This window comes from Salmo salar, chromosome ssa12, assembly GCF_905237065.1.
Source record: "Salmo salar chromosome ssa12, Ssal_v3.1, whole genome shotgun sequence".
In the NCBI taxonomy this organism is placed as follows: Eukaryota; Metazoa; Chordata; class Actinopteri; order Salmoniformes; family Salmonidae; genus Salmo; species Salmo salar.
In genome coordinates, this window is record NC_059453.1 from 39726526 (window position 1) to 39798614 (window position 72089).

General features: G+C 41.6%; 2 protein-coding genes and 1 long non-coding RNA gene across 6 annotated transcripts; all 3 read left to right on the plus strand.

The window, feature by feature from the left end:
* The first annotated feature begins 7704 nt into the window (after window positions 1-7704).
* LOC106565023 (uncharacterized) lies at window positions 7705-13256 on the plus strand. Of its 2 annotated transcripts, none has more exons than XR_001319584.2 (5): window positions 7705-7764; window positions 8560-8591; window positions 11609-11707; window positions 11871-11991; window positions 12141-13256. It is a non-coding gene; the product is annotated as an uncharacterized lncRNA (long non-coding RNA). The 2 variants fall into 2 exon arrangements; XR_001319583.2 differs by having other exon boundaries at window positions 12281-13256.
* A 17020-nt stretch (window positions 13257-30276) lies between these two features.
* Window positions 30277-36656, plus strand: if6 (Eukaryotic translation initiation factor 6). Of its 2 annotated transcripts, none has more exons than XM_014131589.2 (7): window positions 30277-30382; window positions 30824-30961; window positions 32015-32100; window positions 33803-33978; window positions 34367-34543; window positions 34769-34950; window positions 36281-36656. In XM_014131589.2, exons 2-7 carry the CDS (start codon window positions 30855-30857, stop codon window positions 36288-36290), a joined length of 738 nt encoding a protein of 245 aa, XP_013987064.1. In that variant the 5' UTR covers window positions 30277-30382; window positions 30824-30854; the 3' UTR covers window positions 36291-36656.
* Window positions 36657-49632: 12976 nt separating this feature from the next.
* Window positions 49633-53891, plus strand: LOC106565025 (uncharacterized). Of its 2 annotated transcripts, XM_014131595.2 has the most exons (4): window positions 49633-49927; window positions 50146-50780; window positions 50857-50927; window positions 52979-53891. In XM_014131595.2, the coding sequence occupies exons 2-4, from the start codon at window positions 50529-50531 to the stop codon at window positions 53628-53630; spliced, it is 975 nt and encodes a 324-aa protein (XP_013987070.2). In that variant the 5' UTR covers window positions 49633-49927; window positions 50146-50528; the 3' UTR covers window positions 53631-53891. The 2 variants fall into 2 exon arrangements, with proteins under 2 accessions (XP_013987070.2, XP_045547322.1); XM_045691366.1 differs by having other exon boundaries at window positions 50146-50927.
* The last annotated feature ends 18198 nt before the right edge of the window (window positions 53892-72089 follow it).

Consider the following 72089-nt stretch of genomic DNA (forward strand, 5'->3'; position numbering starts at 1 on the left):
CAACTGGCAAGTGTCTTCTCTGACATTTTCAACCTCTCCCTGTCCAAGTCTGTGATACCAACATGTTTTAAGCAGACCACCATAGTACCTATGTCCATAAACACTAAGGTAACCTGCCTAAATGACTACTGACCCGTAGCACTCACGTCTGTAGCCATGAAGTGCTTTGAAAGGCTGGTCATGGCGCACAGCAACACCATCATCCCAGAAAGCCTAGACCCACTCCAATTTCCATACCTCCCCAACAGATCCACAGATGACGCAGTCTCTATTGCACTCCACACTGCCCTTTCCCACCTGGAAAAAAAGGAACACCTATGTGAGAAAGCTATTCATTGACTACAGCTCAGCGTTAAACACCATAGTGCCCTCAAAGCTCATCAATAAGCTAAGGACCCTGGGACTAAACACCTCCCTCTGCAACTGGATCCTGGACTTCCTGACGGGCCGCCCCCAGGTGCTAAGGGTAGGTAACAACACATCTGCCACGCTGATCCTCAACACAGGGGCTCCTTAGGGGTGTGTGCTCACCCCCCTCCTGTACTCCCTGTTCACTCATGACTGCATGGCCAGGCACGACTCCAACACATCGTTACATTTGCCGATGACACAACAGTGGTAGGCCTGATCACCAACAACAACGAGACAGCCTATAGGGAGGAGGTCAGAGACCTAGCCGAGTGGTGCCAGGACAACAACCTCTCCCTCAACGTGATCAAGACAAATGAGATGATTGTGGACTACAGGAATGAGAGGACCGAGCACGCCTCCATTCTCATCAATGGGGCAGCAGTGGAACAGGTTGAGAGCTTCAAGTTCCTTGGTGTCCACATCACCAGCAAACGATCATGGTCCAAGCACACCAAGACAGTTGTGAAGAGGGCACAACAATGCCTATTCCCCCTCGGGAGACTGAAAAAGATTTGGCATGGGTCCTCAGATCCTCAAAAGGTTCTACAGCTGCACCATCGAGAGCATCCTGACTCATTGCATCACTGCCTGGTATGGCAACTGCTCTGACCGCAAGGCACTACAGAGGGTAGTGCGAATGGCCCAGTACATCACTGGGGCCAAGCTTCCTGCCATGCAGGACCTCTATACCAGGCGGTGTCAGAGGAAGGGCCTAAAAATTGTTAAGACTCCAGCCACCCTAGTCATAGACTGTTCTCTCTGCTACCGCATGGCAAGCGGTACCGGAGCGCCAAGTCTAGGTCCAAGAGGCTTCTAAACAGCTTCTACCCCCAAGCCATAAGACTCCTGAACATCTAGTCAAATGGCTACCCAGACTATTTGCGTTGCCCCCCCACCCACAACTGCCACTCTCTGTTGTCATCTATGCATAGGCACTTTAATAACTCTGCCTACATGTACATACTACCTCAACTAACCGGTGCCCCGCACATGACTCTGTACCGGCACCCCCCTGTATAAATTATTTTTTACTGCTGCTCTTTAATTACTTGTTACTTTTCTCTTGTTCAGGAAAATAAACAAAATTGAGCACTTTCGATGTTTCTAATTGTTTTTATATTAGGTTTCAAATCTTAAAACTGAGCACATATGACATTGCTTTGTGAGAAAAAAAAAAATAGCGCAAAATGTATTGCAGATTTTCAGAAAAGCTACCACAAGCAAGCATTTTTGGCCGCAGAAATCACACAAAAAAACAAACAAAAAATTCTGGAGGGACTGTAATACCACCATACAACAATATTACAATGTACGTGTGTGTAGAGTTTGTGTGCTACGCTTGTGTGCGTGTGTCTGTACGTGTGTGTGTGTGTGTGTGTGTGTGTGTGTGTGTGTTGTGTCTCTTCACACAGTCCCCGCTGTTCCAGGTATATTTTTACCAAATCTGATTCTACTGCTTGCATCAGTTACTTGATGTGGAATACAGTTCCATGTAGTCATGGCTCTATGTAGTACTGTGCGCCTCCCATAGTCAGTTCTGGACTTGGGGACTGTGAAGAGACCTCTGGTGACATGTCTTGTGGGGTATGCATGGGTGTCCGAGCTGTGTGCTAGTAGTTTAAAACAGACCTCTTGGTACATTCGGATTGTCAACACCTCTTACAAAAACAAGTAGTGATGAAGTCAATCTCTTCCACTTTGAGCCAGGAGAGATTGACATGCATATCATTTATGTACTTTAAAAAGGTCCAGCTGTGCTGCCCTGTTCTGAGCCAATTGTAATTTTCCTAAGTCCCTCTTTGTGGCACCTGACCACACAGTAGTAATTAACTGAGCAGCTTATTTTGAACAATATCTTTTTTTTTAACAGGAAGATGTACACTTAATACACTTCTACGAGCATTTAAAAATGTGTACTTTGGGGGACCAATAACAAGTGTTTTTGTTTTACCAATCACAAGTGGGGCGCTAACCCTAATGCCATAACAGGTGGGCCGCCGCTGGCCTAAGTGTCATTTTTATTTATACAGTGCATTCATTGCATTTTGTACACACATACAGATACTCAGCTCTTTTTTTGAAGGATGGAAAAGATTCTTTGAATATTTATTTGTATGGCTGTGGACAAGTCAAGGTTATCGGGAAAGTAGCATATTACGCCCAGTCTTAAAAAGGTAGATTCAACTAAATTACATTTCCACGTGCAGCACCGAAGATATTGAGATGAGTGAGATTAGACTTTGCGCTCACACAGTCATCTGCGAAGTTCGCATCACGCTGTTCACAAGATGTAACCAGTGCAATTTTAAAATGTCATTTAACTAGGCAAGTCAGTTAAGAACAAATTCTTATTTACAATGACGGCCTACCCCGGATGACGCAGGGCCAATTGCGCGCGCCCTATGGGACTCTCAATCACAGCCGGTTGTGATATAGCCCGGGTTCGAACCCGGGTCTGTAGTGACGCCTCTAGCACTGCCTTAGACCTCTGCGCCACTCTCCTATTGATGCCATATGTCGCTTAAAGTAAGAAAATAAATATATATTTTAAAGAATCTCATAATTTGCATACAGTGAGGTACCAGGAAAACTGGTCACAATCCAGACACAGTAGACGAATAAGAGACATATTTTATGTGTAGATGCATGTCTGAAAATGTGGGCACAATCAGAATGTGGACAAGATCAGGACAACGGAAACATGTGAAAACCAGGTTTAAATTGAGCTTAAGACATTAGGAACCATGCTTTGATAATGAGTAACCTTGCCTGAGACCTGAAGACTTGTGTTAGCTCTTCGAGTGAATGCCTAAGCTTTACCTCTGCGAGCTAACAGTCTTGAGGCACACAGGAGATTCAAACTCAGTCAGTCACGTCAGAGTTTGTGAATGGACGTAAAAAAATGTAGGGTGTAGTACATGTAAGACGGCCTTGTGACTGTCGGTCCAACCCAAAGGGATCCAACCTTTTGATAAAGTCAGGTGTTACTACGACACATCATCATTTATACCTATACCCTCTTGCGTCGGGATATGAAATCCCTAAAGATTGGAGTGGCAACATACTGATGGCACTATCCCACTGACAGACAACAATTCGACTACAGATCTGACTGCAGTCCAGGTGGGACTTGACCCCGTGTAACCGATGTGAAATGGCTAGTTAGTGGTGGTGCGAGCTAATAGCGTTTCAATCAGTGACGTCACTCGCTCTCAGACTTGAAGTAGGGTTTCCCCTTGCGTTGCAAGGGCCGCGGCTTTTGTGGCGCGATGGGAAATGATGCTTTGTGGGTGTTAGTTGTTGATGTCTGCAAGGGTCCCTGGTTCGAGCCCGGTTTGGGGAAAAGAGAGGGACGGAACCTACACTAACATTAAATCTGTCAGTCTAGGTAGGTCCTATGCTAAGAGTTCTAAACCTCTTTCGAGAACACTTAGGATATTTTATCCGAATTATTTGCTGTAGACCTAACAAAGTCATGCAGCATGCAGTTTCAGAATAAGTCATATAGAATGCAATCTGTGGCTTTTGACAACCCCTGCTGCTCTCTATGCTGCCCTCTTGTGAAAGAATTGGTGGAGAAAATTTCTCCTCAAAGCAACTCACCCTCACAACTAATCAAAACATAAGGCTAAAGAAGACCTTTCCCTAGACTGTATATTATGCTCATTATAAGGAAGCTGGTGAAATCAATGTGTTTATAGTTGAACATTTGTGGCTGCACTATAGCCAACTTGAAAGCCATTTGCGAGAAATATCCTAGCTAACCTTACAGCACAGTGGCAAATAATCTTTAAGGTTGAAAGTGAGCAGATCTATGCATTCAGGAGTTTGAGTATGCTTCATGAACACTATGCTACATGATAAAAGGTGTACACTAGATGCCTATAAAAACGTTTTACCCCATGCAAGCGACCCCCACGTGATACGTATGTGTCTATGTTCCGTTAGTTGTGTGTTTCTAGGCAGAAAAAGCTGGTTGACAGTCCACCGAGTGATGTTCCCCTGCTGCAATGACGTTTCACAGGTGGCTAGCTAATACACGTGTCAACAAACAAGACGTCACACGGAGCCCCAAAGTGATTGGCTCTGAAATCGCAGTTGCTATGCGGGTTATTGAATGGAAATGGGCACGTTCGAGGTGATACATTTTGTCTGCCTTTCCAAGTATGTTGCATTATAGGGATAAAACTGTCTGACTTGCGCCTGCATATCGCATGCATGAACTTCACAAAAACCATGTGATCAAAGGTGATGCAGTTTTTGATGAAGCCCACTCACCACGTGACGTCCATGAACGTTGAATTTTGGGCGATATCAGGTCTGTCTTTGCCACTAACGATTCGCCGTTTACCTATGCTATGACGCTGGTAAAGTTGTCTCACGCACCTGCCGCACGAGCGCAGACACTTCCCCAAGCTCTGGACAGTGCTGGTCATAAAAAAGCTAGCGAGCTGATGGGTGCAGACAATGTCGTTTTTGGGGAAGAACAATCTGTTTCAGTAGCTATAATTAGCTAGCTAGGTGCCATCTAAAATACCCCTAATTTATAAGACAGTTCTTATTTGATTAATGGTGGTCGGACCCACCCATGTGAAGCTAGCCACAATAAAGGCTTAGACAAGTGGAATTTGCTGTTCACCTTCAAAGTAAATGTCTCTCAATGAAAGTGATGCAAATTAATACAAATAGTTGAATCATGACAGAATGGAATAGATCATGCTAAACGAGGATGGAATGTTCTTATATAAATGCAACAAAATACAATAATTTATTCATTTGAAAAAAAAATCTGAAATCACACTGGATTTATTAGACTTTAGAATTACATTGTGGGCATGCTTATTTCACTGTACAGCCTTACCTATGGATTGTGGATCAATGACACGGGGTATCAGTCTACTCAGTGACACCCAGAGAATAGTAGTGTCGTAGCTCTTATTACGGGACTCTGAAAACACTGAATTGAGTCACATTTATTGTACCAGTCAACCTATTATATATGTATTGAACACTATTCCAGAGGGAAAACAATACAACATGGATGTTTGAGCCTGATAACTCCAAGGAGGACTTTGGGGAAAAAAGCACTTGGGTACTGAGTAGACTGATAACCCATTTTAATTTGATCCCCAAGCCTTAGGTAAAGCTGTACAGTGGAATGTGAATGTCAATACGCACAATAGGCTGACTTTAGGGAAGGGATTTCCCACAGTCAAAGTCCCACAATAATCAAATTGTAATGGTCACACACACATATTTAGCAGATGTTATTGCGGGTGTAGCAAAATGCTTATATTGCGGGTGTAGCAAAATGCTTATATTGCGGGTGTAGCAAAATGCTTATATTGCGGGTGTAGCAAAATGCTTGTAAATAAGAGCTAATATTTGCGTAAACTCTACACAGTTGTGTTCTGTGGGTGTTACTGAGTAGACTGATACCCCATTTCAATGCTCCACATTCCAACACTAACCTTGTTTAACATTATCTAGTCTAAATATGGCATGAGTCCACCAATTGTAACCTTCTGTATCAATTTCAAAGAGTGACTTATTTTGAAGGCAACACGCAAATTCCGCTATTGTGGCTAGTTTCACAGCACATAACCTGTTCCGGTCAAGCCATACTAGCCAGATGAAGCTAGCGGGCTGCTTATAAGGTTAGTTTTGGATAACAGGGTTAAGTAGCTGGTTATTTAAACAGGAGAACAGTCAAGTGGCTATCTAGCTAATACTTACTCACACTGATTCCTCAATCATTGCTAAGAATATTGAAAATGACTGCCATTTACATTTTAGTCATTTAGCAGACGCTCTTATCCAGAGCGACTTACAGTAGTGAATGCATACATTTCAAACATTTCATTTCATGCATTCCCCGTGGGAATCGAACCCACAACCCTGGCGTTGCACACACCATGCTGGCGTAGCAAACACCATCTTCTACCAACTGAGCCACAGGGAAGGGTAATAGAGAGAGATAGTAATAGAGAAAGAGAGGGATAGTAATAGAGAGAGAGGTGGGATAGTAATAAAGAGATAGGGATAGTAATAGAGAGAGAGGGATAGTAATAGAGAGAGGGATAGTAATAGAGAGAGGGATAGTAATAGAGAGAGAGGTGGGATAGTAATAGAGAGAGAGAGGGATAGTTATAAAGAGAGAGTGATAGTAATAGAGAGAGAGTGATAGTAATAGAGAGAGGGGGATAGTAATAGGGAGAGAGGGATAGTAATGTTGAGAGGGGATATTCATTTCTACTGGTCATTGTTTTCAGGCTGGTTGCATTGGTGCTAGCAATGTACCAAGCTAAAGCTAGCTAGATACATATGTTATTAGCAACTTCTGGGGTATCAACGATATTTGCAAACATTTTTGATCCTGATCTAATTGCAAATGCTGACAAACATTTTTCCCATTCGGTCAGACAAATAATGCCTTTTTACCAATTTACCAATGCAGTATTGTACAGCTTTGACAGTGATCGTAATGGTGGCGCTTGGCTTGCACGTGCAAATGTAATACACACAACATTCTATAATATAATTGTGTTATTTGACGCATCAAATAGTGTTATTTGACACGTAACGACCAATCGGCGTTCCATACTATTTCGCCCAAAAAAATAGACATGTGTTTAGTCCATCACTTTTATTCCAAATTTAGCCAAAGATCAGCCTGACCGCTAGCTTGCTGTATTGAAAACATGAGATACACGAAAATAACCATATATTGCATAGCCTATATTGATTAAATTAAGGGGACTTCATGGAAATATCTATATATTTTTTGTTGACATTTAACTTGTCAAGTTGTCAGATGTTCTGATATAGGCAGAATATTACTGAAAACGGCCTGTAATCATATGGGTGCATAACTGAATTTATAACAATTTCAATTCGATATTTTTTTTTGTTTGGATTGCACTGACCTGCTTGGGGTGTCAGCTTCTTATATCAGGTAAATATGGCCCCATCCACTGCACCATGAAAATGTGTCTACTGCAGCATGAATGACATTTAAAAATAAAATCAAAAATAAAAAAAAGAGGGAATAAAAACATTGAAATAATTTGTAATGCATTTCATTACTATTGTTTTAATGTGTTAGTGTGTTTAATGTGAATCCATTTATTGATCTTGAATCGCATCGCCTGCATATATTCCAAATCCGCCAGCTGAGAAACACATTCTCATTCCGCTAAGGAGCTCTTGTCTACCAGCAGGAAAACTACTTTCTTCATTTGATCCTCTTTGGGTTTCGTAGGTATGGATGTCATGGCAACAAAATCAATAAAAGTTATCGTCCATAACCTAAAGGGTGAGCGATGAGGTAACTGGAGTGAGGAGCTGGTCGTCGTGAGTTAATAATTTAACAGTATAAACTGTAACGTTACATTTTGGTCACATGTAGGAGTGAGGGCGTCTTTTTGATCAATTAACATGCACTTAGAGTCGTGATATTTTGTATTTGTACTCTTGAATGTTACGCTGTATGATACCTACTTTTTTTGCCTGGGGGGTTAAATCGCCGTGGGAAAGGAGGGGGGATTTGTCCGAGCATACGCTAAGCGCTAAGAAGCTAGCTCGACATAAGAAAAATGCCTTAAAAATAAGGCATGTTTTTTTTTTTCGTGATTATTTCAAAACTGCGTGAAGCAGCTGGGACATGTGGTAATATTATGAAACTGGGCCACACAGCGGATGCAATGAACTAGTTATCAGAAGAAAAAAAAAATTGCATGTGTCCAGCCAAATAAGAAGGGCTTAATACGGCGCTGAGGGGGAATGAGGTTGGCTAGCTAAATGTACCTACTGTTGTCACGCACTTTTCTGAAATAATACATTTGATTACTGCACCATTTGTATTAGGTAGTCAGTCAAACATGTTTTAAGCAAGCAAAATAGTTGATCGGGTCCACATTGTTGAATCTTTCACCCCCTCTCTGTGTGCATGTTTCTGAGCACCCTCAGTGACAAAGTTAATGTAGAGCTGTGCGTTCTTCTTACCGGAGTTTGTTATTGCTGAGTGATAGCCATAATAACTAGCTAGTGATATTGTCATACCAGTGGCATAACTTAACTGTCATGGTAGGATAATGTCAACAGAACAGTTTTTATATATATTGCCATGCTTATTTTTCCCCTCCACAGATCAGCATGGTGTTGGTGAACTGTTAAACAAGGTATGTGATGTAACAATTGGGTTTTTGCATAGCTTTTTCTGGAATTCCAAAAAGCTATTTTTTTTAGGGGGGGGGGGGTCTTTCCCTTTCAGGATGATCCGATATTTACAGTGCCTTGCGAAAGTATTCGGCCCCCTTTGACCTTTTGCCACATTTCAGGCTTCAAACATAAAGATATAAAACTGTATTTTTTTGTGAAGAATCAACAACAAGTGGGACACAATCATTGAAGTGGAACAAAATTTATTGGATATTTCAAACTTTTTTAACAAATAAAAAACAGAAAAATTGAGCGTGCAAAATTATTCAGCCCCCTTAAGTTAATACTTTGTAGCGCCACCTTTTGCTGCAATTACAGCTGTAAGTCGCTTGGGGTATGTCTATCAGTTTTGCACATCGAGAGACTGAAATTTTTGCCCATTCCTCCTTGCAAAACAGCTCGAGCTCAGTGAGGTTGGATGGAGAGCATTTGTGAACAGCAGTTTTCAGTTCTTTCCACAGATTCTCGATTGGATTCAGGTCTGGACTTTGACTTGGCCATTCTAACACCTGGATATGTCTATTTGTGAACCATTCCATTGTAGATTTTGCTTTATGTTTTGGATCATTGTCTTGTTGGAAGACAAATCTCCGTCCCAGTCTCAGGTCTTTTGCAGACTCCATCAGGTTTTCTTCCAGAATGGTCCTGTATTTTGCTCCATCCATCTTTCCATCAATTTTAACCATCTTCCCTGCCCCTGCTGAAGAAAAGCAGGCCCAAACCATGATGCTGCCACCACCATGTTTGACATTGGGGATGGTGTGTTCAGGGTGATGAGCTGTGTTGCTTTTACGCCAAACATAACATTTGCATTGTTGCCAAAAAGTTCGATTTTGGTTTCATCTGACCAGAGCACCTTCTTCCACATGTTTGGTGTGTCTCCCAGGTGGCTAGTGGCAAACTTTAAACGACACTTTTTATGGCTATCTTTAAGAAATGGCTTTCTTCTTGCCACTCTTCCATAAAGGCCAGATTTGTGCAGTATACGACTGATTGTTGTCCTATGGACAGAGTCTCCCACCTCAGCTGTAGATCTCTGCAGTTCATCCAGAGTGATCATGGGCCTCTTGGCTGCATCTCTGATCAGTCTTCTCCTTGTATGAGCTGAAAGTTTACAGGGACGGCCGGGTCTTCGTAGATTTGCAGTGGTCTGATACTCCTTCCATTTCAATATTATCGCTTGCACAGTGCTCCTTGGGATGTTTAAAGCTTGGGAAATCTTTTTGCATCCAAATCCGGCTTTAAACTTCTCCACAACAGTATCTCGGACCTGCCTGGTGTGTTTCTTGTTCTTCATGATGCTCTCTGCACTTTAAACGGACCTCTGAGACTATCACAGAGCAGGTGCATTTATACAGAGACTTGATTACACACAGGTGGATTCTATTTATCATCATTAGTCATTTAGGTCAACATTGGATCATTCAGAGATCCTCACTGAACTTCTGGAGAGAGTTTGCTGCACTGAAAGTAAAAGGGGCTGAATAATTTTGCACGGCCAATTTCAGTTTTTTATTTGTTAAAAAAGTTTAAAATAACCAATAAATTTCGTTCCACTTCATAATTGTGTCCCACTTGTTGTTGATTCTTCACAAAAAAATACAGTTTTATATCTTTATGTTTGAAGCCTGAAATGTGGCAAAAGGTCAAAGTTCAAGGGGGGCGAATACTTTCGCAAGGCACTGTATGTATATAAGATACAAGAACGATAAGTGTTCACACGGGGGGAATTATTCAATTTGGTTACAGTGCCTTCAGAAAGTAGTCAGACCTTTTTCCACTTTGTTACATTACAGCCTTATTCTAAAATGCATTAAATAAAACATTTTCTCAGCAATCTACATACAATACCCCATAATGACAGTGAAAAACAGGTTTTTATAAATGTTTAAAATGTATTAAAAATAAAACATACCTTACTTGCATAAGTATTCAGACCCTTTGCTATGAGACTCGAAATTGAGCTCAGGTGCATCCTGTTTCCATTGATCATCCTTAACGTTTCTACAACTTGATTGGAGGTCACCTGTGGTAAATTCAATTGATTGGACATGATTTGGAAAGGCACACACCTGTCTATATAAAAAGGTCCCACAGTTGACAGTGCATGTCAGAGCAAAAACCAAGCCATGAGGTTGAAGAAATTGTCTGTAGAGCGCCAAGACAGGATTGTGTTGAGGCACTGATCTAGGGAAGGGCACCAAAAAAAAATGATGCAGCATTGAAGGGTCCAAAGAACAGTGGCCTCCATCATTCTTAAATGGAATAAGTTTGGAACCATCAAGACTGTTCCTAGAGCTAGCTGCCCAGCCAAACTGAGCAATCGGGAAGAAGGGTCTTGGTCAGGGAGGTGACCAAGAACCCATAAAGGGTCTGAATACTTATGTAAGTGTGATATTTCAGTTTATTTGTAATGAATTAGCAAACATTTATAAAAACCTGTTTTTGCTCTGTCAATATAGGGTTGATTGGGGGGGGGGGGGGGGGGAGAAATTACTCAATTTTAGAATAAGGCCTAAACTTAACAAATTTGGAAAAAGTCGAGGGGGTCTGAATACTTTCCGAAGGCACTGTATATTTCACTGACAAGCTCTAAATGTTGCCATTATACTTGTTTGATTGTTGGGGAGTAAGTACATCTTTTATAAACATTCTTGACAGCGCTGGAGAGAACCTGTCAGGCTGAGGTTTACATCAATGCAGAATATATAAATTATTGAATGCAGTATAGTACATTTTGATTACAGGTCTAGTTATGGTTGTTAACTTTAACTCGTCTTCAAACATGTATTGTGTGTAAATACACTGTTACCTGATGGAAAAGACTGTTCCCTGACATTTGTGGCCCATGCCCTGGGGAAGGCTTGTTCAGGGACAGTGGTAAGCAAGGCTGCGTTCAACATGTGTTGTCCTGCATTGATTGTCAACTGCAACACTTTTCCATTCAGATGAGTTACATAATTGTCTCTTTTTGCAGGGTTAGTGTTTGAAGTCTTCAACTTCATTCCCAGACTCATGTTTTGAGGATTCTTCTGGGCTACCTGGCTCAGACAGGGAGAGTCCACTACTTATACAGGTGAGCGTACAACAATGTTTTATGTTGTATTCATAAACATTTTAAAAAAGCCTATGAAAACTGAGCATTTTGTTATAGGAAGTGTCCATCTAGTCCCGCCTTGTTGAAGTCAGTTCTGTTTGGTGCTTAACGGTAACAACCCTCGTGTCCTTTCCCCTGTCAGAGCTGCTGCAGTTCATGCTGGGAGGGATGCAGAGCCACGTGGACAGCAGCATAGTGTGTGAGGCATGGTGGTGGGGGAGTGTCTCCGCTCCTGCATGGACATCAACAGAGTCAAATTCAAGGTACAGTATGGCACCATACCCAATGTTTTGGGTGCATCAATAGTCTGAAGTGGCTCACTGTCACTATTCTGTTTTCTGCTCATACTGATCTGAATGAACTGGACAGGTGAAAACAAATAACATAATGCTTTCACCTATCTGCTGTTCAGATCAGTGCAAATGAAAGAAAGGAGAAGATGGAGGAAGCCACTGTAGACTGAGGTGCACCCCTACAGTAGGCTATAACTGCCTTGTTATGAGTCCTCTGTAGGACACAGGGAAGGATGTGTTCAGTGTTTCTTTTCCTCAGGATGAGGAGACCAAGGAGCTGCTCTCACTGATGAATCCACTGTCTAATGAAGAAACAGATTTGACCTTGAGGAAGATCCAAGGGCAGACTGTACCCTCTAAGGCAATACCAACCCAGGTTGCTTCTGTGGCCCAGAAATCAGGAGCGGACCCAGACTCAAGCGTAGGGCATTATCATAATCAAACCTATAACACAATACCGCTTCTTATACACTACATTTATTAACAATGTTGCCTGTGAATCTGAAGTTCTTTTTCATTGAAATCATTACAGCTTAATGAATCTTCCCACGGGAACTTAAGCATGGTGTAGGACTCGCCAGCTTGTAGTCCTAAAAAACAGAAATGAGTTACCTCTGGTTTGTTCAGCCATTCCTGTGGGGAAAGAATAGGGTTTTGGGTTAAATGCCAAAAATAAGGTCTGAGGTCAACACAGGTGGAGGTCTTATACGTTTTGTTCTATGAGATAATCAGTCAGTTAACATCACCTTTATAAATTGAAGCCTTTGTGTCTATAATGATTACATAAATGCTTCAATATTCACAGTGACGTTGGCTGAAAGATTCTCATAACAAAACATAAGATCTCCTAAGCCTGTGTTTACCACCAACCTTCTGCTCTGCATTTATACAAAAATGCCATTAATTTCCCCATAGAGTGGAGATAGAAATTGTCTCTTTGTAGGCTCTATCTCTATAGTAGTGTTGTATTAATTAGGCTCTCTGTCTCTGTCCTGTGTGTATGAACCAGTGATGATTCGATCACTCCCTATGATATATCCCTACGGGCAGGGCCGTTATTGGCAGGCCTTAGGGGGCGTGGCCCGCCCTACTGTACCTCCTTGCCCATCCAAATAAAATACTGATCATTTACAGTGCCTTCGGAAAGTATTCAGACCCCTTGAATTTTCCCACGTTTTGTTATAGCCTTATTAAAAAAAAATTATTAAATTGTTAATCCCTCCCACCCCCCTCAATCTAAACACAATACCCCATAATGGCAAAGAGAAGAAAAAAACAGGGTTCGAATTTTTTGCTAATTTATTAAAAAGAAACTGATATCACATTTACATGATCATCCAAGATGGCATAGTCAGACGTCCTTGTCTTGCCGTGTCTCGTGTGTGTATATATAAATAAGATATGCGAAGAAAAATATTGACATTTTTCTTCGCATATCTTTTTATTTTTCTAAACACTCGACTTAAAAACACTCTCCTGCAACCTGCCTCACCAATTGTTTAACTTTTATGGGCTAGGTGGGACGTTTGCGTCCCACCTAGTCAACAGCCAGTGGAATTGCGTGGCGCGAAATACATGCCTCAATGCTATAACTTAAATTTTTCAAACATATGACTATTTTACACCATTTTAAAGACAAGACTCTTGTTAATCTAACCACATTGTCCGATTTCAAAAAGGCTTTACAGCGAAAGCAAAACATTAGATTGTCAGGAGAGTACCCTGCCAAAAAATAATCACACAGCCATTTTCAAAGCAAGCATATATGTCACCAAAACCACAGCTAAATGCAGCACTAACCTTTGATCTTCATCAGATGACACTCCTAGGACATTATGTTATACAATACATGCATGTTTTGTTTAATCAAGTACATATTTATATCAAAAAACAGCTTTTTACATTAGTATGTGATGTTCAGAACTAGCATACCCATCGCAAACTTCCGGTGAATTTACTAAATTACTCATGATAAACGTTGAAAAAAATACATAACAATTATTTTAAGAATTATAGATACAGAACTCCTTTATGCAAACGCTATGTCAGATTTTAAAATAGCTTTTCGGCGAAAGCACATTTTGCAATATTCTGAGTACATAGCTCAGCCATCACAGGCTAGCTAATTTGACACCCACCAAGTTTGGGGCTCACTAAACTCAGAATTACTATTAGAAAAATTGGATTACCTTTGCTGTTCTTCGTCAGAATGCACTCCCAGGACTTCTACTTCAACAACAAATAACAACAAATAATCCATAGTTATATCCAAATACCTCCGTTTTGTTCGTTCAGGTCACTATCCGAAGGGTAACGCGCGAGCGGATTTCATGACAATTTCAAAATATTCCATTACCGTACTTAGAAGCATGTCAAACGCTGCTTAAAATCTATTTTTATGCTATTTTTCTCATAAAATAGCGATAATATTCCAACCGGGCAACGTTGTATTCATTCAAAGGCTGAAAGAAAAAAAGAGAAGTCTCGTGAACGCTCATCTCAGTCTCACTGTCCCCAGGCTGACCACACAAACAGAGCTGCTGTACTTTGCCCAGAGACAGCAGACACCCCATTCTACTTTCTGGCGGCTTTAGAGAGCCAATGGAAGCCTTAGAAAGTGTCACGTTACAGCACAGATGCTGTATTTTCGATAGATGCAACAGAAGGACAACAAATTGTCAGACAGGGCACTTCCTGTATGGAATCTTCTCAGGTTTTGGCCTGCCATATGAGTTCTGTTATACTCAGACGCCATTCAAACAGTTTTAGAAACTTTAGGGTGTTTTCTATCCAAATCTACTAATTATATGCATATTTTCGTTTCTGGGCAAGAGTAGTAACCAGATTAAATTGGGTATGTTTTTTATCCGGCCGTGAAAATACTGCCCCCTAGTCCCAACAGGTAAAAAAAAAAGTATTATTCACCTCAAATCTGAAATCCACAACAGAAGCTAGCCAGAAGTTAGCCAGGTGTCTGGTTAGACTAAACTCTCCTTCCAGACTCACAGCAACCATCTCCAATCCAAAGTTAAATCGGCTTCCTATTTCGCAACAAAGCATCCTTCACTCATGCTGCCAAACATACCCTCGTAAAACTGACCATCCTACCGAACTTTGGCAATGTCATTTACAAAATAGCCTCCAATACCCTACTTATTAAATTGGATGCAGTCTATCACAGTGCCATCCGTTTTGTCACCAAAGCCCCATATACTACCCACCACTGCGACCTGTACACTCTTGTTAGGTGGCCCTTGCTTCATACTCATTGCCAAACCCACTGGCTCCAGGTCATCTACAAGACCCTGCTAGGTAAAGTCCCCCCTTATCTCAGCTCGCTGGTCACCATAGCAGCACCCACTCGTAGCACGCGCTCCAGCAGGTATATCTCACTGGTCACCCCCAATGCCAATTCCTCCTTCGGCCGCCTCTCCTTCCAGTTCTCTGCTGCCAATGACTGGAACAAACTACAAAACCTCTGAAACTGGAAACACTCATCTCCCTCACTAGCTTTAAGCACTAGCTGTCAGAGCAGCTCACAGATTACTGCACATAGCCCATCTATAATTTAGCCCAAACAACTACCTCTTCCCCTACTGTATTTATTTATTTTGCTCCTTTGCACCCCATTATTTCTACTTTCTTCCACTACAAATCTACCATTCCAGTGTTTTAATTGCTATATTGTATGTACTTTGCCACCATGGCCTTTTTTTGCCTTTACCTCCCTTATCTCACCTCATATGCTCACATTGTATATAGACTTATTTTTCTACTGTATTATTGACTGTTTGTTTTACTCCATGTGTTACTCTGTTGTATGTGTCAAACTGCTTTGCCCTATCTTGGCCAGGTCGCAGTTGTAAATGAGAACTTGTTCTCAACTTGCCTACCTGGTTAAATAAAGGTGAAATAAAAAAAACAATTATTCCGACCTTTTACTCAGTACTTTGTTTGAAGCGCTTTTGGCAGAGACTATAGCATTGAGTCTTCTTGGGAATGCTTTGTCAGGTTGGATGGGGAGCATTGCTGCACATCTATTTACAGTTCTCTCCAGAGATGGGTTCCATTCTGGGCTCTGGCTGGGCCACTCAAGGACATTGAGACTTGTCTCGAAGCCACTCCTGCGTTGTCTTGGCTGTGCGCTTAGTGTCATTGTTCTGTTTGAAGGTGAACCTTCGCCCCAGTCTGAGGTCCTGAGCAGGCTCTGTACTTCGCTCAGTTCATCTTTGCCTCCATCCACACTAGTCTCCCAGTCCTTGCCACTGAAAAACATCCCCACAGCATGATGCTGCCACCACGCTTCACCGTAGGGATGGTGCCAGGTTTCCTCCAGACGTGATGCTTGACATTCAGGCCAAAAAGTTTGGTTTCAGACTAGAGAATCTTGTTTCTCATGGTCAGAGTCTTTAGGTGCCTTTCTGCAAACTCCAAGCGGGCTGTCATTTGCCTTTTACTGAGTGGGTGCCGTCTGGCCACTCTACCATAAAGGCCTGATTGGTGGAGTGCTGCAGAGATGGTTGTCCTTCTGGAAGGTTCTCCCATCTCCACAGAGGAACTCTAGAGCTCTGTCAGTGACCATCCGGGTCTTGGTGGTTCCAGCTGTGTACCTTTCCAAATCATGTCCAATTAATTGAATTTAACACAGGTGGACTCCAATCAAGTTGTAGAAACATCTCAAGGAGGATCATTGGAAACAGGATGCACCGGAGCTCAATTGAGTCTCATAGCAAAGGGTCTGAATACTTATGTAAATAAAGTATATATATTTTTTTATATAGAATTTGCAAAAATGTCTAAACCTGTTTTCGCTTTGTCATTATATGGTATTGTGTGTAGCTTGAAGACTTATTTAATACATTTTAGAAGAATAAGGCTAACGTGGAAAAAGTCAAGGGGACTGAATCATTTCTGAATGCACTGTATGTACCCAGGAAACAGCCACCTTACCTTATGTCCAGGGCCAGCTCCTTGTTGACCTCTTGGTAAGCCAGTCCAAGCGGATTATTATTTGTTCAGATGGTGACGAAACATAAATATGTAGAAAAGGAAAAATACAAAAGGGCATGCCCAAACTAAAGACTCAACCAAAAAAAAAAAAAGGCCCAAACAAAACCAACAGCTATTCCAGCTGGGACACTGACTGATGATCACCCTAATTGGCTACAGCTGATGCGCTTATAAAGGCTCAACTCAGCACCTAAATCCGGTTGCTGCCATCTGGGGATAGAGTGTGGCTGTGTATCCTGGATAGTGTCTTAACACAAACATCAAAAACTCATATTCACCACTATCTATTTTCTTGAATTTTCATAGTTTTTATATTTTTTCCCCCCTTATTTCTTTTCCATAAAACATCCTTAACTGAAGAGACAAAATATGGACACTATAAGCACCAGTGATGTTACTTTTGATACTGGAGCTCCAAGGCATGCATCAAAACATTGATGTAGTGTGGCGATGCGTGTATCACTTTATCAGAAGTATGTCTTTATTTTATATATTTTTTAAATGTAACCTTTAACTAGGCAAGTCAATTAAGAACATATTCTTATTTACAATGACAGCCTACACCGGCCGACGCTGGGCCAATTGCGAGCCGCCCTATGGGACTCCCAATCACGGCCAGGTGTGATACAGCCTGGATTCGAACCAGGGTGTCTGTAGTGACGCCTCTAGCACTGCGATACAGTGCCTAAGACCACTGCGCCACTCGGGAGCCCCCAATGACGTCTGAAGCTTTGTTTGATCACATGCTTTTTCAAACCGTGCGAGATCCCACTGGTTCTGGTGCTTTCTTCAATTCCAAGCTGCTTTCAAACACCGACCTCTACTGGACACCGTACTTACAAATATGTGACTCACCACCTGGATTCGGTCTTACGTAGCGAAATTAGAATTTCTGTTTTTTACATTGGACAAAAGTAGAGACTCAGAGCTACAAAAGGGTATATCATACACTGCATTTAAGGAACAATGGGAAAGTTATTAAACTTGTAAAATCACTTTTGGGAAAATGGCAATTTAGTGTTTCGGTGAGAGAGCACTTCTTTGTCCTACACCCGTTCAACATCGTTCACACCCTCTTAAGCTTTAGCCCCACCCATCTCATTGCATTCAGAGCACACACCTCTGGATAACATGAAAACAGCTCTGCTGGCAATAATTTCATTATGCTTTTTTGCAGACTTTTACTGACACCGGCCATATTCAACGGGTGTTGTACACTTTAGCTTTAGACATGTTGCTAGCTACCTAGATAAACAATTAACCTAGCTAGGTAAACAACATGTAAGATCACACACATCACGTCACGCCACCTAACGTTAGCTAGGGAGCCAGCCAGCTAACGCTAGCTAACAGTACACTTTAGCTTGAAATGAAACCACTTTCCACTTTCTAAATAATGCCATATATTCCGGGTTTTTTTAAACAGTCAACTTCAAGGCAAAAAAGGGAACAATGATGTAAGATGCAAACCTGGTATTCCAACTGATCATAGGCTACTAAAGCCAACGACTGACCGCTGCACCATGGAGTTTTGCTGAAAAAGTGGAGAAAAAAACTTCTATCTGATCAATTATTGCTTACCAGCAGATAATGACGCTCTGAGTAATGAACCGTTTTTTGGCAGAATTTGGTGACAGCACTAAAGCCCTCAAAGCCTCAGTTTCCAATCACTAATAAACACTAGAGCTGCAGTTACACAACCTGACTACAGAAACCCTCAACTCTGAGATAAAGCCATTCTGAAAAACCAAAACCATCAAATTCTGCACTCAGGTAATTTCTTCCTGCCAAAAGTCTCTGACTTGAACAAACCAAGGGACAACTTGTAACCCCTCTGATTCTAAACAAAGAGACTTGACTTCCTTCACTAGGCCCATGGTCACTAGCAACAAGCTCCATCTGATATGTAAGCAACGATGTGAGACTTGGAGCAACCACCACCAGGGACAAGTGAATGTCAACCACAACTTCAGCACACTCACTTGGAACACAATCCATGTTCCACTAACACTTCTTTGTTCCAGCCCTAAGCACTCACTGGAGGGGCACAGTTAGCCATAGCTGCTTCACTTTAACTTTCAGAGAACCTAATGAGACCCATCTCACTTCCCCTGAGTCTCAGTGTTAATCACACCAGCATTTCCTATCAGGGAAAACACTAACCATGCTCTCCTTAACTCTTAACAGGAGTCACTTCCTCACATGTCAAACAAATTCCATGGAGGGCCGAGTGTCTGCTGGTTTTCGCTCCTCCCTTGTACTTGATTGATTAATTAGTAACAAACTCCCCTCTGGTTGTCTAGGTCTTAATTGAAAGGAAAAAATTAAATACAGCAGAAACTAGGCCCTCCATGGAATGAGTTTGACACCCCTGCACTCCATACTGTAGGAACTGTCGACCACCTCACAACAACCAGAAGTGAAAACACACATCGATCTGGCTTCTCCACCAAACTCACTTCTTCAAGCTCCTTATTCTCATCAAAAGACACCGCAGTGTCACCCCGCAAACCCAGACCGGGTCTTCCAGAGGATCCTTACTAACGTCACAACATGACAACATCATTTCACAATTTCACAATTTGATTTGATTTGACAGGGAAGTGTTTCCAGTTTACACAAAGTCCAGTGTAGTTCCTTGAGGACCGTCATGGTATCGGCTTGAGGGGGAATATAAACGGCTGTTACTATAACCGAAGAGAATTCTCTTGGGAGGTAATACGGTCAACATTTGATTGTGATATTCTAGGTTGGATGAACAAAAGTACTTGAGTTCCTGTATGTTATCACAATCACACCATGAGAAGTTAATCATGAAACATAGACCACAGCCTTTCTTCTTACCGGAGAGTTCTTTATTCCTGTCTGCGCAATGTACTGAGAACCCAGCTGGCTGTATGGACGGGGACAGTATATCCGGAGAGAGCCATGATTCCGTGATACAGAGTATGTTACAGTCCCTAATGTCTCTCTGGAAGGAGATCCTCATCTACTTTATTTTCCAAGGACTGAACATAAGCGAGTAAAATACTCGGAAGCGGTGGATGGTATGCATGCCTCCTGAGTCGGACTAGAAGTCCACTCCGAATACCTCTTCTCCGCCGGCGGCATCTTGGAGTAGCCTCTGGGATAAGTTCAATTGCCCTGGGGGGTACGAACAAAGGATCCAATTCGGGAAAGTCGTATTTCTGGTCATAATGCTGGTGAGTTACCGCCGCTCTAATATCCAAAAGTTATTTCCAGCTGTATGTAATAAAACAAAAAATTTTCTCGGCAAATAATGTAAGAAATAACACACAAAAAAATGAAATACTGCAAAGTTGCTTAGGAGCTAGAAGCAGAGCTGTCGGTGCCAACTTAAGTGTGTGATTACTTTTAGTAGTTGATAATCAGTTGGAATACCAGGTTCGCATCTTACATCATGCTTCCCTTTTTTTGATAAAGGTTTAAAAGGTGAAATATGAAGATCTCGTACAATGCTGTGTACTACTCCCTTCACAGAACAGTGCAAACTGGATCTAACCAGAATAGAAAGAAGAGTGGGAGGCCCCGGTGCACAACTGAGCAAGAGGACAAGCACATTAGACAAGTACATTAGAGTGTCTAGTTTGAGAAACAGACGCCTCACAAGTCCTCAACTGGCAGCTTCATTAAATAGTAGCCGCAAAACAACAGTCTCAACGTCAACAGAGTTCCTCTATCCAGTGTCTTTTTCCCATCTTAATCTTTTATTTTTATAGGCCAGTCTGAGATATGTCTTTTTCTTTGCAACTCTGCCAATTTCTCAATAGTAGTACACGGTGCTGTACGAGATCTTCAGTTTCTTGGCAATTTCTCGCATGGAATAGCCTTCATTTCTCAGAACAGGAATAGACTGATGAGTTTCAGAAGTCTTTGTTTCTGGCCATTTTGAGCCTGTAATCGAACCCGCAAATGCTGATGCTCAGATACTCAACTAGTCTAAAGAAGGCCTGTTTTATTGCTTCTTTAACCTCTCTGGCGCAGACGTTCCGCTAGCAACCCACCTCGACAACATCCGGTGAAATTGCAGAGCGTCAAATTCAAAATACAGAAATACTCATAATAAACATTCATAAAAGATACAAGTGTTATACATCGGCTTAAAGATTAACTTCTCGTTAATCCAGCCGCTGCGTCAGATTTCAAAAAGGCTTTACGGCGAAAGCATACCATGCGATTATCTGAGGACAGCGCCCTGCTTACAAGTAGAGGAGTCACGAAAGTCAGAAATAGCAATAAAATTAATAATTTACCTTTGATGATCTTCATATGGTTGCAGTCACAAGAGTCCCTGTTACACAATAAATGTTTGTTTTGTTTGATAAAGTCCCTCTTTATTTCCCAATAACTCAGTTTTGTTGGTGCGTTATGTTTAGTAATCCACTGGCTCAATGGCGGTCACAACATGCAGACGAATACATCCTAACAGTACCGGTTTGTCGAAACATGTCAAACGATGTTTATAATTAATCCCAAGGTTGTCTATTGTCTAAATAATCAATAATATTTCAACCAGACAATAGCGTATTCAATAGAAAGGAAAAAGAACGAAGGGCGCAAACCAGCTCTGCTTCATTCTACAGTCCACTTAGAAAATGGTCTCATTCTTCCTAATTTTTCAGAAAACAAGCCTGAAACAATGTCTAAAGACTGTTGACATCTAGTGAAAGCCATAGGAACTGTAATCTGGGTCCTAACCCAATACATACTGTATAGGTATTCAATTAAAAACTACACACATCAAAAATATCCCACTTCCTGGATGTATTTTCCTCAGGTTTTCGCCTGCCATATCAGTTCTGTTATACTCACAGACATTATTTTAACAGTTTTGGAAACTTTAGAGTGTTTTCGATCCAACTCTACCAATTATATGCATGTCCTAGCTTCTGGGCATGAGTAACAGGCAGTTTACTTTGGGCACGTTTTTCATCCGGACGTCAAAATACTGCCCCCTGCCCCAGAGAGGTTAATCAGGTTAAACAGTTTTCAGCTGTGCTAACATAATTGCAAAAGGGTTTTCTAATGATCAATTAGCCTTTTAAAATGATAAACTTGGATTAGCTAACACAACGTACCATTGGAACACAGGAGTGATGGTTGCTGATAATGGGCCTCTGTACGCCTATGTAAATATTCCAGCTACAATAGTAATTTACAACATTAACAATGTCTACCCTTTATTTCTGATCAATTTCATGTTATTTTTTAAAAGGACAAAAAAAATTGCTTTTCTTTAAAAAAACAAGGACATCTCTAAGTGATCCCAAACTTTTGAACGGTAGTGTATTTCACATCGGTTTAGATGGTACAATGATTCTCCACACATTGCTTGTTTTGTAACAAACTGAAATTTGGCAAACTATTCACATTTTTGCATCCAGGAAATGGCGGAGCGATTTATACATATGGCACCTTTTAAACCTTTATCAAAAAGAGATGAGGAAAGGATGGAGGAGAGGAGGTGAGTGAAACCAAGTGAAATTCATCCACAGAGTTGTCAAAGGCAAAGTGACAGTCTACCACAAATCTAGGAAGATGAATGGTGTGTGCAGCACTAACCAGGTTTCCATCCAACCTTTTTATGCAAGTAAAGTACATGTCGGGTAACAAATGTCATGACAGGCCTGATGGAAACAGAATTTTTTCCTGGTAAACATTACAAAATGCCGACAAAACAAAATACGCTAGACAAGGTGGGATCTTTTTGTGTCTGTAAAGTTAATTATGCAAAAAATGTGGTATAATAACTATCATATCGAAGTAAACTTGGAGTCACATGATGACATGTTGTGTGGTCCTCCCACTACGACTCTAAGGGAGAACATGCAGTTTATTAGGTTACATATGAAATAAATTAACTTCACAGGGTGGTGAAAGTGCAAGGTGATGAGCATGATGCCCCTTTCCAATAAATATTGACATGACAATCGATGCTTGGCTTCCATTTGACAAATAAAATGAATCTCGCTCTTTTGTTCATAATAATAATTTCATCATGTAAGCTATATGTGTGCTCTAGCGCTGTTGGCTAGGGAGTGTGTGCCAATACCAGTGTGCACAATCACTATATAATGCAAAATAAATTTGTGAGAAAACCATCAGCAGAGTAAAAATGCAATTGAAACCCGTTTAACTTTTAACCCATTTTTTTTATTCGGAACATGGGAATTTATCCACAAAATATATTCTATGTTCACTATGTCATGCACAGCCTTACATGCTGACTACATTGCTCGCGTTGCTGCCTGCCCTCAAAGACATCTACAGCCAGGGGTGCCACTTTGGTATTAGAAGTGGAGGGGCACAACCTGGTGGGGTGTCTGGGGGATATCCCCCTGAATTTTTTTGTCCATCTAAAGCTAATTTCCTACATTTTTGCACAATCTAATTTTTAAAAATCAAAATACTTTTTGGGGGCAGAAATGCCTTCTAGAACATGTGAACTTTAATGTGCCTTAATAAAAAACTTGTATGCCATCTGGAAATACAAATAAAATTGTTACATTTATGAGCCATGGTTTAGCCATGGAAAACGACAGCAACCTTCCCACTAGCCATGATTGGCTGAGATAATGAGTGGGCTGGACATGCCGAGAGATGAGTTCGGATTGGTCTGCCATGTAACACGCTTATGTCTATAATATGAGCTGGTCAGTATGTGTAGGTAATCCATTCTAACATGTTTAAAAATATATATATCACGTAGTAGAACTGCATAAGTGTTGATCTCCACTTTCTGGAGAACAGGAGTTTTGAAATCAGTGGAATTAGAGTATGATAGCTAAGGAGATGGAGAAAATTCTGGCATTTGATTGCAAATATGCAGACAGAGTCGAAAAGAGAAGACAAGGCTCTGGATTACATCTTCAGACTAAGGGCAATCATGGCATCTGTGACAGCAAGAGAGAAGTGTCCATCCATGTATACGGACGGGTAAGAGAGTCAAGCTAAGCCTCCTGAGTGGTGCAGTGGTCTAAGGCACTGCAATGCAGTGCTAGCTGTGCCAATAGAGATTCTGGGTTCGAGTCCAGGCTCTGTCGCAGCCGGCCGCGATCGGGAGACCCCATGGGGCGGCGCACAATTGGGCCAGCGTCGTCCGGGTTAGGGGAGGGTTATCGGGCTCTAGCGACTCCTGTGGCGGGCCGGGCGCAGTGCACGCTGACACGGTTGCCAGGTGTACAGTGTTTCCTCCGACACGTTGCAGCTGGCTTCTGGGTTAAGTGGGCATTGTGTCAAGTTTTGTTTCGGAGGATGGCTCTCGACTTTCATCTCTCCCGAGTCCATACGGGAGTTGCAGCGATGAAACAAGACTGTAACTACCAATTGGATACCACAAAATTGGGGAAAGAATATATAATAATAGAGTCTAGCTAGCTACATTACCAGATATTACATGTTTCTAATTTTGTCAGAAAGTCGTTTTCATTTCAAGTTAGTGTACTGTTAGCTAGCTAGCTAACATTCTGTGTATGATCTGTGTAGTAATGTTATTCGTATCAGAGCCATTGGCATTGCTAGTTATAGCCTAATGTTAGCTAGATTATATTGAACCTGGTTGGTTAGCTACCTGCAGATTCATGCAGGGTAGTAACGTTATGAGTTGGGGTCATGGTTCATTGTTTAGCTAGCTACATGTCTAAACAAAAGACTCCACCATCCAAGTAAATATTTCAAGAGAATGTTTATGATGTCACTGCGACAACTGTCAATAGACGTAGCTGGTAAATTCGCTCTGCTGAATTTACGAACGCTCAACACCTGTTGAAATATGACCGATGTCAGTAAATGTTGGCAAAAAAAGCATAATTAAATTGTTGCTAGTAGCACAGTTGCAGTCACCAACGCTCTGGATAACATAAAAAAAGCCTAACCAGCTCTGCTAGGGTAAGTAAAATGGTCAGAATGAGCTGTTCTCTCATTTGTGTTGAGGTACAGTACCAGTAAAAAGTTTGGACACGTACTCATTCAAGGTTATTTCTTTATTTTTACCATTTTCTACATTGTAGAATAATAGTGAAGACATCAAAACTATGAAATAAGACATATGGAATCATGTAGTAACCAAAAAAGTGTAGCCACCCTTTGACTTGATGACAGCTTTGCACACTCTTGGCATTCTCTCAACCAGCTTCACCTGGAATGCTTTTCCAACAGTCTTGAAGGTGCTGAGCACTTGTTGGCTGTTTTCCCTTCACTCTGCGGTCCCAACTCATCCAAAACCATCTCAATTGTGTTGAGGTCGGGTGATTCTGGAGGCCAGGTCATCTGATGCAGCACTCCATCACTCTCCTTCTTGGTCAAATAGCCCTTATACAGCCTGGAGGTGTGTTGGGTCATTGTACTGTTGAAAAACAAATAGTAGTCCCACAAAGCGCAAACCAGATGGGATGGTGTATCGTTGCAGAATGCTGTGGTAGCCATGCTGGAGAAGTGTGTCTTGAATTCTAAATAAATCACTGACAGTGTCACCAGCAAAGCACCCCCACACCATCACACCTCTTCCTCCATGCTTCACGGTGGGAACCACAGATGCGGAGATCATCCGTTCACCTACTCTGCGTTTCACAAAGACACAGAGGTTGGAACCAAAAATCTAAAATTTAGACTCATCAGACCAAAGGACAGATTTCCACCGATCTAATGTCCATTGCTCGTGTTTCTTAGCCCAAGAAAATCTCTTATTATTATTGTTGTCCTTTAGTAGTGGTTTCTTTGCAGCAATTCGACCATGAAGACCTGATTCACGCAGACTCTGAACAGTTGATGGTGATGTGTCTGTTAGTTGAACTCTGAAGCATTTATTTCGGCTGCAATTTCTGAGGCTCGTAATTCTAATGAACTTATCCTGGGTCTCTGGGTCTTCCCTTCCTGTGGCAGTCCTCATGAGAGCCAGTTTCATTATAGCGCTTGATGGTTTTTGCGACTGCACTTGAAGAAACATTCAAAGTTCTTGACATTTTCCAGATTTACTGACCTTCATGTCTTAAGGTAATGATGGACAGTCATTTCTCATTGCTTATTTGTGCTGTTCTTGCCATAATATGGACTTGGTCTTTTACCAAATACGGCTATCTTCTGTATACCACCCCTACCTTGTCACAACACAAGTGATTGGCTTAAACGGATTAAGAAGGAAAGAAATTCAACAAATTAACTTTTAACAAGGCACACACCTGTTAATTGAAATGCATTCCAGGTAACTACCTCATGAAGCTGGTTGAGAGAATGCCAAGATTCTGCAAAGCTGTCCTCAAGACAAAGGGTGGCTACTTTGAAGATTCTAAAATATATTTTCATTTGTTTAACACTTTTTTGGTTACTACATGATTCCATATGTGTTATTTCATGGTTTTGATGTCTTCATTATTATTTTACAATGTAGAAAATAATTACAATTAAGAAAAACCCTTGAATGAGTATGTGTGTCCAAGCTTTTGACTGGTACTGTTGTTCGCAAGCTAGCCAGTTAGCTCGGGTGCTTGACTGCTGTTGTTAGGTCAGAACGGTCGGATCAACCCTACTTTTCTGCCAGAGCGTCCAGTGTGCGCTCTGAGAGTGAAAGGCTCTGAATTTACAAACGGCCAATCTGACAATGCTCTGAGTTTACGAACGTCCAGAGCACACTCTGGCACTCCAGATAAAATGTATGAACACACCCGTAGTATAAACCAGCCTTTAGTGTTGATATCTTTGGTTGTTTTGTACATAGCCTCACATGAGAATCCTTAAAGAGATAGCTGGGGCTAAAGTTTAAGATGTGAACAATGCTGAATGGGTGTAGACAAAGAAGAGCTCTCCAGTAGGTGTACCAAAACATTCAAGGACATTTTCTCAAAAGTGAGGTTACAAGTTTATCAACTTTCATAGCAGAATTACTTTCCCATTATTCCGCAACTGTAGTGTATGATATACAATTTTCTAGCTCTAAGTCTACTTTTATCTAATGTAAAAAGCACCATTTCAAATTTTGCTAGGTTAGAGATAATTATTAAATATGTTTAAGTAATGAATAAGACTGAACAAGATCAAAGGTAATTAAATAATAAATATTGTGTTGCACCTTTAACCAATAGCCAAACAAATGAGCAACTCTTGAAAAAATACATAGACTTTTGATTGTCTTTATTAGGACATCCTCTAAATCAAATTTCAGCCAGCCTGATCTGCCTGCCTGCCTGACCCCCACCAGTCTTGTCAATAACTCAACTCACCCAACACAATTTCCTTCCCAGTTCACACCTTTTAAAAAATGTAATTCCCAAGGGAAAGGTTTGGAAACAAAAACAAAATCCCACTGACCTGTTCACTGGACGTGCTACCTTGTCCCAGACCTGCTGTTTTGTACCCTCTCTACTGCACCTGCTGTCTCTAACGCTGAATGATCGGCTATGAAAAGCCAACTGACATTTACTCCTGAGGTGCTGATCTGCTGCACCCTCTACAACTACTGTGATTATTATTATCTGACCCTGCAGGTTATCTATGAACGTTTAAACATCTTGGCCATGTTCTGTTATAATCTCCACCCGGCACAGCCAGAAGAGGACTGGCCATCCCCCCGAGCCTGGTTCCTCTCTAGGTTTCTTCCTAGGTTCTGGCCTTTCTAGGGAGTTTTTCCTAGCCACCGTGCTTCTATATCTGCATTGCTTGCTGTTTGGGGTTTTAGGCTGGGTTTCTGTACAGCACTTTGTGACATCGGCTGATGTAAAAAGGGCTTTATGAATACATTTGATTGATTTGATTTGATTGACTTACACCTCAAATATACATTAACACACAGAAACAGCAAATCCTCCATATAATTACTCTCATAGGACTAATAGTACTGTAGAGCTGTTTTAACTTGCACACAATATAGCTGGGTCGCCCCATCCTGTCCCTAGGGTTCCACCACCCTGCAGCACCCCAACCCAACAAACCCCACTCAGCTTTAGGATCTTAACATCTTTGGGCTAGGGGGCAGTATTTTCACGTCCGGATTAAAAGTGTGCCCAAAGTAAACTGCCTGCTACTCAGGCCCAGAAGCTAGGATATGCATATTATTAGTAGATTTGGATAGAAAACACTGACGTTTCTAAAACTGTTTGAATAATGTCTGTGAGTATAACAGAACTGATTTGGCAGGCAAACCCCCGAGCACAATCCATCCAGGGAAAGAATGTTGAGCTCAATCTGTTTTCCATTAGTTTTCTATGGTAAGCCCTTTTTTAATATGCTTGCAGTTCCTATGGCTTCCACTAGATGTCATCAGTCTTTAGAAATTGGTTGATGTTTTTCTTATGAGAAATTAGGAAGTATTCCTTTCCTTTCCATGTGTCACTCAAAGGGACTCAAGTCTTTTGGTACACGCCACCTGGAACGCACTTCACTTTGTTTTCGTCCGGTATTGAGCACAGTATTTCCCGTCTTAAATTTGATCGATTATTTACGTTTTAGGATACCTAAATTTGGATTAGGAACGTTGTTTGAAATGTTTGGACCAAGTTTACAGGTAACTTATTAGATACTTTGTAGTCATGTTGGGCGAGTTGGAACCGGTGTATTTCTGAATCAAACGCGCCAAATAAATGGAAATTTTGGGGATATAAAGAAGGAATTTATCGAACAATAGGACCATTTGTGATGTTTCTGGGACATTTTGGAGTGCCAACAGAAGAAGATCTTCAAAGGTAAGGCATGAATTATATCGTTATTTCTGACTTTTGTGTCGCATCTGGCTGGTTGATATATTATTTGTATGTGTTTGTATGCGGGGTGCTGTCCTCAGATAATCGCATGGTTTGCTTTCACCGTAAAGCCTTTTTGAAATCTGACATGGTGGCTGGATTAATAAATTAAGCTTTATTTTGATGTATTACACATGTATGTTTTGTGAATTTTTATTATGAGTATTTCTGTTTTTGAATTTGGCGCGCTGCAATTTCACTGGATGTTGTCAAATCAATCCCGTTACCGGGATTCGAGCGGGAATGGGGGTGAAGGGATCCCTAAGAGGTTTTAATGAAGCATTTATTATTGGTTTCGGGTGTGTTAGGCCAAGGCCAGAGTGACATGTTTTCAATACACTCCTTTCTTTAGTTGTACTGTATTCCATATAAGGCATCCATACCTTATGAAAGTTGCACAGTACACCCTTAATCTTGTAATAAATCAAATCTAGTGATACATAACTTGACATATAAATTAGCATTTTGCTACACCCTCAATAACATCTGCTAAATATGTGTATGCAACCAATAACATTTGATCTGATTTATCTGCAACAAGTTAATTTGATGGAAACACATCTTTGGTGGGAAAATGTGCATCTTCTTTTTATATTTGTATGAAAGTCTGTCGCTAACTGGATGGAAACCTAGCTACTGATGTATTAAAAAAACGGTATGTTTGTCTAGATGCACCATGATTGATAAAATGTATAGTACACAGGATGTATAGCCTACACTGGACAGAACACCTATAATTACCATATAATATATATTTTTTAATCGAAATCACTAATTTACTCTACATAGCTCGGTTTTTGTTACAAGTAAGAAATAGGCAAATTAGAGGTACAAATGGCAACAATGTAATATGCAACAGAAAAGGCAACAATGTTTTGAAAATTACAAAATAATAGAATTGAGGGTCAAGGACCGGAATGTTCGGTAGTGGAAAGACATAGGAAGAAGAGAGATCATGATACAGAAAGTGTCTAGTAAAGAAAGCCAAAATAGGAAGCAAGAGTATTTGGAGTGGAAAGTGGTGATAGTGTTGGATGAGACCACGCCCTATCCGACTAACTAATTTAGTAGAGAAAGAGGTAGGTGAAGTGAAATTAGCTCGGTTCATTGGAAATGGTAGATTGTTAATATTGTGTGGTAGCCAGGCTCAGCAAGATAAGATTTCTAAAAATGGAAAAGCTTAATGGGAAGAAGATTAAAAGCCATGTCCCCAGTGCTTATGCTAGTCATCACTGGGGTCCCAATATCAATGTCCACAGTTGATATTAAAGAAAATGTGGTGGGAGGGAGCGTGATTGAGGCCAAAAGGTTGATCAGTAGTAAAGAGGGTTAAAGAAGTGAAAGCTTATCAGTGATGCAATAGTTTGAGAAAGTCTTGCCAGGAAAAGTTTGGGATTTATTTGGTTTTGAATTTTATTTTCATGGTAGTACAGAATTGGGCTGATCATGATTGATCGTACATTCCAGCACAGTAGGTGGCGGCATGTACTTTAAACGTTTGTTTGCAGACCACCATGATATCATAGAAGAAGACGTAAACGTTTAAGTGAACACGTGTGGGGAAAAGAAGGGATCCACGCTTGCCGAGAGGTCACACTTAAGTAGGTAAAGTTCTTGTTATTTACATTATCCGATATGTCAAAAACATCTGGTGACTATTCAAACGTAGGTATATAGCTATAGTTTGTATGGGTACCAGCTAGTGATACTGGATTTTCTTAAAACGTTGGTTAGCAAACGTTACTCAATTTGAGGCAACTTCCCGCTAGCCAGTCGGCTAGCTTGCTAAACTACCGTATCTATATGGTTCGCTTCGTAATATATTGCAAGGAATCATGGTAGTTGTCACGTTTGTATGCGCCATTGTAGTAATACAGCCATCGAAAGCCACAATCTTATAAGAATATAATTTGTCAGTCTGGGTTAACTGATGCCTAGCTCACTTGGCTAGTACTAATAGCTAGGCTTGACTAGCAGTAACTTGTTAACTAACGGTAGCTAGTTAAGTGCGTAATCTTCACATCCATTGTCTTTTGTTTAAGAAACGTTCTGCCTCAACTGTAAAACGTCAACATGGCTGTCAGGGCATCTTTCGAGAAGAACAACGAAATAGGCTGCTTCGCCAAATTAACAAACACATACTGCCTAGTTGCAATTGGCGGGTCAGAGAACTTCTACAGGTAAGATCTCTTATCGAGAATAGCATCTACGTGCGGTCGACCATTAACGTTAGCTACATTGGTATCCCGTCGCGGAACGCTATATTCCAGTACCCCACAAAATATGTAACGTTACCAGTCCTTTAACGTTTTGCAACGAAAACGAGTTTTATATTGGACAGATTCAGGTAGGTCCCTCTCGGTTTCGTTCTTAAAGTTTCAGTTACAAGATTTAATGAATAAGTGTTTCCGAAAAAAAGTTGCCTGTCACCGAATCCGGAAAACTTTACCAGTCAGTACGGGTTGTGAAATGTGTGAACCACTAAAAATAAACGTTTTAAATCTACATTTTCCAAAGCTCACTCCCTAGTAGATACTCGGTGGTAGTTGCCAAGCGGGATTACTGCGTGATCCGAGATGGCGGCGCACTTTAGGGTGATGGAGTGAGTTCGTTGAGCACTGGAAAAGTTGTATTTTAGTGGTTCACACATTTAACCTCTACTGACTGGAAAAGCATTCCGCATTATAAATATGCCTTTGACGGGGAACGTTTTTTTGAAACAGGTAAACCAGTGGGCTGGTGTGTATTTTGTGGGGTATCTTATTTAACCTTTTTTTAAATAGGGGATATCGCGTTCAGCGACGGGAGACCAATATAATGGTCTACCAAGCATTGAGGCTAATCGAGACTACATCTTGAGAATGTTTATGACATAAAAGGGTGGAGGACTGAAGTTATGTAATACCACAAGTGTTCCTGGTGTGATTGTATGACACTAACAAAGTGGGGACTGTACTGGCAACTAGAGGACTGATGTCAGATCCCAGGTGCTATTGCCTACCATTGTGCCCTTGAGTAAGGCACTAAACCCCATAAATAGCTGCACTATGGCTAACCCTGTATTCTTCTCACTGTCTGTCTAATTGGGGACTGAAAACCGAGCATAAGAGTAATTTCCATTAATGGACAAGTAATTTTATTGAAAGCTTACATACAGTAATGTCAGCCTTCTCTGGGGAGTGTTTGTTATACAATCAGCATTGTTGTCATGGTAACATGCAATTTATGATTAGTGTCTTCGAAGGCGAGTTGTCCGAAACCATCCCGGTTGTACATGCCTCAATAGCAGGATGTCGGATAATTGGAAGAATGTGTGTGGGTGAGTATGGCTCTGTAACAGATCAACATTGAAGGTCAAACAGCTATCCTCTGCAAGTGCACAAATGTCATCAGTTCAACAGGAGAATGGAATACTTAATTCACGTGTGAGTTCCAAATATCTGGAACGTCTCCCAAGCATGAGTTTTTTTTCTTTATTTTTCTTTTTTTCTGCTTGTGATGACAATGTTCCAAAATGTGATAGTTAGCAAAGGACAGTTAACCTGTGCTGCCCTCAAACCAAGGCACACTGACTGCTAATTATCTATAGGCTGTTTCAACTTGTCAATTTCAAATAATTTTTTAAGTTTGAGTTGAGGTGTGTTCTGCCTCACTAATTCACATAAGAAGTAGCCCATTTCACTATTGTGGACAATTTGTTTGAGACTTTAATTCTCTCTTCGACAAGAGCCCATGCGCACCCAGTGTTTCACCAGATCAAGTATGAAGACATTGCGCATCTCTAGTCAGAACAGGCCTTCCAAACTTTTCCCCCTGCCGCATTTTCTTTACAAAAAATAACTTTGGTTATGCTTGTGTTCCTATCAAAGTGCCTTATTTTCTGTATATCGTGATGTCTTATCTACTGTAGTATACCGTATGTATGGAGCATAATGTATTTACTGTTTACCAGTAAGTACTGGTGACAAATAATGCATTCCGATTCTTGTATAGATTGTAATAGACGTGTGTAAAATACTTTTCAGACGGCTGTACTGACTATGACAAACTAAGCTATTTGCGGCGCCATGTTTGACATCCTACAATGCATTCTGGTTGTCACGTAAGCGTCTGTCAGACCAAATGAGCTTAAGGGATAGTTCACTCGACTGACTTATGGTGCTTTCAAGACAACTGGGAACTCTGGAAAAAATACGAGGTTCAATCATGACGACAGAAAGAGGCCCAAGTTGGATAACCGTTCAAAAAAGGTTTTTCCCAGTTGGAGCTCGGTTTGAGTTCCCAGTTTTGAACACAGCATCAAATTGTAACTATGGTATCTCAGGGTTGCCAGCTCAGACCCCTCTTTTCTTTAGCGTATAAACTTCTGTTTGACCCACATTTTTTGTTAAATCCCTCATCGTAGTTATGTTTCCTGCATCATATCCCCACGATACCTTCCATGTACTTAAACCCTCCTAAAATGGTTTGATCCCTGTTTAGCTTTCGCACTACGGCTAGGCAGTAGTCTTGTATTTGGGGTGATCTGTGGGGTGGTTTTAAAAATTTAAGAGAGCCACACTCTAGGCGCTCAGATGTAGTAATTTAATAACCAATGTTTCGACAGACAAGCGGTCTTCATCGGGGTATAGCTTGTCTGTCTCAACTTTGGTTATTAGGTTAAGTTCTTGCATCTGAGCTCCTAGAGTGTAGTTCTGTTTAAGTGGATGATGAATTTCACATCTTTTACAATAGAAGGTAAAATTGAGGAATAAAGTTGAGGACCTCAGAACATTGTTTAGATGCTTTTCAGATGTGAATGTTGCTTCATTACGTTCCAATCACATATTTGCGATGGTACGCTGCAGGGACCACTTAACAATGATCACAAATATGTGATCATATGCGTCAAAGCGTTCATTATCATTTATTTAATAGATTAATACTGTACTTGACATTTTTAAATGATTTAGGTAAATGATAAATTATAAATTAATGTACAGCTAACACTACTACTTCTACCTTGTAACTTTGCTCACCAGGGAATCGTCATGGGCTCCTGGTGCCCAACAACACCACGGACCAAGAGCTGCAGCACATTAGGAATTGTCTCCCAGACACAGTGAAGATCCAGAGGGTAGAGGAGAGGCTCTCAGCGCTGGGGAATGTCATTGCCTGTAATGACTATGTGGCCCTGGTGCATCCTGACCTGGACAGGGTGAGGGGAAACAATGAGACGATGTCTAAATATTGTCCTGGGCTAGTAAAAGTTCTGTGGCTAACCAGTCTGACTAGCTGCTATGTGCCTTAATTCATCATAAGTTATGTCCCTTGTTTGTATTTGATTACAATGAGTACTCAACTTTCAAAAGCAAATATTTAGCAGGTTAAATTTATACACAAAAATTGAGTGCAGTGTAAATGTTACGTTTAGAGTTGTATCAGAACAACCGTTCATTGGAGCATACGGCAAACTTTGCCTTATCCAGCCACATTTAAAACCTTAATCATTTTCATGATTACTCAAACCGAAATGACTTCAAATGCCCATCCCTAGGACATTGTCTGACGTAGGGGATGTTAACGCATTTCCCATCTTGGTTTAGGAGACAGAGGAGATCCTGGCAGACAATCTGAAGGTGGAGGTGTTTCGTCAGACAGTAGCAGAGCAAGTTCTAGTGGGGAGCTACTGTGCCTTCAGCAATCAGGGGGGACTGGTACACCCCAAGACCTCCATAGAAGACCAGGATGAGCTCTCCTCCCTACTCCAAGTGCCTCTGGTGGTTAGTGGTCATGGTGCTGCTTAAGCTCATTTCTACTTTGTCTCTATCCCATAATATTTAAGTAGATCTAAATATATATAAGCAATGTAGTAATACAGCTACCTTGCCCTCTGATTGGTTATTCTCAGATCTACTGAAGTGCACGGGGGGGGGGCACGGCACATTGCATCAAGTTGGTGATAAGTGCTTGACTAATTCCCAACTCTCCCTCTCTGTACTCCACAGGCAGGAACGGTGAACCGTGGTAGCGAAGTCATCGCTGCGGGGATGGTGGTAAACGACTGGTGTGCCTTCACTGGGCTGGACACCACCAGCACAGAGCTGTCCGTCATCGAGAGTGTGTTCAGACTGAGCGAGTCTCAGCCTAGCGCCATCGCTACCACAATGAGAGACTCTCTAATTGACAGGTGAGTGATCACTTCTGACAACATGAAACTCTGTTATTATAGGCTCCGTCCAGAGGTAGCTTAATTTCTTCCGGTAAAGGGGGGGAATAATTTATCAGATGACAGAAGTGCAAAGCTATTTGGCTGGCAGCCACAGTAGATGAGCTTGCAAGGTGTTTTTTTGAACAAACGATGCATGGCCGTTTTGTAGCCAGCTACTTCCCTGTAGCTCAGTTGGTAGATCATGGTGTTTGCAACGCCAGGATTGTGGGTTCAATTCCCACGGGGGGCCAGTACGGCGAGAGAAAAAAAATGTATGAAATGTATGCATTCACTACTGTAAGTCGCTCTGGATAAGAGCTTCTGCTAAATGACTGAAATGTAAATTTCCTAATGTTTTGCTTAAGTTAATCTTGAATTTTACCTCTGAGAAAAAAGCTAAATCAGTCACAGCGCTGGCTGCTGATAGAATGCCTGTTCGTGAATTCTCATTAGAGTGGAGAAGCACCAAATTAGTCTGACTTGCTAGTTAAGTAACTGAATAAGGTGGTGGGGTATCATATTGTAAGCTTTGTGCAGTGTTTGAGAATTCAAAGCCCTTTGAAGGAGTTCTGCACAGCTGCCACTCGATTTCCTTGCCTTTTTTCTCCATTCTCTGCTGTCTGCTCCTTCCTCCTCTCAGAGCAGACAGGCCCGTTGCCCTAGCGTTGTACACATGCTGCTTCAGAGCAGACAAGCATGTGTCAAATTTGTGCAAATGAACAATGTCTCGTTCACATTCGCTTGTAATTATCTAAACTCACCAAAAGTTACGTTTGGTAGCTCCTACCTATACAACTTTGAGCTGGATTGCCCATCTTAGCAATTCATTTATTTTCATTTGCGCTCATTAGTATATTTAGCTAGCAGGCTCACTGGAAATTTGCTTTTACTTGTGTTAATTTTATTAGCATTCTGGTAAGATGCCCAATGGTCTTCACATTTTGGCGCCCCCTTGTATACTAAACTGGTAATCCCGTAAATGGGAGGACGGTATGAAAATCTGGAAACTGCCCAACCCTATGAAATGCTGTGACTGATTTATAAACGACTAATAGCCCCAAAGAAAGTAAACATTGGCTGTTTATTACATCACTTTTTTCACATGGTGATGTCTTGAGCCTAAAGTTTGGGAACCCCTGCCCTACTAGGAGAAGTTACGGCCAATGACATAACAAATCACCTTTGTGATTTGTTATCACCTTTTGGGGTGGTTATTTTTTTGAATGCGCAGAAAAGACATACAATTACCAGTGCAGATAAAAGCCTATACTGTGGGTCCATTTTTATAATATTTCATTTTATTTTCCAGCCTCACATAAGATGCCATTCTACCTTGAAAGGTTTGAGGCACCTCTGGGGGAAAAACTGCTGCAGAATGCAAGAAGCTGGACATTTCTCCCATAAAATACTGTCATCTCATATGGTTAAAACCTTCAATGTTTATTGGAATTTTATATGGTATATCAATGCTAGAGTTCATAATTCCTTAAATCTACTCATGGTCTGGCAATATTAAATCAAGATTTTACTGTAAACAGTAACAATGTTAGTTTTAATGTTCCATATGTGAAGTGGGATATGTACATTACAAGTGTTTCTGCCAATTGCATTACAGTAAAGCCACGCATGGCAAACGGTTGTGTGGATTTTTGGAATGTACAATAAATGGATTACCCTTTAACACATTGCATTTGTCACAATCATCAAATTGTTCGTACCTACTTTGTATTTAAGTGACACCTGTAAACCAAATTGCATTCATGACTCAAGTAATCTTTATTGGCAAAAGGTCTATTTGTAGCGATACTGCTTGAATTTATATACAGTTTCAAACGATTAACATTTTATAAACTTCAAGTTATCTAGTGTAAAGTCAACACGTTAGGTATGTAGTGCATCACAAGCCCTTCATTTAAAAAGTCAATTTACCGAAGGCATATGGAGAGAATCAGTCATTTTTAAATTCAACGCTTAGTCTTACTGTATTAATTTGTGCAAAGAAGGCTAGTATTTAGTAGTGGAAACAAGCTATCACAATTTCACCACTTATGTAACTAGTCTTATTTGCACCGCCCTATGGGACTCCTAATCATGGCCAGATGTGATGCTGGATGTTCATCTTGCCCATGGAACCAGTCAGCTACCCCAGACTTATGATTCAAAAGGTGACACACTACTGAATAAGCCTTCATCACAATTATTGTAAAGTACTGTTTTTTAATAAAAAGAGGGAAGAACCTAAAAACAGCTATTGCTGGTCACTACACCATATTAGCATTCATTAGGGCACAATAGTAAAACATTTTTCAACTGAAAATTAACAATTTCCAGGTAGTCCATCCAGTGCCTGAATATGACTAATCTTAAATTAAACCAACTGGAGGTGTTGCAGGGTTTGTATTCTGAAGCAGACATACACTGAACAAAAATATAAAACGCAACACGTAAAGTGCTGGTCCCATATTTCATACGCACAAAAAGCTTCTCTCATTTGGCTCCCAAGTGGATGGGTGTTTGTCTTGAAGCAAGATGTCAGTGATGTGGCTGGTTTTCTTTTTGTAGTCGGTGATTTACTGTAGACCCCGCCATGTGTCTGAGCCGTTGAATTGCGACTCCACTTTGTCTCTATACTAACATTTCGCTTGTTTGATTGCCTTGCGGAGGGAATAACTACACTTTGTATTCTGCCATATTCCCAGTCAACTTTACATGGTTAAATGCGTTGGTTTGCGCAAATGCCGCCATCTATCCATGGTTTCTGGTTAGGATAGATTTTAAAGTCACGGGTACAACATCTATGCACTTCCATAAAATCGATATTATTCTGAGGCTACCCGGAACATGTCCCAGTCCGCGTGATCAAAACAATGTTGAAGCATGGATTCCGATAGGTCAGACCAGTGTTGAATAGTCCTTGCCATGGGTACATCCTGTTTGAGTTTCTGCCTATAGGAAGGGAGGAGTAAAATGGAGTCGTGGTTGGATTTGCCAAAGGGAGGACCTTGTATGCATTACGGAAGTTAGAGTAGCAATGATCCAGCGTTTTGCCAGCGCGAGTACAACAATCAATATGCTGATAGAATTTAGGTAGCCTTGTTATCAAATTTGCCGCGTGTGCACATTTGTTGATATTCTTTGCTAGTTAGCAAGTTATTTGCCCAGTTATGAGTATAGGTCAGTACAGCTTCCTACAAGAGCGCACAACGTGTAGGCTTGAATATGCAAATAAACCAACAGAGGGGTAGCCTACATTGTCTAATTCTATGTTGGTAATAACAATTAATTGTATTTTTTTAAAGTGGTTTCTTGCAATTTACAGTCTCCTATTTGGCCCATGGTGTTAGACCAAGTAATCTTTTTTTTTTAATTATGAATTAATGTCAAGCCCTTCATAATGTAAAAACGTTTAAAAGTATCATGCAATGTAGGCCTACAATGAACACCACATATAGGCTACTGTAGGCTATATCATAGAACTCAAAAGCTATTTCCATGTGAATGTTATCGGATTTGTGCCAATGGTTTTGTTGGTAGACTTACATTATGCTCAAATAGATATTAGCCAATAGGCTAACATTGTATGGGTACAGCCTCAGTGTTCACTGTAAACGCGCACTGGAAGTTGCAAATTACTCACAACGTTCAAGTTTCCGCTCACAAGACCAAACATTTTCTCAGTGCCCCAAAAAATTAGAGGGTACTACTAGAAAGTGTGTGCCCTCAGACCTGGAGGGAAGCAAAAGTCATTCCGCTACCCAATAATAGTAAAGCCCCCTTTATTGGGTCATGTAGCCGACCAATCAGCTTGTTACCAACTTCTGGGGGAAAAAATGGTGTTGGACCAGATACAATGCTATTTTACAGTAAACAAATTGACAACAGACTTTCAGCACACTTATAGGGAAGGACATTCAACAAGCACAGCACTTACACAAATGACTGATGATTGGCTGAGAGAAATTGATAAAAAGATTGTGGGGGGCTGTTTTCTTAGACTTTAGTGCAGCTTTTGACATTATCGATCATAGTCTGCTGCTGGAAAAACTTGCTATATGTGGATAAATATTTACTTGTCAAACAAAACACAGAGGAAGAACACTGTTCTTTAATGGAAGCCTCTGCAACATAATCCAGGTATAAATCAGGAATTCCCCAGGGTAGCTGTCTAGGCCCCTTACTTTTTTCAATCTTTACTAATGACATGAGTATAGTATAGTATGTCTATGTATGCGGATGACAACACTATACACGTCAGCTACTACAGCAACTGAAATGACTGAAACACTTAAAGTGCTGCAGTTAGTTTCAGAATAGAATAAGTTAGTCCTAAATATTTCCAAAACCAAAAGCATTATATTTGGGACAACTCATTCCCTAAACCTCAACTACATCTTGTAATGAATAATATGGAAATTGAGCAAGTTGAGGTGACTAAACTGCTTGGAGTAACCCTGGATTGTAAACTGTCATGGTCAAAACATAGACATAACAGTAGCTAAGATGGGGAGAAGTCTGTCCATAATAAAGCCCTGCTCTGCCTTCTTAACAACACTATCAACAAGGCAAGTCCTACAGGCCCTAGTTTTGTCGTACCTAAACTACTGTTCAGTAGTGTGGTCAGGTCTCACAAAAAGGGACTCAGGAAAATTACAATTGGCTCAGAACAGGGCAGCACTCCTGGCCCTTAAAAGTACATAGAAAGCTAACTTTAAATGATATGCATGTCAATCTCTCCTGGTTCAAAGTGGAAGAGAGATTGACTTCATCACTACTTGATTTTGAAAAAAGTGTTGACAAGCTGAATGTACAGAGCTTAAACTACTAGCACACAGCTCGGAGACCCATGCATACCCCACAAGACATGCCACCAGAGGTCTCTTCACAATCCGCAAGTCCAGAACAGACTATGAGAGGGGCACAGTACTACAGAGTCATGACTACATGGAACTGTATTCCACATCAGGTAACTGATGCAAGCAGTAGAATCAGATTATTATTATTTTAAATACAAAGTGGGGACTGTGAAGAGACACAAAAGGTACAGACACACATACAATTGCTAGCACTCTACACACATAGTAATATTGTTGTATGCTGGTATTATACATTTTGTATTGTAGATAAGTAATGGTGTAATAATATGATGTATTGTTTTATCTTTTGTTTTATGGGTAATGTACAGTATATAATGTGTTTGGACCCCAGGAAGAGTAGCTGCAGCAGCGAATGGGGATCCCTAATAAATACAAATACCAGCCAATGCCACCTCAAAAGCTGAGGAAGTACATTGTTTAGGATTGCCTACTGCAGTTGTTCGAGAGATGTCCAGTTTGCAGCCGAACATGCAACATAGAGAAGACCAGCAAGGGGACTCTCGCGTCACACAGACATGCCCTCACTGTGAGCATTCCTATAAATGGAACAGGGAGGACATTTGACCTGGTCAAAACAGTTTGGAGTTTTGTCCCAATTCACCGTCATAACCTAGCCTGGTGGAACCAGCCTGATCACTGCGTTTGCCATTCTATTTCACTTCACATATCATGATACCTGAAGTGAAATAGAAAGGTGAATGCAGCTATCAGGTTGGTTCCACCATGCTGATAATATCCACCATTGATAATGTAATCAGTGCTCTGTGTGTGTGTGTGACCGACCAGTATCTTTGAGGGGCCAGGAGCTGATCTACCATGCCCATCAATGGGGAGCTGGCAAAAACCTTACCTCCAGCCTCACCTCTTGCCTGCTCACCAACGGTCGATGGGGTACCCCAGAATTAGGTAGGTTTAGTCTTATCTAACAAACATAGTATGTTGACGTTTGAACAGGTAACACCGATCCTAACTGCCATTGGTAATATAACCTCGACTGTGTTCACAGAAACATGTGATTGAAACGCTATTAGCGCGCACCACCGCTAACTAACTAGCCATTTCACATCGGTTACAGTCGCAAATGGGTCTTCAAAATGGACAATGGCCCCAAGCATACTTGCAAAATGGCTTAAGGACAACAAAGTCAAGGTATTGGAGTGGACATCACAAAGCCCTGACCTCAATCCTATAGAAAATTTGTGGGCAGAACTGAAAAAGCGTGTGCGAGCAAGGAGGCCTACAAACCTGACTCAGTTACACCAGCTCTGTCAGGAGGAATTACATGGAGACTTGCAAAATGATGTGATGAAGTCCAGACTGACAGAGAGGCTTGATACTGACGTCTCTAAATAGAGCGAGACCAGGCACTCGGCTTAAACGTTTACTTGTATTGTCTTAAATAAATATGTGTGTTGAAGTCCGAAGTTAACATAGACCTCAGCCAAATACATTTAAACTCAGTTTTTCACAATTCCTGACATTTAATCCTAGTAAAAATTCCCTGTCTTAGGTCAGTTAGGATCACCACTTTATTTTAAGAATGTGAAATGTCAGAATAATAGTAGAGAATTATTTATTTCAGCTTTTATTTCTTTCATCACATTCCCAGTGGGTCAGAAGTTTACATATACTCAATTAGTATTTGGTAGCGTTGCCTTTTAATGTTTGACCCAAGTTAAACAATTTCGGGTAGCCTTCCACAAGCTTCCCACAATAAGTTGGGTGAATTTTGGCCCATTCCTCCTGACAGAGCTGGTGTAACTGAGTCAGGTTTGTAGGCCTCCTTGCTCGCACACGCTTTTTCAGTTCTGCCCACAAATTTTCAGTGACGTCACTCGCTCTGAGTCTTGAAGTAGGGTTTCCCCTTGCATTGCAAGGGCTGTGGCTTTTGTGGCGCGATGGGTAACGATGCTTCTTGGGTGTCAGTTGTTGATGTGTGCAAGGGTCCCTGGTTCGAGTGCAGGTTGGGGCGAAGAGAGGGACGGAACCTACCAACTGTTACATTGATGCTGTTGACCCGGATCATTGGTTGCTGCGGAAAAAGGAGGAGGTCAAAAGGGGGGTGAGTGTAACCGATGTAAAATGGCTAGTTAGTTAGCGGTGGTGCGCGCTAATAGCGTTTCAATCAGTGACGTCACTCGCTCTGAGACTGGAAGTAAGGTTTCCCCTTGCGTTGCAAGGGCCGCGGCTTTTGTGGCGCGATGGGTAACGATGCTTCGTGGGTGTCAGTTGTTGATGTGTGCAAGGGTCCCTGGTTCGAGCCCAGGTAAGGGCGAAGAGAGGGACGGAACCTACCAACTGTTACACAACCAAGCTTTAACTTCTTGACTGATGTCTTGAGGTGTTGCTTCAATATATCCACATAATTTTCCTTTCTCATGACGCCATCTATTTTGTGAAGTGCACCAGTCCCCCCATGCAGCAAAGCACCCCCACAACATGATGCTGCCAACCCGTGCTTCACGGCTGAGATGGTATTCTTCGGTTTACAAGCCTCACCCTTTTTCTTCCAAACATAACGATGGTCATTATGGCTAAACAGTTCTATTTTTGTTTCATCAGAACAGAGGACATTTCTCCAAAAAGTACGATATTTGTCCCCATGTGCAGTTGCAAACCGTAGTCTGGCTTTTTTATGGCGGTTTTGGAGCAGTGGCTTCTTCCTTGCTGAGCGGCCTTTCAGGTTATGTCGATATAGGACTCGTTTTACTGTGGATATAGATACTTTTGTACCCATTTCCTCCAGCAACTTCACAAGGTCCTTTGCTGTTGTTCTGGGATTGATTTGCACTTTTCGCACCAAAGCACGTTCATCTCTAGGAGACAGAACGCGTCTCCTTCCTGAGCGGTATGACGGCTGCATGGTCCCATGGAGTTTATACTTGCGTTCTATTGTTTCTACAAATGAACGTGGTACCTTCAGGCGTTTGGAAATTTCTCCCAAGGATGAACCAGACTTGCGGAGGTCTACAATTTTTTTTCTGAGGTCTTGGCTGATTTCTTTTGATTATCCCATGATGTCAAGGAAAAAGGCACTGAGTTTGAAGGTAGGCCTTGAAATACATCCACAAGTACACCTCCAATTGGCTCAAATGTCAATTAGCCTATCAAAAGCTTCTAAAGCCATACCATAATTTTCTGGAATTTTCCAAGCTGTTTAAAGGCCCAGTCAACTTAGTGTATGTAAACTTCTGACCCACTGGAATTGTGATACAGTGAATTAATCTGTCTGTAAACAATTGTTGGAAAAATTACTTGTCATGCACAAAGTAGATGTCCTAACCGACTTGCCAAAACTAGTTAGTTAACAAGAAATTTGTGGAGTGGTTGAAAAACGAGTTATTGACTCCAACCTAAGTGTTTGTAAACTTCCGACTTCAACTGTGTGTGTACACACACACACACACACACACACACACACACAGGTTCAAAAGTTTGGGGTCACTTAGAAATGTCCTTGTTTTTGAAAGAAAAGCACATTTTTTTTGTCCATTAAAATAACATCAAATTGATCCGAAATACAGTGTAGACATTGTTAATGTTGTAAAAAAATAAACGTCCTCTCACTGTCAACTGCATTTGTTTTCAGCAAACTTAACATGTGTAAATATTTGTATGAACTTAAGACTCAACAACTGAGACATAAACTGAACAAGTTCCACAGAGATGTGACTAACAGAAATGGAATAATGTGTCGCTGAACAAAGGGGGGGGGGGGGTCAAAATCAAAAGTAACAGTCAGTATCTGGTGTGGCCACCAGCTGCATTAAGTACCGCACCCTCCAAATGGATCCCGCTCCAGAGTGCAGGCCTCGGTGTGATACTCATTCCTTCGACGATAAACGCAAATCCGACCATCACCCCTGATGAGACAAAATCGATGTTGCTGGTGATGTCTGGTGAGGACCTTCCTTACAACAGGCATACAAGCCCTCAGTCCACCCTCTCTCAGCCTATTGCGGACAGTCTGAGCACTGATGGAGGGATTGTGCGTTCCTGGTGTAACTCGGTTGTTGCTGCCATCCTGTACCTGTCCCGCAGGTGTGATGTTCGGATGTACCGATCCTGTGCAGGTGTTGTTACACGTGGTCTGCCACTGCGAGGACGATCGGCTGTCCGTCCTGTCTCCCTGTAGCGCTGTCTTAGGCGTCTCACAGTACGGACATTGCAATTTATTGCCCTGGCCACATCTGCAGTCCTCATGCCTCCTTTCAGCATGCCTAAGGCACGTTCACTCAGATGAGCAGGGACCCTGGGCATCTTTCTTTTGGTGTTTTTCCAAAGTCAGTAGAAAGGCCTCTTTAGTGTCCTAAGTTTTCATAACTGTGACCTTAATTGCCTACCATCTCTAAGCTGTTAGTGTCTTAACGACCGTTCCACAGGTGAATGTTCATTAATTGTTTATGGTTCATTGAACAAGCATGGGAAACAGTGTTTAACTTCTATGGGCTAGGTGGGACGCTTGACCCTAGTCAACAGCCAGTGGAATCGCGTGGCGCGAAATCCAAATACCTCAATGCTATAACTTCAATTTCACAAACATATGACTATTTTACACCATTTTAAAAAGACAAGACTCTCGTTAATCTAACCACATTGTCCGGCTTTACAGCGAAAGCAAAACATTAGATTGTCAGGAGAGTACCCTGCCAAAAATAATCACACAGCCATTTTCAAAGCAAGCATATATGTCACAAAAACCAAAACCACAGCTAAATGCAGCACTAACCTTTGATCTTCATCAGATGACACTCCTAGGACATTATGTTATACAATACATGCATGTTTGTTTTCAATCAAGTTAATATTTATATCAAAAAACAGCTTTTTACATTAGCATGTGATGTTCAGAACTAGCATACCCACCGAAAACTTCCGGTGAATTTACTAAATTACTCATGATAAAACATTGAAAAAATACATAAATTATTTAAAGAATTATAGATACAGAACTCCTTTATGCAATCGCGGTGTCAGATTTTAAAATAGCTTTTCGGCGAAAGCACATTTTGCAATATTCTGAGTACATAGCTCGGCCATCACGGCTAGCTATTTTGACAGGGTGACGCGCGAGCGCATTTCGTGACAAAAAATGTCAAAATATTCCATTACCGTATGTTAGCATCTCATACGCTGTTGAAAATCAATTTTTATGCTATTTTTCTCGTAAAATAGCGATAATATTCCAACCGGGAAACGTTGTATTCATTCAAAGGCTGAAAGAAAAAAATGGAGTAGTCTCGTGAACGCGCATCTCAGTGTCAATGTCCCCAGGCTGACCACTTCCAAATTCTGCTGCTGTTCTTTGCCCAGAGACAGCAGACACCCCATTCCACTTTCTGGCGGCTTTAGAGAGCCAATGGAAGTCTTAGAAAATGTCAAGTTACAGCACAGATGCTGTATTTTCGATAGAGATGCAACAGAAGGACAAAAATTTGTCAGACAGGGCACTTCCTGTATGGAATCTTCTCAGGTTTTGGCCTGCCATATGAATTCTGTTATACTCACAGACACCATTCAAAAAGGTTTAGAAACTTTAGTGTTTTCTATCCAAATCTACTAATTATATGCATATTCTCGTTTCTGGGCAAGAGTAGTTTTTTATCCGGCCATGCAAATACTGCCCCCTAGCCCCAACAGGTTAAACCCTTTACATTGAAGATCTGTAAAGTTATTTGGATTCTTACGAATTCTCTTTGAAAGACAGGGTCCTGAAAAAGAGACATCTTTTTTTTGCTGAGTTTATATTACCATGGACAGACAAACCGACTGATGATTAAATCAAAATAAATAACTAAGGCAATCTCAAATATTATATTCCGGGTAATCTGTTCAAATCTCTCAAGCTACCATACTAGTGCCAGTTGTATGAAGCATTTGCACAATAGCAAAGTGTGCACCTTTTATTTCCAGGGCGGCATGAGAGTAAGAAAAAAAACCTGCCTTAGACATGCCTTTGTGCTCATAGGCCTTACTCTTCCATTTTGTACCTCATTTTTCTAACTTCTGTGTTCTATTCCCCTTGGAAAAGAACAGAAGTGAACTCAGAGCATCCAAAATGGTGCCCCGCTCTGGTCAAAAGTAGTGCACTTTATAGGGAATAGGTTGCCATTTGGGATGGAGGGAGTACCACAGTGAAGCAGGAACATGATTAGTTGAGTCTCTGCAGGTTGACCTAGGTACTATGCAGTGTGGATATTTACTAACTATCTTTTAAAGACAGGGTCCTGAAAAAGGGATGTTTCTTTTTTTGCTGAGTTTAGCTAGAAACAACTGATTTTTAATGGAATATCTACAGAGGCCCATTATCAGCAACCATCACTCCTGTGTTCCAATGGCATGTTGTGTTAGCTAATTGATCATTAGAAAACCCTTTTGCAATTATGTTAGCACAGCTGAAAACTGTTGTTCTGATTAAAGAACAATAAAACTGTCCTTCTTTAGATTAGTTGAGTATCTGGAGCATCAGCATTTGTGGGTTCGATTACAGGCTCAAAATGGCCAGAAACAAAGACTTTCTTCTGAAACTCGTCAGCCTATACTTGTTCTGAGAAATGATGGCTATTCCATGCGAGAAATTGCCAAGAAACTGAAGAGCTCATACAACACCTTGTACTACTCCCTTCACAGAACAGCGCAAATTAGCTAACCAGAATAGAAAGAGTGGGAGGTCCCGTGCACAACTGAGCAAGAGGACAAGTACATTAGAGTGTTTAGTTTGAGAAACAAACGCCTCACAAGTCCTCAACTGGCAGCTTCATTAAATAGTACCCGCAAAACACCAGTCTCAACGTCAACAGTGAAGAGGCGACTCTGGGATGCTGGCACATTACACAAACCAAAGATAAAACAGTACATCATATAACATTATTACACCACTACATATCTACAATACAACATGTATATTGTACTACCACCATACAACAATATTACAATGTACAGTCGTGGCCAAAAGTTTTGAGAATGACAAATATTAATTTTCACAAAGTTTGCTGCTTCAGTGTCTTTAGATATTTTTGTCAGATGTTACTATGGAATACTGAAGTATAATTACAAGCATTTCATAAGTGTCAAAGGCTTCTATTGACAATTACATGAAGTTGATGTAAAGAGTGAATATTTGCAGTGTTAACCCTTCTTTTTCCAAGACCTCTGCAATCCGCCCTGGCATGCTGTCAATTCACTTCTGGGCCACATCCTGACTGATGGCAGCCCATTCTTGCATAATCAATGCTTGGAGTTTGTCAGAATTTGTGGGTTTTTGTTTGTTCACCCACCTCTTGACCACAAGTTCTCAATGGGATTAAGGTCTGGGGAGTTTCCTGGCCATGGACCCAAAACATCAATGTTTTGTTCACCGAGCTACTTAGTTATCACTTTTGCCTTATGGCAAGGTGCTCCATCATGCTGGAAAAGGCATTGTTCGTCACCAAACTGTTCCTGGATGGTTGGGAGAAGTTGCTCTCGGAGGATGTGTTGGTACCATTCTTTATTCATGGCTGTGTTCTTAGGCAAAATTGTGAGTGAGCCCACTTCCTCAGCTGAGAAGCAACCCCACACATGAATGGTCTCAGGATGCTTTACTGTTGGCGTGACACAGGACTGATGGTAGCGCTCACCTTGTCTTCTCCGGACAAGCTTTTTTCCGGATGCCCAAACAATCAGAAAAGGGATTCATCAGAGAAAATTACTTTACCCCAGTCCTCAGCAGTCCAATCCCTGTACCTTTTGCAGAATATCAGTCTGTCTCTGATGTTTTTCCTGGAGAGAAGTGGCTTCTTTGCTGCCCTTCTTGACACCAGGCCATCCTCCAAAAGTCTTCGCCTCACTGTGCGTGCAGATGCACTCACACCTGCCTGCTGCCATTCCTGAGCAAGATCTGTACTGGTGGTGCCCCGATCCCGCAGCTGAATCAACTTTAGGAGACGGTCCTGGCGCTTGCTGGACTTTCTTGGGCGCCCTGAATCCTTCTTCACAACAATTGAACAGCTCTCCTTGAAGTTCTCGATGATCCGATAAATGGTTGATTTAGGTGAAATCTTACTGGCAGCAATATCCTTGCCTGTGAAGCCCTTTTTGTGCAAAACAATGATGACGGCACATGTTTCCTTGCAGGTAACCATGGTTGACTGAGGAAGAACAATGATTCCAAGCACCACCCTCCTTTTAAAGCTTCCAGTCTGTTATTTGAACTCAATCAGCATGACAGAGTGATCGTCAGCCTTGTTCTCGTCAACACTCACACCTGTGTTAACGCGAGATTCACTGACATGTCAGCTGGTCCTTTTGTGGCAGGGCTGAAATGCAGTGTAAATGTTTTTTGGGGGATTCAGTTCATTTGCATGGCAAAGAGGGACTTTGCAATTCATCTGACTCTTCATAAGATTCTGGAGTATATGCAAATTGCCATCATACAAACTGAGGCAGCAGACTTTGTGAAAATTAATATTTGTGTCATTCTCAAAACCTTTGGCCACGACTGTACGTGTGTGTAGAGTGCGTGTGTGCGCGTATGTCTCTTCACAGTCCCCGCTGTTCCATAAGATGGTAGGGCCTGTGACAGGGTGATACAATAGACAGCCAAGTGGGAATTTGCATTTTGTTATAAGGACAACGCTTTTTGATAATGCACTTCACAACCAAAATGACTACTATACTGAACAAAAATATAAACGCAACATGTAAAGTGTTGGTCCCATGTTTCATGAACTGAAATAAAAGATCCCAGAAATGTTCCATACGCATCAAAGATTATTTCTCTCAAATGTTTTCACAAATTTGTTTACATCAATGATAGTGAGCATTTCTCCTTTGCCAAAATAATCTATCCACCTGACTAATTGAACAGCATGATCATTACACAGGTGCACCTTGTGCCGGGGACAATAAAAGGCCTCTCTAAAATGTGAAGTTGTCACAACACAATGCCACATATGTCCCAAGTTTTGAGGGAGTGTTTAGTTAGCATGCTGACTGCAGGAATGTCCACCAGAGAATTTGGAAGTATGTCCAACCAGCCTCACAACCGCAGACCACGTGTAACCACGCCAGCACAGGACCTCCACATCCGGCTTCTTCACCTGTGGGATCGTCTGAGACCAGCCACCCGGACAGCTGATGAAACTGTGGAGTATTTCTGGTCAGAAATAAAGCTCCTTTGTGGGGGAAAAATTATTCTGATTTGGGAGCCAGGCCCAGCCAATGGGTGGGCCTATGCCCTCCCAGGCTCACCCATGGCTGCACCCCTGACCAGTCATGTGAAATCCATAGATTAGAGCCTAATGAATTAATTTCAATTGACTGATTTCCTTAAATGAACTGCAACTCAGTAAAATCATTGAAATTGTTGTATTTATATCTGCTTGGTTGTGTAATTAACCACCTACTAGTTTATCAAACCAGGTACTTTTTTTAATACAACTTTTCACATATTTCGTTTTGCCCTAGACAATACAGAATACACGTGTATGAGTTTTGAACTGATTTGCAAATCCGACTTGCTAGCATTATCAAATGATAACGTTACATAACCATCAGTTTCTAGACAATACACAATAAACGTGTATTAGCTAGGACCTAACTACGTTGTAATGAGGTGACAAGTTATCTTGCTTGCTACACTGACGTTAGCTAGCCTGCCTCACTTTATCAAAAGATAACGTTATTGCTGGTTATGTAGGTAGCTAACGTCGTTAGCTAAGTTATACCAGAGGTCATTATTTTCCAGTATCTGGTTATACTCACCACCACCGGTCGTTGCACACCAAGCTTGCGTTACTGGTGCAGACTGGTGCAGATTTGTTGACATAATTGTAATCCAAACCCAACCTCAATAGCCCTTATGCACATTCCATGATCGAACGTTCTAAACACACTTCCTATCGGTGTGGCAATTTCTGGTCAGTCTAGTTGTTATCGACAATATAACGTTACAACCACTCTTGCAGTTTTTTACTAGGTGTCTTCAGGACTTGCCTCAAATTAATATTGATGTACTGTTAAATCAGCCCCCAAGACTCCAGCTAGCAAGAATGAAAAGGGGTTCAAGATGTATATAGGAAGCTACATAGACAACTATGAAGGTGAGTACCAAGTCAGATATACAGATACAGATATAAAGTTAGCTAGCTACAATCATTAGCTAGCTAATTTAACTATAGCTAGCTAGTTACTTCGTAAAATGATGTAACATTGACAGAATCTACCTGAGAATGTGTGTATTTACGTTAGCTTGGTTAAATTATGATTGCTAGCTATATTTGCTAGCTAAAAATAATTGTTATTCATGTCTTCTACACAGTATCTAACAAAGACACATTGACAGGGGAGATCACCGCGAGGGCTGCCTGCCACAGGTCTATGAGGAAGAGTGAAAAGCCGCACAGCATGAGAGTGGGGAAAGGTTATAGATAGCTACTCGGGACCTTGTTAAACATCTCCTGTGGGACACTGTCATCATGGTCAAAATGTGTTGGAGACAGTGTCAAGGTTTAATCTTATCAATAGATATATATTAATGATGGGTTCCAATCCCAATTTAGAATTGCCCACTTAACAGGTTATTTGGTAAAGATCTGTTGATGCAGTGTTTGGTAATTGTGTTACGGAGACACAATCTAATCCTGTGTAGTTAAATGAGCCCCTAGTTAAGAAGACTAGACACTACTATGTTTATTGTTATTTATGGGCCGCATCATTCTTGTTTCTCACTTCAGTCTTTCATCACACTTATCTTCACAGATGGTGTTAAAGCACTCCGTACCAGTGATCGTGGTCCAAAGCCACTGCTCCTGTGTTGCAGGAAGTGCTCTGTGCAATCACCTGGTGGCCCTTCTTTACCAGACAGCGCACTACTCTCAACTAAACATTCCTGCTGCACCACCAATTCACAGCTGCACAGACACAGAACAGTTTTGGCACAAGCTAAGAACACTTGTGAGTTTATCAATATCCATAAAGAAATGCACCTTAAAAGTATTCAGCCTATGTAACAGTAAATCCTGTTAATTAGGGTGTGAAGCCAGGTCCGGTTGATGGGATGGAGTTCCATAAACCTACTAACTCGTGTGCTGATGGAATAAGGTAAGTTGGAGGTTCCTAGAATGAAAACATTTTCTTGTGATTGTTTTTGTATCCAGATGATAAGCCTAAACAGTCTTTACGATGTTGTCACGTTCGTTGTTAGAAATGGACCAAGGCGCAGCGTGAGTAGCGTTCCACATCTTTATTATATAAAGTGAAATTAAGCAAAATACAAAACAAACAATAAATGAATAAATGAACTGTGACTACAGAGATGCTACGTGCAATAGCTCAAAACAAACAAACAATATCCCATAACCCACAGGTGGAAAAAAAATTCTACTTAAGTATGATCCCCAATTAGAGACAACGATAACCAGCTGCCTCTAATTGGGAATCATACAAATCACCAACATAGAAAAATGAACCTAGAACCCCACATAGAAAATATAAACTAGAACAACCCCCCAGTCACGCCCTGACCTACTCTACCATAGAAATAAAAGCTTTCTATGGTCAGGACGTGACAGATGTAATGACAAATATTTGGGACAAAGACTGGGGGGGAAATATACTGCTCAAAAAAATAAAGGGAACACTTAAACAACACAATGGGACCACAGACCACTTCTCAGTTCCTATGCTTCCTGGCTGATGTTTTGGTCACTTTTGAATGCTGGCGGTGCTTTCACTCTAGTGGTAGCATGAGACGGAGTCTACAACCCACACAAGTGGCTCAGGTAGTGCAGCTCATCCAGGATGGCACATCAATGCGAGCTGTGGTAAGAAGGTTTGCTGTCTCTGTCAGCGTAGTGTCCAGAGCATGGAGGTGCTACCAGGAGACAGGCCAGTACATCAGGAGATGTGGAGGAGGCTGTAGGAGGGCAACAACCCAGCAGCAGGACCGCTACCTCCGCCATTGTGCAAGGAGGAGCAGGAGAAGCACTGCCAGAGCCCTGCAAAATGACCTCCAGCAGGCCACAAATGTGCATGTGTCTGCTCAAACGGTCAGAAACAGACTCCATGAGGGTGGTATGAGGGCCCAACGTCCACAGGTGGGGGTTGTGCTTACAGCCCAACACCGTGCAGGACGTTTGGCATTTGCCAGAGAACACCAAGATTGGCAAATTCGCCACTGGCGCCCTGTGCTCTTCACAGATGAAAGCAGGTTCACGCTGAGCACGTGACAGAGTCTGGAGACGCTGTGGAGAACGTTCTGCTGCCTGCAACATCCTCCAGCATGACCGGTTTGGCAGTGGGTCAGTCATGGTGTGGGGTGGCATTTCTTTGGGGGGCCGCACAGCCCTCCATGTGCTCGCCAGAGGTAGCCTGACTGCCATTAGGTACCGAGATGAGATCCTCAGACCCCTTGTGAGACCATATGCTGGTGCGGTTGGCCCTGGGTTCCTCCTAATGCAAGACAATGCTAGACCTCATGTGGCTGGAGTGTGTCAGCAGTTCCTGCAAGAGGAAGGCATTGATGCTATGGACTGGCCCGCCCGTTCCCCAGACCTGAATCCAATTGAGCACATCTGGGACATCATGTCTCGCTCCATCCACCAACGCCACGTTGCACCACAGACTGTCCAGGAGTTGGCGGATGCTTTAGTCCAGGTCTGGGAGGAGATCCCTCAGGAGACCATCCGCCACCTCATCAGGAGCATGCCCAGGCGTTGTAGGGAGGTCATACAGGCACATGGAGGCCACACACACTACTGAGCCTCATTTTGACTTGTTTTAAGGACATTACATCAAAGTTGGATCAGCCTGTAGTGTGGTTTTCCACTTTAATTTTGAGTGTGACTCCAAATCCAGACCTCCATGGGTTGATAAATTGGATTTCCATTGATTATTTTTGTGTGATTTTGTTGTCGGCACATTGAACTATGTAAAGAAAAAAGTATTTATAAGATTATTTCTTTCATTCAGATCTAGGATGTGTTGTTTAAGTGTTCCCTTTATTTTTTGGAGCAGTTTATAATCTATAAATCTGTATATTTTAAATCATTTTATTTGAACTTTCGGGCTTGTGCTGTTTCTGGAAAAGTTACATGAGTCTTTGTCATAGTAATCTCTCCAACCTGATGTTAAGGTTTTAAAATGTTTTGCAGAAGTTCTCTCTACAAAGCACTCAATGGATACATGCCTGACATGGACCTTCTCCGCATCTCAGAAACGTATGCCAACTTTTATCCACTTACTGCCCCTCTTGTAACAACAATGGAAACCTACGAGATGTCACACAAATTCAAGGTTGCTACAAGGGAGCAGAGCAGCAGCCCAGAATGGCATAAGCTTAGGAAAATGAGAATAACATCCTCTCGTTTCCGAGAGGTTTGCCATGTCCGGGGAGAGACCTCAGCTGACTACCTAGCTGAGCAGATGTTCAAGGGATCTGGTATGCAGACCATGGAGATGAAGAGGGGGCTAGCCATGGAGCCATTGGCTGTACAGGAGTACTGCGCACTGAAGAATGTTAACTTCTTTCCGTGTGGCTTCGTAGTGCACCCAGATGCTCCGTGGTTAGGATCCTCTCCAGATGGAATCATATTTGATCCCAGTGTGAGACCACACTTTGGACTCTTAGAGGTCAAGTGCCCAAATGTACCAAGTTATGTTGACTGCCCTTACCTGAAGATACAGAATGGAGAGCTGAAGTTGAAGAGATCTCCTGCTTACTACTGGCAGGTGCAAGGTCAAATTCTTCTCACAGGTTGTAGCTGGTGTGACTGTCATCTGTGCACAGGAGGACATCCTAGTTGAAAGGATATAGAAAGATCTACAGGTTTCAAAAACTATGAGAGAAGGTTGACCACTTTTATTTTTACCACTACTTACATCAGTGTCTCTCGCACCTGAATGGATCCCCTGCATGGGTGCCAAGTTTAGGGGTTTTATGAAAAATAAGTATTGATGTTCTTGTGAAGAAATCTACAGTAGAATAGATTTGTTTGAAAAAAATGCATTTCAGCAAATGTTCAACAGTTCAGTTAATCAATTACACATCTCTAACATTGTATTCAATCTTGCATTCTGGCTATTCTGTGTTTACTTGATTTCTTTCCCCCACCCCTGTTACTCATTGCCTAATTAAAGCCAATACAAGCTCCACACAAACTGATATTCACTACAACACAAATGATTGATACGTCGTAGATAAACTAATTATTATTTTGCTGCTAGCAAATAAACATGTACATTTACACTGGCTTGGCCCATGCTCTGGACCGGATCAGAGACGGCACAGTCCATAGGCAGCGCACCTTGTTCTTCATCCCCCTCAGTCGGAGCAGGTTTCAGTCATCTTCCCCAAACACCAGGTCTCTTTTGAATGTGCCAGTTCCACGCGAAGACAGTAGGAACAATACCTCTTTTTAGGTATTGTCGCCCCCCCCAATTTTTCCCTCAACAAAGTCACTTTTGACGAAATGTGTACTACACACATTTGTGTGTTTGGTGACAGTTGTCACGACGTACTGCCACCAACCACCTTTTTCTGAGCTCTACATCGACCGGGAAACGATGGAAGCTCACAATACCATTACATTTGGAAGAAACTGAACAGAGGCACTGAACAATGTTCATTAGCACCTCCTTCGCGGGGCTGTAATTTAAACGTAGTCATTGCAAACTATTTCAGTCAGAAATGCATCGATGATAGCTAGTAAGCTAATGATAAAAACAATAGCAGAACTCGCTCCGGAAGTCATCAACCCGGTCGGAAGTAAATTAGAGCGTTGGAGGCGGTATAATGCATAGAGCCTATTTATTCGTTGTGACCTACGAGGTTCCAAACTCCGTTTTAGACGAGAATGACTTTATGACCAAAATTATCCAATTTACACTTCTATTGATGCCACATAGGCCGTTTTCAAAGGGGTTAGTTGCTTTTTAGGGCAGTCACTCTTTAAACTGGGCTTCTACCGAAATCATGCCTTTCACTTGAACATTGTTCTTACGCGCTGCATTCATGGTACACATTTCAGAATACCCAACAATTGGACTCACTAGTGCCTTTCAGGCATTTTAGGGTATTGGTAAATAACATGTTCACAAAGGAATGAACATTTTTATGATTGTGTTTTTCAGTTGTTTGTATTTCTCATGCTCCCGCCTTTGTTTGTTGTAAATGTATTACATTCAATTGTGCTAATTCCTTATCATGTACTTTGTATTTCATGCTGCATTTTTTTGAAGCAGGGCTCCCTTGCAAGAGAGACATTGGACTTACCTGTTTAAATAAAGGTTAAATATGAGAGTGGCTAGACTTGGTGATCAAAGAAAACCACATCTGCATAAGAAGCCTGAAGGGGTGCACACTGCATGTCAAAGTGCATGTCTCTCCAAGGGAAAACAAGGGTGGGGTAAAACAGACAGAGCATAGCTTGTTTTTTTATTTTGTTTTACCTTTATTTACACAGGTAAGTCAATGACGACCTGTCAAGACGAACACAGCAGCAGCTGTGCTTGATATGTCCCAGTCTAAAAATGCCTACGAAGAATGATTACCTGTCATACTAAATCGTTGAGTCCCACCTAACACAATAGTATGCACAATAATATAGGCTGCACAATGCCTTCCAGTGGTAATTTCATTCATAAATGCACATTCATTCTCCAAACATAGAATTATGAATGGATTGTGAAAATGAATTCCTGATATGTAAAAAACAAGTGGATACAACGACAGGGTACTGTATCTGCTTGTTTGTTTATAAACTAGTCTAACCAACCAGCCATATCAACTGAACATGTAAAAGGACTTATTTGTTACCCTTTACACACCACATGGTATAGGTTTAGGCCCAGTGCAGTAAAACACATGTTTTTCCTATGAGATATATATCCACACTGAGATTGGAATAATTATGTGAAAATTGTAACTAATTGGATGGAGTTTTTGTGTAGGCAGTAAATTAGTTATCCCCTTACCATCATGGGAATTGGCCTATATGGATAGGGATCAATTGAAATGTTTTACAGAAGAAATATGAAATTCATAAGCATGGTAGCAATTGAAAGGGAACAGCAGTTTGGAGATAATGTGAAAATTATTAGACCAAAGTTGAGGACACAGTTCACCTGACAAGACTGAATCCAAACATTACTGTTGATTTGATATGCATTTTACATTTACTGTACTTTTCGCCATATTTGTTGATAACTAAATCTGAAAACTCTGGATACGTTCAGTAACATAAGAATATTCCTGGAAAATTTGGGGGAGGTGTGAGGTGTATAATCAGGTTTGATTCAGTGCGTGCAGTTAAATTAAATCCATGTTTTATTTCTTATTGTTTACAATTCTAAAACTTTAAAAGAGGAATGGGAACAAAATCTTAATGGAATGCACTTGCCCTGCTGGTCATCAAACATTTCTGTAACCCACAGTCCTGGGGCCTCATTTATAAAAATTGTCTTAGATTTATACTAGAACTTATTCGTAAGATCATTTCCGATGGTGTGCTTGCGTTCGATTCATAAAAGATACTGAGCGTAAAAAACCTTGCTTACGCAGGTTCTAAGAAGCCCATTTGTAACTTACGCACCAGTGATCTATAAATCTCAAATTAACTTTGAATTGACGGCACCTGAACGTGCCTTACAATCAGCGATTTCCCCTTATAGAATGCTAGCACAAATGAGGGTTTAGTCAGGAATAGCCATGGACCAAAAGAGAAAAGCTAACTTTTTGGAAGACGAGATCACGGCGATGGTAGAGGAGATTGAAGACAGGCAACACGTATTATTTGGTGGACTAAATAGGGGTTTGACAAAAAAAAGCCAAATGGGTAGCTTGGGAGTGTGTCGCCGCTGCAGTGAACGAGGTGGGGCAGCAAGACAGAACTGTGGCTGATGTGAAAAAGAAATGGTCTGACAAACTGCAAGGGGAAAAAAAAGAATAGCCATACATAACCGCAGCATTAAGGCAAATGGAGGGGGGCCTGGCACGCCGGAGCTCTCCCAAATGGACCAGCGCATCGGGGCAATCATTGGGGAAAGCACATACACTGGCATATGCGTCCCAAACTGCAATACCCCTACATAACCAGCAGGAAAATCACTTACGTCAAGTCTAGACTTTGCGTAGCGATAAGGTCATTTCCACGTCAAAGTAAGGTTTTATAAATAACTACTTATACGTGGTTTTCTGCGTAAAATTATACTTACGATCAAAATTGATTGTAAGTCCGTTTTAAAAATGAGGCCCCTGGTGTGGGTAATCACTCATTATGAGCACTGCTGGTGTAACAGTGTAGGTTCCGTCCCTCTCTTCGCCTCAACCCGGGCTCGAACCAGGGACCCTTGCACACATCAACAACTGACACCCCACGAAGCATCGTTACCCATCGCGCCACAAAAGCCGCGGCCCTTGCAATGCAAGGGGAAACCCTACTTCAAGTCTCAGAGCGAGTGACGTCACTGATTGAAATGCTATTAGCGCGCACCACCGCTAACTAACTAGCCATTTCCATTTCACATCGGTTACACTGGGGTGCAGCCCGAAATAGCTACAACAAACACTGACCTGAAGAACTTGGCATTCTCAATGTTCATCCATTAGTGCATTTTTGGCCTTGTGCTTGCGACATGTTAGACATTTTTGTTCAATCTTTATCATCGGTCTAGCCTTTAACATCCAGTATGTCTAACTTACTTGCGTTAGTGTGTCCTGTAGACCTTAGAGCATGACTTTTTGTGTGCCTTCACCAGCAGTTCTGAAAATGTGTCAGATGCCAATATCTATGGGTGTTTTTGCCCGTGTGACCAGTCTGCTTGTTGTCTGTCCAATTATTTTCCGGCTTGTAGCAGGCTCTTTTCTTTAGATACACTTTTGCTTTGTGTCAGCTGTATCTCAGTTTTTTGTGTGCGCAACATTCCGGTGCACCTCTGTTTTTGTGCACAGTTTTCCTTAACATTTTACTAAGACTGCTATTGTTCTCCAACTCTATAATGGGTATTACATCGCTCATCACTCTCAGTTCTTGTGTAGAAACTTGGTTTTGAATGATACATTCACCGATTTCTTGATTGTCTGTCTCCTAGATCTCGCTGTGGTTCCGCGTTCGTGAGTTTTAACCACTGCAGTCCACTCCACCCCAGGGAATCGTTGGTCAACTTCTCCACACTTGTTCCTTGTGTGCCTTTGCAGGATTGTCTCCAATTTTCTGGAAGTGTCAGACTTGATTTCAGCTACTGTTAGCAATGAATGGTTTCCATTGTTTGACTGTGCTCTTGATCCATTGGAGTGTTATCATGAAGTCTGTCAAGTAGTGAACTTCTACATCACTCATCTTCAAGTTGTTCTTTAGAAAGGAGAAGTAATAGTTTCCTAATATCGCTCCTAGGAGTTCTAGTATGGGTAGTGATTATTTTCAATGGAACAACTCGTCTTTCTGAGATTAGACTAGGGCTGTTACAGTGACCGTATTGCCGCCACACCACGAGTCAAGACAGCAGTCAAATTCCATGTGACTGTTTAGTCAGGGTAACCAGGCTTCTCCAAGCTCTGATGCTGCTGATGGTCATTAGTAGCCTACCAAACTTGCTAACTGCCTGGTACTCAGCACTCCATTGTCCCTCTAATCACTCTGACATCAATGTAAAAAGTATTGAAAATCTAATCAAACACTTCACGAGAGCCCAAAAGCTCATGTTGCGCAACATTCCTATAGGCTATGCGTTTGGTTGAAAACAGAGTGATGGCCTCCATTAAAAAGAAGAACCCATCAGCTTTTTATAGGCTAGACCAAGTATATTTATTCCTGAACTTTCCTAATATTAAGCACAATGCTTGTGTTTACAACAGAAGTACAGCCTACCTGGTTGGTATGAAAATGAACCACAGGAAAAGCGTCCTCCATTCGCTATTTAAGTGCATAGATGACATGTATTTTTTTCCGTTTCGAGACAGGTGCATGATAACGGTCCATTGTAAATATAGCCTTCTCTGTGGCTCAGTTGGTAGAGCATGGTGTGTGCAACGCCAGGGTTGTGGGTTCGATTCCCACGGTGGGCCAGTACAAAAAAAATGCATGAAATGAAATGTATGCATTCATTACTGTAAGTCGCTCTGGATAAGAGTGTCTGCTAAATGACTAAAATGTCAAATAAATCATAACTAATTTAACAAATATTATTTAGTATATGTAAAGACAAGATTAAATCAAGAATAGTCTGATGGGTGACAATGTTAGCCTGTCACTTGTGAATGTTGCGCAGCTTGTGTACAGTAAGGCAAGAAACAGCGCATGTCTTTTGTTTGCAACTTTTTCAGGCTACACCTCATGTAGCCTAGCCCATAGGCCTATCTGTTTTGATAAGGTTTGTATCATAACTAAAGTGGGCAAATAACCTCTTAAAATTAAGCACATTAATACGATTTACAATGGGTGTAGTGCCTAACTGGCATACATACGCAGCGCGTGAGTTTCAAGTTTGGGGAAGATCATTTTTACCATATAAATGCACATTTTTATAATAAATGCATAATTGCATTTGCAGTCACTTTTGAGAATGGTGTCTTCCCACGAATTGATTGCATTGTTGGAACATTTGCACTTACTGCCATGTACGCATTTCCAAGCTTATAACATGAAGAAATAGCCTAATAGTTTATCAACATTTTAAGCTAAACATTCTGATGATCTGTTGCATCAGCCTCACTGCTTAAATATTATACTTGTTTATGCTAATGGTTGTATTAAATTTGGCATCTATCGCATCCCACAACTGTCCCAACTATGTTTGGAATATTTATTTCTCGACACACAAACTTTTGTACTATGGGGGATAATAGATTGACATAGGCTAGTGCTTTTGCTGTTCGTTAGGCCTACTCATCTTGTTGGCTGACGAAAACTAAATGTGGACAGTTATTCCAATATCTTCAATATGCGTTTAGGAATTGGATAAGGACACACACACTTGCATCCCCGATGTGTCTGTCTTCACTTGTAGACTGTGAGAAAGACCCAATCACATGATGGCATTGGCTAATAAGAATTTAGATATCTGAGAGAGCCATATGAGTGAGAGGTGCTTCGGAGTACTCAGCTGGCAGAAGGGAATTATAATGATTATGTTCAGCCCAAGGGCACAATGGCCACTGGCCGCAAAGGCATGGATTTATTTTAGGAGGCATTATGGCCACACAAACGGGAAGTCCCCGGAAAATTCGAGACATTATCAAGTGTGTGTCAAATTGTGAATGAGAGACTGATGAAGTATGTGCAGCCTGCACAAAAAAAAACAAAGCAGAGCTCATGCGTTTCATGCAACTTTGTGCATATCATAATTGTTTGCATCAAGCAGCCTTAGAATGTATTAAAAATCTAAACACATAAGCCAAAGTTTGCATCACAACTAAAGTTGCATAAATAACTAGAAATGAAGCATATATGAGGACCTGTTTCTTTGATAACCGCTCAACACAGAATAGCTGCATGTGCATGCACCCTAAAATCGTTTGTAGAAAATATCCTTTCTATTTTATTCAGCTATGTTCAATTGTATTCTTCATACTATAAAATAATGCCACGGAATTCTAAGCAAATCTTGTCTGTTAAATGAACTAGTGTAGCCCACAGCCATATGGCATAGACAGATCAGGGCCTAACATAAGGACAACTCAGAGTATGCTATTCTGTTCTTCTGAAATAGACTACTTTTTTTTTCATATCATGTTTCTTTAGACCTGTCTAAGATAAATAATGGATTTATTGTGATGGTGTAGGCTATATTACATGGATTTATTACACTTTTTAAAGCATTAAATGTAGATGTCCATTGGCATGTAGACTCTATTGGCTCCAAAAATGTAGAATCCATTGGCTCCACCTAGTGAATAAATCTTGTGGAATGTCTTCGTCCCATGACAGGCCCTGTTGCCACATATCTTGTTTGATATTACTGTCGGAGCTAGAAGCACAATCATTTCGCTACACCCGCAACAACATCTGCTAATCACGTGTATGTGACCAATAAAATTTGATTTAGTAAAATATTTGTCATATCACATTTAATGTGCATTACCTTTTATTGTGTCATAAACACAATTTACCAGTCATGATGTTTTCATCTGATTATCAAACAATCACTTCAAAAAGGCACTCCTCCTGTTGTCGACCCTCGCATGTTCCTCCACTCACAAAATAATTCCAATATCCAATGCACTGTTTACCTGTAATTTGATGAATGGAAAGACATCTGTTAAAAAACACATACTTGTATTGTAATGACCTTCATCGATTGTCATAGTCCACCACAGTATGAGTCAAAATATCCATAAAACCTAGCGGTCAAACACAGAAATAGTTTTTCCACCATTACATTTTATCCATTGTGGATTTCAGAAACGCTTCAAGTAAGGGCTGTGTTTCGTGTAGGCTTACCCAGGTATGACGTTTTGAATACCGTGTAAACCACTCTTGGACAAGGTGACTTGTATCCCCCCCCAAAAAAAATTAAATGCTAATTAGATGCTAATGTACTATTATACAGAACTACAAATGTTTCAAGCTTCGCCACTCACCAGGGCCATGATGATCTGGATGAGACTGCCGAATCGAGCCAAAGGTAAGAATCTCTTAACTATCTAATGTTAGATAAATGTAGTAATTAATACATTGGCAGAAGTTGTTTAAATTGACAATTCTGTGAACTCTTGGGGAAGTTTTAAATGGAAAATGCCTGTTATCTAACCAGCTAGCAACAGCCTGGCTAGATTAGCCGTCTAATTTGTCTAGCCATTTAAATGCATGAAAAGCTTGCTAGTTAACTAGTTAGCTAGCTTAGATGGTGAAGGTAGGGCTAGGTGTTCTTGATTATGTTTGTGGGTGAGGGGTGCGTAGCCTACTTCATGTACTACTTGACTTGTAGCTACCCTAACTGGCTGTATTATTTTAGTCTGGCTTTTTGAGAGGTTTCATAGATGGACTGATTAGCATATACAGGTATTTGAAAATAGCCATGGGAAGGTTTTTCAATACAGTCAATACCTTTGAAACTTTTTTTTGTTTTAGTTTTTGCAATATATTTAAATATGTACCAGCAGTTTACTAGGACAAAAAGCAGATTGCGTTCTTCATTTCACCCGCCACATTATGAAGCTTACCAATGTTCCCCAGAACAATTGAGCCATTCACATGTTTGTTTGTTTGTAAATAGCACAATGGGAGAAAGCGGGAGCAGGTAAGTCCAGCTGTGTATTGACATGGGTCGTGTTTTATATTGAAAGTCAAGTTTTTTTTCTTCCTTCAATAGAGTGATCAGGGATTTGCAACTATAGTTTTCCTTCACAGAAAATACATTAGTGTAACACATTCAGCAGAAAATAGCTTCATTTTAATCAGATTACAACAGAAATGCAACGCTATTTGGCTGGCAGCCACACAAGTAAATGAGCTTACAATGAAAAAGCAAGGTATTTTTTGCAAAAAACCTTGCATGGCTATCATATTTCTAATGTTTGTCATAGAAAGAATGCAGCCAGCTACATTTCCTGATGTTTTGCTTAAAGTTAATCTTGAATTTTCTCCACTAAGTGGAGACAGTCAGAGCGCTGTCTGATGAAAGACTGCCCATTCCTGAATTATCATGTGGGTGGAGATTGCAAAATTAATCTGATGCTGAGCAGAAATAAGAAGCATTTTAAATCTGTGTTTACAAAACAAAGCAAGAGATTTCTTACATGTTTCTTTTTTTTCCTACGTGAAAAACAAACAATTTTGCGTTAACTAGCAAGTTAAACTTAGGGGCCACGTTATCTAAGTATGTACTGAATTAATAAGGGGACAGGGCATCATACTGTGTAAGCTCTGTGCCGTGTTTGAGAAGCCAAAGTTATCTTTTGATTTCCTTGTACACATACTGCTTCAGAGCAGAAAAGCATGTGTCAACTTATTTCTCTCTCCACATTTTGTTGCGTTACATCCTTTTTCTAAAATGGATTAACCTCTCTAGGGGGTGTGGGACGGTAGCGTCCCACCTGGCCAACATCCAGTGAAATTGTAGAGCGCAAAATTCCAAAAATACTAAATTCAAATATTTAACATTCTTGAAAATATATGTGTTATACATCAATATCAAGCTTAACTTCTTGTTAATCCAGCCGACATGTCAGATTTCAAAAAGGCTTTATGGCGAAAGTAAACCATGCGATTATCTGAAGACAGCGCTCAGCACACAAAACATTACGTACAGTTACCAGCCAAGTAGATTAGTCACGAAAGTCAGAAATAGCAATAAAATTAATCACTTACATTTGATGATCTTCGTATGGTTGCACTCACAAGATTCCGTCTTACACAATAAATGTTCGTTTTGTTCGATAAAGTCCCTCTTTATATCCAAAAACCTCAATTTTGTTGGCGCGTTTTGTTCAGTACTCAAATGGCTCAAATGCAGTCACAAGAGGCAGACGGAAATTCCAAATAGTATCCGTAAAGATCGTAGAAACATGTCAAACGAAGTTTATAATCAATCCTCAGGTTGTTTTTAGCCTAAATAATTGATAATATTTCAACCGGACAAAAGCTTTGTCAATATAAAATGGAAAACAAGAAAGGCGTGCTCTCGGTCGCTCTGAGGACATCCCAGGGTCCACTCACTCAATGTTGTCATTCTCCCTAATCTTTCAGAATAAAAGCCTGAAACAATGTCTAACGACTGTTCACAACTAGTGGAAGCCATAGGGAACGGAATCTGGGTCCTATCCCTTTAAATGGTGGATAGGCTTTCATTGGAAAAACAGCCATTTCAAAGTAATGGCACTTCTTGGATGGATTTTCCTCAGGTTTTCGCCTGCCATTTCAGTTCTGTTACACTCAAAGACATTATTTTAACAGTTTTAGAAACTTTAGAGTGTTTTCTATCCAAATCTACCGATTATATGCATATCCTAGCTTCTGGGCCTGAGTAGCAGGCAGTTTACTTTGGGCACGCTTTTCATCCAGTGGTGAAAAGTGCCCCCTACCCTAATGAAGTTAAATTGATTTTCTTCATCAATCTACACACAAAGCAAAAACAGGTTTATAAAAATAAATAACAGATACCTAATTAACATAAATATTCAGACCCTTTGCTATGAGGCTTGAAAAGGAGATCAGGTGCATCCTGCTTCCATTGATCATTCTTGGGATTTTTCTACAACTTGATTGGAGTCCACGATGGTAAATTCAATTGATAGGACATGATTTGGAAAGGCACACACCTGTCTATATAAGGTCCCACAATTGAAAGTGCATGTCAGAGCAAAAACGAATGAGGTCGAAGGAATTGTCCGAAGAGGTCCGGGACAGGATTGTGTCGAGGCACAGATCTGGCGAAGGGTACCTAAATATTTCTGCTGCATTGAAGGTCCCCAAGAACACAATGGAAGAAGTTTGAAACCACCAAGACTCTTCCTAGAGCTGGCCGCCCGACCAAACCAAGCAATTGGGGAGAAAGGCGTTGGTCAGGGAGGTGACCAAGAACCTGATGGTCACTCTGACAGAGCTCCAGAGTTCCTCTGTGGAGATGGGAGAATCTTCCAGAAGGACAACAATCTCTGCAGCACTGCACCAATCAGGCATTTATTGTATAGTGTCCAGACGGAAGCCACTCCTCAGTAAAAGACATGACATCCCGCTTGGACTTTGCCAAAAGGCACTTAATGGGACTCTCAGACCATGAGAAACAAGATTTTCTGGTCTGATGAAACCAAGATTGAACTCTTTGGCCTGAATGCCAAGCGTCATGTCTTGAGGAAATCTGGCACCATCCCTACGGTGAAGCGTGGTGGCAGCATCATGCTGTGGGGATGTTTTTCAGCGGCAGGGACTGGGAGACTAGTCAGGATCGAGGGAAAGATAAACAGACTACAGAGATCCTTGATGAAAACCTACTCCAGAGTGCTCAGGACCTCAGACTGGGGCCAAGGTTCTCCTTCCAACAGGACAACAACCCTAAGCACACAACCAAAGACAACGCAGGAGTGGCTTTTGGACAAGTCTCTGAAATGTCTGAGGGTCTGAATACTTCCGATTGCAATGTATATACACTGAACAATAACGAAAACGCAACATGCAACAATTAACAATTTTACTGAGTTAAAGTTCATATAATGAAATCAGTAAATTGAAATAAATTCATTAGACCTATGACCATGACTGCGTGGCCAAACACGACTCCAACACCATTATTAAGTTTGCTGACGACAACATTGGTAGGCCTGATCACCAACAACGATGAGACGGCCTATAGTGAGGTGGTCAGAGAACTGGCAGTGTGGTGCCAGGACAACAACCTCTCCCTCAATGTGAGCAAGACAAAGGAGCTGATCGTGGACTACAGGAAAAGGTGGGCCAAACAGGCCCCCTTTAACATCGACAGGGCTGTAGTGGAGTGGGTCGAGAGTTAAGGACCTTGGTGTCCACATCACCAACAAACTATCATGGTCCAAACATATCAAGACAGTCGTGAAGAGGGCACGACAATACCTTTTCCTCCTCAGGAGGCTGAAGGGATTTGGTGTGGGTCCCCAGATCCTCAAGGGGTTCTACAGCAGCACCATCGAGAGCATCCTGGCCAGCTGTATCACCGCCTGGTATGGCAACTACTCGGCATCTGATCGTAAGGCGCTACAGAGGGAAGTGCGAGCGGCCCAAGCTTCCTGCCATCCAGGACCTATACAATAGGCGGTGTCAGAGGAAGGCCCGTGAGGTTGTTGGAGACTCCAGTCACACAAGTTATAGACTGTTTTCTCTGCTCCGCACGGCAAGCGGTAACGGAGCGCCGAGTTTAGGACCGGTAGGCTCCTTGGCAGCTTCTGCCCCCAAGCCATAGGACTGCTGAACAATTCATAGTCACCACCGGACAATTTGCATTGAACCCCACTCCCTTTTGTACACTCGCTGTTTGTTTTTTACCTATGCATAGTCACCTACATGTACAGATTACCTCAATTAGCCTGTACCCCTGCACACTGACTCGGTACCGGTGCCCCCTGTATATAGCCTCGTTATTGTTATTCTTATTGTGTTACTTTTATTATTACTTTTTATTTGAGTCTACTTGGTAAATATTTTCTTCTTAAACTGCACTGTTGGTTGAGGGCTTGTAAGTAAGCATTTCGTGGTAAAGTCTACAATTGTTGTATTCGGCGCATGTGACAAATAAAATTTGATTTGATTTCACAGACATGGGAGCCAGGCCCACACACTGGAGAGCTAGGCCCAGCCAATCGGAATGAGTTTTTCTCCACAAAAGGGGGTTTATTACAGACAGAAATACTCCTCAGTTTCATCAGCTATCCAGGTGGCTGGTCTCAGACGATCCCACAGGTGAAGAAGCCGGACGTGGAGGTCCTGGGCTGGCATGGTTACATCTGGTCTGTGGTTGTGAGGCCAGTTGGACATACTGCCAAATTCTCTAAAAACATTGGAGGAGTCTTATGGTAGAGAAATTAACATGCAATAGCTCTGGTGGACATTCCTGCAGTCAAAATGCCAATTGCACACTCCCTCAACTTGAGACATCTGTGGCAATGTGTTGTGACAAAACGGCACATTTTAGACTGGCCTTTAATTGTCCCCAGCAAAAGGTGTACCTGTGTAATCATGCTGTTTAATGCCACACCTGTCAGGTGGATGGATTATCTTGGCAAAGAAGAAATGCTCACTAACAGGGATGTAAATATATTTGATCACAAAATTGGAGAGAAATTAGCTTTTTTTGTGTATTGAAAATTTCTGGGATGTTTTATTTCAGCTCATTTTTATTTAACTAGGCAAGTTAGTTATGAACAAATTCTTATTTATAATGACGGCCTACCGGGGAACTCCGGGGCAGAACAACAGATTTTTACCTTGTCAGCTCGGGGATTCGATCCAGCAACCTTTCGGTTTCTGGCCCATGGGACCAACACTTTACATGTTGCATTTATACTTTTGAGAGATAGATCTCACACACATGGTCAAAAGTTTTATACACCTACTCATTCAAGGGTTTTTCTTTATTTTTACTATTTTCTACATTGTAGAATAGCAAAGACATCAAACTTATGGAATCATGTAGTGTTAAATCAAAATATTTTACATTTGAGATTCTTCAAATGACAGCTTTGCACACTCTTGGCATTCTCTCAACCAGCTTCATGAGGTAGTCACCTGGAATGCATTTCAATTAACAGGTGTGCCTTGTTAAAAGTTACATTTGTGGAATTTCAGTTGTGTTGTGACAAGGTAGGGGAGTATACAGAAGATAGCCCTATTTGGTAAAAGACCAAGTCCATATTATGGCAAGAACAGCTCAAATAAGCAAAGAAAAATGACAGTCCATCATTACCTTAAGACATGAAGGTCAGTCAATACGGAAAATTCAAGAACTTTGAAAGTTTCAAGTGCAGTCACAAAAAACATTACATTTACATTTAAGTCATTTAGCAGACGCTCTTATCCAGAGCGACTTACAAATTGGTGCATTCACCTTATGATATCCAGTGGAACAACCACTTTACAATAGTGCATCTAAATCTTTTAAGGGGGGGGTTAGAAGGATTACTTTATCCTATCCTAGGTATTCCTTAAAGAGGTGGGGTTTCAGGTGTCTCCGGAAGGTGGTGATTGACTCCGCTGTCCTGGCGTCGTGAGGGAGCTTGTTCCACCATTGGGGTGCCAGAGCAGCGAACAGTTTTGACTGGGCTGAGCGGGAACTGTGCTTCCTAGCACTATGATGAAACTGGCTCTTATGAGGACTGCCACAGGAATGGAAGACCCAGAGTTACCTCTGCTGCAGAGAATAAGTTCATTAGAGATACCAGCCTCAGAAATTGCAGCCCAAATAAATGCTTCATAGTTCAAGTAACAGACACATCTCAACATCAACTGTTCAGAGGTGAATCAGGCCTTCATGGTCGAATTGCCGCAAAGAAACCACTACTAAAGAACACCAATAAAAAGAGACTCGCTCGGGCCAAGAAACACGAGCAATGGACATTGGACTGGTGGAAATTTGTCCTTCGGTCTGTAGTCCAAATTGGAGATTTATGGTTCCAACCGCTACGTCTTTGTGAGACGGGGTGTGGGTGAACGGATGATCTCCGCGTGTATATTTCCTGCCGTAAAGCATGGAGGAGGTGGTGTTATGGTGTGGGGGTGCTTTGCTGGTGACACTGTCTGTGATTTATTCAGAATTCAAGTCACACTTAACCAGCATGGCTACCACAGCATTCTGCAGCGATACGCTTAGGGGGACTATAATTTGTTTTTCAACAGGACAATGACCAAACACACCTCCAGGCTGTGTAAGGGCTATTTTACCAAGAATTAGAGCGATGGAGTGCTGCATCAGATGACCTGGCCTCCACAATCCCCCGATCTCAACCAAATTGAGATGGTTTGTATTTATTATGGATCCCCATTAGCTGCTGCTGCTACTAGCAGCAGCTAATAGGGAAAGAACACCACTTGTTAGCTGCTTTTCCTTCACTCTGCGGTCCGTTGAGTCGGAACGCAGTGTAAAGGAAAAGCAGCCAACAAGTGTTCAGCATATGTGGGAACTCCTTCAAGACTGTTGGAAAAGCATTCCAAGTGAAGCTGGTTCAGAGAATGCCAAGAGTGTGCAAAGCTGTCACCAAGGCAAAGGGTGGCTATTTGAAGAATCTAAAATATATTTTGATTTGTTTAACAGTTTTGGTTACTACATGATTCCATGTGTTATTTCATAGTTTATGTCTTCTATTATTCTACAACGTAGAAAATTGTAAAAATAAAGAAAAACCCTTGAATGAGGTGTCCTAAAACCTTTGACCGGTAGTGTATACACACAACTTTGAGCTGGATTGCCTGTCGTTGCAATCAGTTTATTTTCATTTGTGCTCGTTAGCATATTTAGCTAGCATCCTCTATGGAAATTCACTATTACTTGGGCAAATTTTGCTAGCATTCTGGTAACCGATGCCCAATGGTATTTTCTTTTTTTAAATGGCGCCCCCTTGTGTATTAAGCCGGTAATACCGTAAATCCCGAGATGAGAGGACGGTATGAATATCTGGAAACCGCCCAACCTTAGTCCTCAATGCTTAAATTGTATTTTCTATGGCTCAATTTTTGAAAATGCTGTGATCACTGCGTCTTTAATGTTGTGATTCACAGACACACGATGACCACGATTTAAATGCTGCAACTGAGACGGAATTACATCGAGGGACACACGCTGAGACGAGTATGACTGGACATGGGCCGCACCCCATTTTATGTTTACTCCATGGCCAACCATCTTCTAGCTACCCCTTACTCCACACTGCCTTTTCTGCCCTATGGTCCCTCAACTTCAGACACTTTACGGCCTAGGAACAGTGGGTTAAACTGCCTTGTTCAGGGGCAAAACGATAGCTTTTTACCTTGTCAACTCAGGGATTCGATCTAGCAACCTTTCTGTTATTGGCCCAACGCTCTAACCACGAAGCTACCTTCCGCCCCAAATGTTAAAGGTGCACCATACAGAAATCTCCCTGCCATTTCCTGGTTTCTAAAATTCAAATAGTTTGCCTAATTTCAGTTTGTGACAAAACAAGCAAGTATGGTGTTGAGCCCTCAAACTCAACTCTGGACATCGAAGCCAGTTCCACTGAATTTTTTCCATTGTTCCCCTCTAATCAGGGACTGATTTAGACCTGTGACACTAGGTGTGTGCAATTAATTACCAGGTAGAACAGAAAACCAGCAGGCTCTGGACCTCATAGGGTAAACTGACTACCCCTGGTGTAGAGAATCATTGTACCTTCTAAACCACTGAAATATATTTTCCATACCGCTTCTTAGACTTGCTTTCAATGAGAATGATAGAAACCTGCTCCTTTTTCTCTCTATTCTGGACGTCACAGACGACCAATTCTTATAGCTTTTAGCCGTACCCTCATACTCATTCTTCTCTGCTCCTCTGGGGATGTAGAGGTGAATCCAGGCCCTGCAGTGCCTGGCTCCACTCCTACTCCCCAGGCGCTCTCTTTTGATGACTTCTGTAACCGTAATAGCCTTGGTTTCATGCATGTAAACCTTAGAAGCCTCCTCCCTAAGTTTGTTTTATTCACTGCTTTAGCACACTCTGCCAACCCGGATGTCCTAGCTGTGTCTGAATCTTGGCTTAGGAAGTCCACCAAAAACTCTGAAATCTTCATCCCTAACTACAACGTTTTCAGACAAGATAGAACGACCAAAGGGGGCGGTGTTGCAATCTACTGCAGAGATAGCCTGCAGAGTTCTGTCCTGCTATCCAGGTCTGAACCCAAACAATTTGAACTTCTACTTTTAAAAATCCACCTCTCCAAAAACAAGTCTCTCACCGTTGCCGCCTGCTATAGACCCCCCTCGGCCCCTAGCTGTGCTCTGGACACCATATGTGAACTGATTGCTCCCCATCCATCTTCAGAGCTCGTGCTACTAGGTGACCTAAACTGGGACATGCTTAACACCCCAGCCATCCTACAATCCAAGCTTGATGCCCTCAATCTCACACAAATTATTAATGAACCCACCAGGTACAACCCCAAAGCCGCAAACACTGGCACCCTCATAGATATCATCCTAACCAACGTGCCCTCTAAATACACCTCTGCTGTTTTCAACCAAGATCTCAGCGATCACTGCCTCATTGCCTGCACCCGTAATGGGTCAGCGGTCATACGACCTCCACTCATCACTGTCAAACGCTCCCTAAAACATTTCAACGAGCAAGCCTTTCTAATCGACCTGGCCCTGGTATCCTGGAAGGATATTGACCTCATCCCGTCAGTAGAGGATGCCTGGTTATTTTTTTTAAATGCCTTCCTCACCATCTTAAATAAGCATGCCCCTTTCAAGAAATTTAGAACCAGGAACAGATATAGCCCTTGGTTCTCCCCAGACCTGACTGCCCTTAACCAACACAAAAATATCCTGTGGCGTTCTGCATTAGCATCGAACTGCCCCCGCGATATGCAACTTTTCAGGGAAGTTAGAAACCAATACACACAGGCAGTTAGAAACGCCAAGGCTAGCTTTTTCAAACAGAAATTTGCTTCCTGCAACTCAAACTCTAAAAAGTTCTGGGACATTGTAAAGTCCATGGAGAATAAGAACACCTCCTCCCAACTGCACTGAGGATAGGAAACTCTGTCACCACCGATAAGCCCACTATAATTGAGAATTTCAATAAGCATTTTTCTACGGCTGGCCATGCTTTCCACCTAACTACCCCTACTGCATTCAACAGCACTGCACCCCCTACAGCTACTCGCCCAAGCCTCCCCCATTTCTCCTTCTCCCAAATCCATTCAGCTGATGTTCTGAAAGAGCGGCAAAATCTGGACCCCTACAAATCAGCTGGGCTTGACAATCTGGACCCTTTCTTTCTAAAATTATCTGCCGAAATTATTGCAACCCCTATTACTAGCCTGTTCAACCTCTCTTTCGTGTCGTCTGAGATTCCCATAGATTGGAAAGCAGCTGCTGTCATCCCCCTCTTCAAAGGAGGTGACACTCTTGACCCAAATTGCTACAGACCTATATCCATCCTACCCTGCCTTTCTAAGGTCTTCGAAAGCCAAGTCAACAAACAGATTACCGACCATTTCGAATCCCCCCGCACCCTCTCCGCTATGCAATCTGGTTTCAGAGCTGGTCATGGGTGCACCTCAGCCACGCTCAAGGTCCTAAACGACATCGTAACCGCCATCGATAAGAAACAATACTGTGCTGCCGTATTCATTGACCTGGCCAAAGCTTTTGACTCTGTTAATCACCACATCCTCATCGGCAGACTCAGTAGCCTTGGTTTCTCAAACGATTGCGTCGCCTGGTTCACCAACTACTTCTCTGATAGAGTTCAGTGTGTCAAATCGGACGGCCTGCTGTCCGGACCTCTGGCAGTCTCTATGGGGGTACCACAGGGTTCAATTCTTGGGCCAACTCTTTTCTCTGTATACATCAATGATGTCGCTCTTGCTGCTGGTGAATCTCTGATCCACCTCTACGCAGACGACACCATTCTGTATACTTCTGGCCCTTCTTTGGACACTGTGTTAACAACCCTCCAGAAGAGCTTCAATGCCATACAACTCTCCTTCCGTGGTCTCCAACTGCTCCTAAATACAAGTAAAACTAAAAGCATGCTCTTCAACCGATTCCTGCCTGCACCTGCCCGCCTGTCCAGCATCACTTCTCTGGACGGTTCCAACTTAGAATTTGTGGACAACTACAAATA

Excerpts from the sequence above, each read along its gene's own strand:
- if6 (XM_014131589.2), top strand. The coding sequence starts at position 30,855 with ATGGCTGTCAGGGCATCTTTCGAGAAGAACAACGAAATAGGCTGCTTC. Across the intron at positions 30,962-32,014 it reads GGGTCAGAGAACTTCTACAG|TGTCTTCGAAGGCGAGTTGT; the intron begins GTAAGATCTCTT and ends ATTTATGATTAG. Across the intron at positions 34,544-34,768 it reads TACTCCAAGTGCCTCTGGTG|GCAGGAACGGTGAACCGTGG; the intron begins GTTAGTGGTCAT and ends TGTACTCCACAG.
- LOC106565025 (XM_014131595.2), top strand. The coding sequence starts at position 50,529 with ATGGGCCGCATCATTCTTGTTTCTCACTTCAGTCTTTCATCACACTTA. Across the intron at positions 50,781-50,856 it reads GGCACAAGCTAAGAACACTT|GGTGTGAAGCCAGGTCCGGT; the intron begins GTGAGTTTATCA and ends CCTGTTAATTAG. Across the intron at positions 50,928-52,978 it reads TCGTGTGCTGATGGAATAAG|AAGTTCTCTCTACAAAGCAC; the intron begins GTAAGTTGGAGG and ends AATGTTTTGCAG.